The sequence below is a fragment of the Macrotis lagotis genome, chromosome 4, assembly GCF_037893015.1.
Source record: "Macrotis lagotis isolate mMagLag1 chromosome 4, bilby.v1.9.chrom.fasta, whole genome shotgun sequence".
In the NCBI taxonomy this organism is placed as follows: Eukaryota; Metazoa; Chordata; class Mammalia; order Peramelemorphia; family Peramelidae; genus Macrotis; species Macrotis lagotis.
In genome coordinates, this window is record NC_133661.1 from 263,391,752 (window position 1) to 263,463,840 (window position 72,089).

The 72,089-nt window shown below is 35.5% G+C and overlaps 1 pseudogene; it reads left to right on the forward strand.

Annotated features, from left to right (window-relative positions):
* The first annotated feature begins 36,367 nt into the window (after positions 1–36,367).
* Positions 36,368–37,116, forward strand: LOC141520401 (microtubule-associated protein 1 light chain 3 beta pseudogene; annotated as a pseudogene).
* Positions 37,117–72,089: the final 34,973 nt, after the last annotated feature.

Below are 72,089 nucleotides of genomic sequence, written 5' to 3' on the forward strand. Positions count from 1 at the left end.
GCACTTAGGTCCATAGCAGGTGGGGGGAGGTTTCCAGACCTCTCAGTCCAGGGATTGCCAAGGAAAACTTGGAAGGTCAGCAGGAAAACTCTGCTACTAGAGAGAGCTTGGCACCCAGTTTGGTACAGCCCTAGTCCAGGTAACCAGAAGCAGGCCTACAGCTGCTTCTAGAGCAGAATAATGCAGGAAATGCATGAAAAACAAGTCAGAGCTTGGTGAAGGAGATACAAAAAAAAATACTGAAGAAAATAACATTTGTTAGGTTTTTTTTTAGGTTTTTGCAAGGCAAATGGGGTTAAGTGACTTGCCCAAGGCCACACAGCTAGGTAATTATTAAGTGTCTGAGGCCAGATTTGAACCCAGGTACTCCTGATTCCAAGGCCGGTGCTTTATCCCCATGCCACCTAGCCTCCCCCAGAAAATAACATTTTAAAAACCAGCTTAGGTCAAATGGAAAAAGCAATCCAAAAGGCCAATTAGGAGAAGAATGCCTTAAAAAGCTGAATTGGCCATATGGAAAAGGAGATAAAAAAAGCTCTTTGAAGAAAATTATTCCTTTAAATGTAAAATGGAGTTGAAGACTTTGTGAGAAATCAATAAACAATAAAGCAAAACCAAAAACCAAAAAACTAGAAGAAAATGTGAAATATCTCATTGCTAAAACAACTGACCTGAAAAACAGATCCAAGAGAGATAATTTAAAAACTACTAGGCTACCTAAGAGTCATTACCAGGGAAAGAGCCTAGACTTCATTTTTAAAGAAGTTCTCCAGGAAAATTGCCCTGATATCCTTGAAGCAGAGGGTAACATAGAAATTGAGGGAATCCACTAATTACCTCCTGAAAGAGATCCCAAAATAAAAACTCCCAGGAATATTATAGCCAAATTACATAACTCCCAAGCCAAGGAGAAAATATTGCAAGCAGTCAGAAAGAAACAATTCAGATATCATGGAGCTACAGGATTTATATTAAGGACTCATAGGGGTTGGGAATATGATATTCTGGAAGGTGAAAGAACTTGGATTACTACCAAGAATCAACTACCCAGAAAAACTGATCATACACTTACAAGGGAAAAGATAGTTATTCAATGAAATAGGGGACTTTCAGATTTTCCTGTGGAAATGACCAGAGCTGAACAGAGAGATTGATCTTCAAGTTCAGGACTCAGGGGAGGGTTGATGGGAAGGGCAAATTATGAGGGATTTAATGATGTTGAACTTTGTGTATTCCTGCATGGGAAGATGATACTGATAACTCATATGAACCTTCTCATTTATTAGAGTTGTGAGAAGGAACATATACAGACAAAACACAGGAGGTATATGAAGGTATATATGAAGGTATAATATAAAGATGGAATTAATGGACAAGAGAGGGAAAGGAGAGGCAGGATGGGCTAAGATATCATACATAAAAGAGACAAGAAAAAGTTTTTGCAATGGAGTGGAAGGGGGGAAAGGTGAAGGGAGTGAGTGAACCTTCATTTTCGTTGAAAGTGACTCAGAGAGGAAATAACACACACTCAATTGGGTATAGAAAACTACCTTACCCTTGAGGGAAAAAAAAGAAGAGGAAAGGGAGGGATAAGGTGAAAGGAGAGAGAAAATAATAAATGGGGGTGGGGAGGAATAGGATTGAGGGAAATACAACTTAGTTGAAACCATGGAGAAAAAAGGAATGGAAATTTGCTGTTATGGAAAGTTTGGGATCAATAAAAGTACTATTCAATTTTCTAAAAACAATCTGAATTATGCTCCTCCTTTTTCAACTGTTGGTCCTGTTTACTGTCTGTCTATATTGACTGTCTCCCTATATACTCATCAGACAGCCTCTATAAGATGTGCATTCAAATGCATCTTGAAATCAGCATTAACAGACATTCTTCATCTATCTGGTCTTTCTTAAGGATGGAGAAATAAAATTCCTTAGAGGTTCTGAGGAAACCAAATGGGAGAGTTGCTTGACTCCAGAAAACGGAAACTTTTTCCAATGATCATGAGACTCAGCCTGTATTTTCTGTCAGGTTAAAAAAAAATCTGCCAAAAGTAAAAATCATATTAGCTTAATTACTTGCCGAGGAGCAAAGGACCTTTTCCTAGTGGAGAGAATAATCAGCCTGATGATGATAAACTCAGGTTTCCTGGGTGAAGGCTTTAAACAGAGATATTTTGAGAAAGCCTTCTATAAAAAAAAATTCTACCCATATCCATCATGTTAGGAATTCAATTGACATATGGTTAAAAAAAAAGTACAAGTACAAAAATATCATGTATAGTACTAGAAAAAAGAACTGGGGTGGTCATGAAGCAAAAACTCAAGATAAAATGTGGACAAGTTCTAGTAGTATATTGGGAGAAAATGGCCTAAGGCAACTTTATAGAAAGATACATTCACATTACACAGGATAAAGAGGTATTGTGATCTGCATTGGCAGTATCCAAATTTTTGAAATTAGCTAAGTACTAATGATATAAATTTAAGCCTAACCCCTACAGCATACATCAAAAAGTGTCTATGGATTTTATATATGTATATATGTGAGTGTGTGTGAGTGAGTGTGTGTATATACATACATATATATATATATATATATATATATATATGTATATATCTTCATGAAACTTGATAGCATAGGGATCAAATTCTGTTCATTTTGAGCTTCTTTATGGCTTTAATGTTTAGCTTTTTCATTTTAGTTTTATTATGGATTCAATTATCATCTCTCTCTGTAGGTGATTAAAAAGCTTATATATCCGGCCTTAAATTTCTCTGTTGAAGTTCAGACTACATCACCAATTGCTTATTAGACATTTCAAATTGAATGTCCCTAAGATATCTCAATATCAATCAATCCAATCTGGAACTATTTCTTTTTTAATTTTTATTCTGCATTGAATGAACATCAAAAAAAGAACATTTCTACACACAAAGTATAATAGAATAAGATATGTCAATCTATCTCCAATATATACAGCTTGTTTTCCCAAGTACATAATAAACTCAGTGTTATTTTGAAAGATCCCTTGATAATCTTTTAAACTTTTAAACTTCTATTTTCTGTGCATTATTAATATTAATAATTAATTTCTATTCTGAATTTAAACACCCCCAAAATGAGTATTTCTGTATATACAGCAAGATACAAAAGGAAGATTCTATGTGAAACCATGAGTCTATTTTTGTATAACTTGTTTATATTTTTTGTTTTTTTAGGCTTTTGCAAGGCAAATGGAGTTAAGTGGCTTGCCCAAGGCCACACAGCTAGGTAATTATTAAATGTCTGAGGAGGGATTTGAACTCAGGTACTCCTGACTCCAGGGCTGGTGTTCTATCCACTGCACCACCTAGCCACCCTTATAACTTGTTTTTTTAAGTATTCAATAAATTACACACATTCCTTTCAAAATCTTCCTTCTAATCTTTCTTCTGCTCTCTTCTGTGCATTTTAAAAAATGCTTTAATGACCCATTTTTATTGGCATGAATATTGCTCACTATCTATCTCCTCTCCCTTTCCTAATTAAAAGTGAGTGGAGGGGGAAATGACCCATATAACCACAATGATCTACCCAGTGGAGGTGTCCAAAAATGTGTGTTTCTTTCTACACGTTGAGTCTCTGACCTTTCTGTCAGGAGGTGCATAACACCATTCTTTATAAATCCTCTAGTGATATGACTGGCTTTGATCAGAGTTCTTCAGTCTTTCAAAGTTGTTTTGTTTATGTCATCATCCGTATAAGGATGTGCTAAAGTCAGTTCACAGTAGTTCATTTACACCTCGGAAATCTTCAGTCTTTACAAACCAGAGCTTGATTATTGTTGATTGTCTAGGCTTAATAAAATAATGACAAAAAAAATTCACAATGCAGAGTAAACTTTAGAAAGTGGTGTGCTTTTTCAGAGCACCAATTGTTATCCAGCATATCTTTATAAATTGTTCTCATTCTTCTCCCTTTATCCTGTATTCATACTAAGATTCAATGAAATCATCTTTGCGATTTCTAACAGTACAACAATATTAAATTACATTCATATTCCACAATAAGTTCATCCATTCCCCAGCTGATAAGTACTCCCTGTAAATTTTAGTCTCTTGCTTTTTTCCCTTTCTTTTCATTTAATTGAAATTTCAAGGATTAGAAAATTTATTTTATTGGTGATACCCCATCCCTTTTAATTCTCACCCCAACCTCATTTGTTTCCCCTTTCAGTTGATATATTTTTTCATCAAACTAAGTGTTTATACAAGGAGTGTCCACTCCTCTTTTATCTTACTCATGTTTGTACATACTTCCTCTTATTCACCTCACCTACGAAAAATAGTCAATTTTGCCCCTTTCCCTTCTTTTTAACAGTGTTTTATTGTTCCATTTCTCCCCTTTAAAAACTTTCCAAAAAACCTGATCAATTCCCTCTGTTTTTAATATTTAATTCTTTTTAATATCTTCTGAAGACATCTGACTTTTAAAGAGACAGTCATTTCTTTTCCTTCTATTAGAATGTTTTCAACACATCGTCTTATACCTATTTTCAATTATTCAAATAAATTTATATTTCTAGATTTCTCTTGACTCTTGTTTTCATGTTTCAAGATTTCTCAGTTCTGGTCTTTTCATTGCAAAAGTTTGAAAGCCCTTCCATTAAAGACTCAAGATTTTTGTTGTCATTGTTGTTGGTTGTGGTGGTTTTTTAATCTGTAAGATTATGCTCAATTTTGCAAGCTAATTTTGGTTATAAGTGTATTTTGTGTATTGTGCCTTTGGAATATTGTATTCCTAGATCTCCTCTCCTTTTAAATAGCAGTTGACAGATATTGTGTGATTCTGACTTGGTTTGACGTGGGTCCTTGAATCTTAAATTTATTTCTTATTGAATACTTATAGTATTTTTTCTTTAATATAAAATATCTGTGATTTTGGTTATGATATTCCTGGGATTTTTTTTTCTTGGAGATTTCTTTCCAGAGGTGGTCAGTGAGTAGATCTTTTCTATCTTCATTTTGCTTCCTGCTCCTAATAATCTAAGAATTTCACTTATGATTCTTAAAATAGTGTCCTGGCCTTTTTTCTTACTATAGTTTTGAAAGTTCAATGATTCTTAAATTATATATCTTTAACTTGTTTACCAGAAAATTTTTATTTTTGCATTTGATTTTTTCCAATTACATGTATAGATAATTTTCAACATATATTTTTATAAGAGTTTGAGTTCCACATTTTTCTCCCTCCCTCCCTTCCCTCTCTTCACCCTAAGGCAGAAAGAGATCTGATATAAGTTAAACCTGTACAATCATGTTAACTATATTTCCATTTCAGTCATGTTGTGAAAGAAGAATTAGAAGAAAAAAGGGAAAAAAAAACAAAAAGAAATTCCAAATTTTAAAAAGTGAAAATAATATACTTTGGTCTGCATTCAGATTTCATAGTTCTTTCTCTGGATATGGATGGCATTTTCCATCATATTCTTTTGGAATTGTCATTGGTCACTGTATTTTAGGAAGAGCTAAGTCTATCATAGTTGATCATCACACTTTGTTGTTAATGCTGTATAAAATGTTCTGATCCTGCTCACTTCACTCAGCAATACTCAGTTCATGTAAATTCATTCACCTGCTCGTGATTTCTTTCTTTTTTTTTAGGGTTTTTTTTTTTTTTGCAAGGCAAACAGGGTTAAGTGGCTTGCCCAAGGCCACACAGCTAGGTAATTATTAAGTGTCTGAGACCGGATTTGAACCCAGGTACTCCTGACTCCAGGGCCGGTGCTTTATCCACTATGACACCTAGCTGCCCCTTGCTCGTGATTTCTTATGAAACCAGATTATCTTACCTCTCTTCCATTTTTTCCCCAATCTTTTTATTTTGTTCTAATCTCATGGATCTATAATCATGGAATCTTTGATCTCTGTTTGCTCTTTACTAGTTTTCATGTATTTTATTTCTGGGGGGAAGTTTACAATCTTTTAAGCTACTTACTCCTTTTTCTAATACTTTCCTCAAGAACTTTTGTTTCATTTAAATTTCTTAATTCATTTATTCATGTAGTTCTTGTACAAAATCCATTTATTGAAACTTCAAGTTTCTGCTTTAAACTGTAAGAATTACTCTCTCCTGGAGAGAATTTGGGCATCTCTAGATCTATAATATTTATGTTCTTCAGTTTCTTCTTTGATTTATTCCTTTCATGCCACTCTTAGTTCCTGAATTGAGTCTGTTTGAGGATCAAGTTTCTCTCTGCTGTCCTGCCAGATAGGATGGCCAACCCTGTTTCATCTTACCCTCTGTCATCTGGTTTCCTATGCTGAATTCTCCCCCTTGGGTTTAGACCCCTATCCCATCTTTGAGGTTCAGAATGCTTGATTTCAGACAACTCAGGATGTCTAGTGTACTAATGATCTAGAAGCCCTTATGTACTTGGACTGCTGCTACATCACAATTTTTGTTGTTGATATCCAGGGGTTCCAATACCCTCCTTGTGTGGGTTTCTGACCTCCCTGGAGCCTTCTGGAGGAGCTCTCAATTTTTGATGCTATCAGACATAGCCTTGCAAGCCTCTTGTGTTTCTGTGTCTACTTCTGCTGGGAAGCTCCAGGTTTATTTGCTGGCACTGGCACTAACTTTTTCTGGAAATCTCCTTTCCTGCTTCCCAAATTAATGCAAAGAGTGACTTTTGATGCAATTATGAAAATGGAAGTAATCACTTACTGTAATTTCTTATTGGATTTTTTATTATTTTTCCTTTCTGGAATGAATTTAAATTTTTGCTGGAGCAGGTATATCTCCTAGGCAATCCATTTCCATTCAGGCAGCTATCTTGGGTGGAAATTCCCAATTCATTATTCTCCCTACTCCCCACTAAAGTTTACTTTTCTGAAATTCCCAAATACTGTCAAGACTACTACAATCCAGTAGATAAAGCATGAGGAATTAATTCAAATCCGGCCTCAGACACTTAATTCTTACTTAGCCATGTGACCTTGGGCAAGTCACTTAACCCTACTGCCTTGCAAAAACCAAAAAAAAAAAGAGTGCCACAATACTTCAAATGAGCACTTTACAACTTTGTTGTCTTCCTTAAATCCTTGCTCTCATATAGTCCACATATCCAATCAGTTGTTTAATCTTGTCACTTCTATATCCACAGCATGATTGAGATATGTGCCATATTATTTACTTACACAGAATCTAAATCAGGGTCTGATCACCTGTCACCTGTACTATTATCGCTCCTCTTAGTCTCCCTGTCTCAAGTTCCTTCCCACTTCAATCTATCCTTCTCACAGATGTCAAGACAACATTCCTAATACACAATTAGGAATAACTGTGTAACATGATTAATCCCCGTCCCATAACTCCATCACAATCAATGAAAGCTCCTAGATTCCCTTTACCTAGAAGAATAGGAGGATCTGAGAGAAGCTTGTTACTCATATCAGGTAAAGATTTCTGCTTTTTCTAAAAGATCTGGAAAGTCTATGGACTTCAATCTCACAGAGAATTTCTCTCAAGGAAGAACTAGCCAAGGATTTCATTTGAGTCAGAAGCTAGAGGGAGGGAGTCATTCATCAGAGCAGCATCCAGCAGAGATTAAACCAGAGGAATGCTGGAGTCAGTTCCACTTGGTCCCACTGTTAAATTTTCAGTGAGGGCATTTACATTCAGAAATCAGCAAACCATAAACCAGGGTTTGATGTTTTATTTTGTTTGTTGTCTAGGCTTAAAAAATGATAAAGTATTAATAATATAGATTATATTTTAAAATGTTCTATGTACGATTTCCCCCAGAGAGTCTATTGTTAAACATTTATTAGCACACTACCTAGACATAGCTACTTCACAGTTGATGTTTTTTAGTTGACTTAAATTTGAACTCTGAGTAACTGTGCTGACCAATTTTTGTTCCAGAGAACAAATAATGAAACACAACTCAGCAGAGAATGTTGCACATACTCTAAGTTATAAGGATCATTTGAGATAATACATACAAAACACTTCAAATCTTAAAGTGTGATACAAATGGCTAGTTACCATCATCATCATCATCATCATCATAGTCTACTACTGCTAAACAGCATTCAGTGAAGATGCTCAGACCAGTCCAGGGGAGACTACAAAACCAGTGATTACTACAAGCCTAGTGGGAAATAGACCTAGTAGAAGCAATGTGAAGGCATCACTAGATGATTTCAGCAACCTTGTAACATCACAGGCATTAGGTTCTCCCTCCACAAATGCACTATGGCTGTGTGCTTCCTACACGTGTGCCTCTCCACATTTATCTTTTAGTTATACATATTCCCTCATCCACATACATCCTTCTACATATTTTCCCTATGTTTGTCCATCTTCTCATTGATGAGAATATTTGTGGCACAATTCACCCCAGGTATAGCAGAACATGCTTTGTTGCTACTTTTCATATCTATTGCTTTAAACTAATTCTATACAATACATGATTGTTAGATATAAATACATTAGTGGGTACTGGTGAGCTATAGTTTTAGGGCTGCATACCCACAGAGTAGCCAATTCCTGGGGGAGCTACCCTGAGAGTTTTTGCATGTCACCAGGTACTTCTTCAAAAAGCACACTAAAAAAAGTTCTCTCATACATTTTTCATACAGCTGTCAGAGTGATTTTTCTAACCACATCACTCCCTTACTCAATAAACTCCAGGGGTTCCTTATTGACTGTAGGACCAAATACACACTCCTTTCTTTGGAACTTAAAACCCTTCATAACCTGGTTCCAACCATCTTTTAAACTTTCTTATACATTTTCTCCCTCCATGCTCTCTATGGTCTAGCCAAGTTGGCCTACTTCGTTCTTTGTACAACACCTCCTCTCCTTTCTCCCCCCACCTCTGTTATTGGGTGCATCTCATTTCTAGGATGCACTCCCTTCTTCCTTCTGGCTTTTAGAATTCCTGGCTATTGTTGTTTTTTAAAGCTAAGTTCAAGTTCTAGTTCCTACATGAAAACTCCCCTAATTCCCCAACTCCAATTGCTGGCACTTTCCCTCTCCAAAGCACCTTGTATTAAATATTTGTACATACATATATGTGTGTGTGTGTGTGTACATATATATATATGTGTGTGTGTGTGTATGTGTGTGTTTGTACATATATTTATATATGCATACACATGTGTATTTATAAGTATATAGACAAATCAATATTCTACATACATTCATTTATATTTTATAAATGTATGACATTTTGCATATATTGACATGTATATCATATAACATATATAAAATATAAATATCAATTAAAATCTAAATTCCTTGAGGGCAGGAACACTTTCATTTTTATCTTTGTATATCCAGCACCTAGCATCTGGTACCTAGCAGATATTTTTTGGTTGACATGAATTTGAACTCTGAATAACTGTGCTGACTAATTTTTGTTCTAGAGAACAAATAATGAAGCACAACTCAGCAGAGAATGTTGCATACTCTCTAGGTTAACAATCAATGAAACTGTTATTGTCACATAACCATTTTCAGTACTAGAGTCTAGGGCAGTTTAAATCTTGAAATGATTTTGCAACATAAAAGTTAAAATCATGAATAAAAATTCAAAGCATATAAATACAAACATTTACATTTTAATCTATTAAAATGATGAATTGGAGCTAGTGCAGGTATAATCATCCACTAGGATGATTTTTTTAGTTTTTTTTGCAAGGCAAATGGGGTTAAGTGGCTTGCCCAAGGCCACACAGCTAGGTCATTATTAAGTGTCTGAGACCGGATTTGAACTCAGGTACTCCTGACTCCAGGGCTGGTGCTCTATCTACCGTGCCACCTAGCCACCCCCTACTAGGAGGATTTTAAAATTGTTTTAATAGGTGGTATCAAGGACTTTACTAGGTTAGTGGAAATTAGGTGAAAAGGAAGATTTCTCCTTATTTCCCATTTAATTAACCTCCTCTTTAAAAAATGCATCCTTACTTTGCCTTTCTTTCTCCCTTCTCCAGTGATTAACACAACCAGACCTGAGTAACTCTGAATGATGACTGGTTACTTTTGGGTTCCCCCATCAGCATGATATAATGTGAAGAAAACTGGAGTGGAAGAAAGGAACTGCCAGTCATCAGTTGTGTGACCATGAGCAGGTCATTTCATTATCTAGGTCTCAGTTTGCTCATCTATAAAATGAAGTGTTTTGAGTACAAAGCTTCTAAGATCCCTCCTAACATTCTAAGATTATATTTGCTCTGACAATGTTATATAGGAAAGCCTGAAGATTTAAATATATAAACTGATGAAGTTGTTTAGAGGAGACAACATTTGCTTGTGATCAACTCTAAATGAAGTTATAAAACAGATAGGAATCATGGGTGGCTAGGTGGCGCGGTGGATAGAGCACCAGTCCTGGAGTCAGGAGTACCTGGGTTCAAATCCCTCCTCAGACACTTAATAATGACCTAGCTGTGTGGCCTTGGGCAAGCCACTTAACCCCATTTGCCTTGCAAAAACCTAAAAAAAATCAATATAGGATTAGAAGGATTTGGGTGGTTGTGATCTGTACCATCCTATCTCCTGCTACCTTCAAACATCAGGAAACATTTCAGATGTATAGTAACTAAAATGTTAGTAAGAAGAGTAAAAATCAATGTAATGTAACACTTCTGAAAAAATGGTGAAATGTTGAACAAAAGGCTCACTTCCCTACCCCCAACCTTGTCCAGCTTACTTAATCATTTTTAGCTTTTTCTATGATCATTTCTGTTCTCCTCAATAATGTCTCTGATCTCATTCTCAACACATCAAAAATTGAACTCATTATCTTACTCCCAAACCTTTTCCTCTTCCAGACTTCCTTAATATTGATTGTCAAGGCTACAACATTATTCCAATCTCTCAGACTCTAAGGCTTAGTGTTATTCTTAACCCCTCACTCTATTTCACTCTCACATCTAATCTTCAGACAAGTTTTGTGGTTTCTACCTTCAATCAATCAATCAGCATTTATTAAGCACCTACTATGTGCCAGCCATTGTGTCTTCTTCTCTGCACTCCTACAACCACCACCCAGGTGCAGATCTTCATCATCTCAGAGATGGAGGAGAGGGAGGAGAGGAAATGGCTTTTGCAATAGCTTTCTAATTGGTCTTAAGTCATCTCCTATTCTAGTAAATTCTTCACTTAGATGACAAGGTGATCTTTCTAAAATACATGTCTGCTAGTGGTCAATAAGGTGTCACAATGTATAGAGCACTGGCCTTAGCGTCAGGAGGACAGGAATTTGAATCCAACTCAAACACCTGACTCTTACTAGCTGTGTGACCTTAGGCAAGTCACTTAAGCCTGATTGCCTCACATTCAGAATCATCTCCAGTTGTCCTGATTCATATCTGGTCACTGGACTCAGATGGCTCTGGAAGAGAGAGCAAGGTTGGTAAACTAGCACAGCACCCCTCACTCAAATTCAATTCATGTGTTTGTCATGGCATCACCTCCCTGGTGATGTGGTCTTCTTCAAGAATGAAGGACAAACATTATTAATCTTTAGGGGCTGCACACTACATCTAGAGTCAAATACAAAATTGTCTGTTTAGCTTTTAAAACCCTTCACAACCTGTCCCTTATCTATATGTCCAGTTGTCCTACGCTTTACTCCCCATCATGTACTCTGTCACCTACTCTATAATTTAGTGGCATTGGCCTCTTGATCTTCCAATACTACATTCCCTTCCTTTTTCTTCTTACACATTCCACACAACATTCCATCCCCCTTTTCACTTGCTACCTCCCATGCCTAGAAAGTTCTTTTTCCCCATTTTTACCTCTTGATTGTCCTGGTTTTCTTCAAGACACCCCAAATGCTACCTTTAGGATGCTTTTCTCAGTCCCCCCCCCCACCAGTGCTAATGTCATCTATGATTATTCTCCCCCACCCCACCATGTCTCTCTGTCTGTTTCTCTCCACACATACACACACACATCCTATATTAAAAGATGTTATGGTAAATATTGAACTATAAGATTTATTATTTTTCATTAATAATCAGCATTAATAAGTTCCCCAAAAATAGCAGGGGGAAATGGCAACTTGACCTATAGTGCCATAGTCCTGGGATGTAATTGGGTTGTTTTGCTTTGAATGAGAGTATCTGAAGCAAGAATTTCCACCTTTCCTCACAAACTGAAGAAGGGGTGGAGTGGGGAGGGGAGATGAAAGATAGGAAAGTGTTGAGGATCAAAAGGGAAGATTCCACATTAATCTAATCCCAGGCATTCCCTGATAAATTATTAAATTTCCCCTCAACAGTTCTATTTGCTGTGTGCATTCTTTTGGCTTTGTTTTGTTTTTTTCTCTTAATTCATACAAATATTATATTGTTTTCCCTGAATTCCTCAAAGTCATCATTCTTTATTCCATTACTGTTTTATATCATGATAAGAGATAACATTTATATAGTGCTTTTAGTATTCCCAAGAATTTTTACATATAATGTCTCATTTAATCCATAGTTTGTTCAGTGTTCAGTCGTTCCCATTCTAGAAGTAAATGTTCTTTTCCTAGTTTTTTGTTATTGTAATTAATGCTTCTGAATATTCTTATACATAAAATGTGTTTTCTTGCTATTTACCACCTAACAGTATGATGCAGCTGGGGGAATCAAGCTACCTGGAATAAAAAAAAAATTCCCTATGAATTTTCACCTTTAATTGAAAGATTTTTATTTTAAGTACCACCACCACATTGCTAAAAATGAAAGTAAAATCCAAAAGCACAAACCACAGATTAAAGTAATGTGTGTGTGTGTGTGTGTGTGTGTGTGTGTGTGTGTGTGTGTGTGTGTAGTTCAATTGGCCAAGGTCTAGGATGATGAATTGAGGAGCCAAAATAACACTCCCTCTAACATTTCGTCTAGGCTGGTGATGAATCTTCAGATCTCTGCAACAACTATCTTCTCCCACCTCTGTAGAGGGCAGGAGGGAAATACTTAGAATTCAGCTCTTCTGCAATTCATGTGGGCAATCTCATTTATGGTGTATATTATGCAAAGCCTCATTTTTTAACCTATTCCTTAGAGGGCATTGGTTGACTGGTCATTTGGACTATTCCCACTTGACATATATTCAGCATCCTTGGACTGCAGGTATTATCTCAGCAGCAGCTACTGTCTCAGGTTTGGCACTCCAGCAGTGAAGATTTTTTAAATTGTCTTAAGAAGTGTTCTCTAGAGATGGTCACTGCTCTTAGTGGCCACGTGACTCTATGGGCCTCCATGAGAGAACTGGAGCCTGTGTTCATCCAACAACTTCCTCAGTCCTGGTTTATTCCTATGCTTCCTTTTACACTCCAAATCAAAGACTGTAACTCAGACATCCTCCAAATGATGTTAAAAGTAGCGAGCTAAGGACTTTGGTTTAAGGCAATTTCATGCCTTATTGAAGAATTAATATTATGAGAGAGACACACAAAAAGAATTCGAGAAGACCTTACCAAGTTCTTCTTGGGCTTACCCGCTTTGGAAACCTAATTGGAATAACACCAATTTGCATAGAAATTTGGAGAGTATAATAAAAATATACTGATATCCCCAGTCATGAACACTGACTATCTTCCCAATGATGTGTTTTCCCTTATTTCTATGAAATGGGGTTAGCTAGGTAGGGCAGGGGATAGAGTACAAGACCAGGAGTCAGAAAGATTCCTGTATTCAAATATAGACCACAGAGCCTCTGTGAATCATTTAACCCCTTTTGATTCAGTTTCCTCATCTATAAAATGAGTTGGAGAAAGAAATTCAAACCACTCCAGATTCTCTGCCAAGAAACTCCCAAATGGGATCACAAAGAGTCAGACATGACTGAAAATTACTGAACTGAATTTTTATGAAAATTGTTTTTATATTATAGGCATCCTATGTTAAAATTAATAGTTTAAGATATTTAATGCATTTTGTCATTAATTTAAATGGAATTTATTTTCCTATTTCTTCCTTCTGAATTTGTTAATATAAACTGATATGTTAATTTGTGTGTGTGGATTTATTATGTGTCTTGCTACTTTGCAAACTTTTAATTGTTGATATACTTTTTGGTTGATTTTTTTCTTTTTAGGTTTTCACAAGGCAAATGGGGTTACGTGGCTTGCCCAAGGCCACACAGCTAGGTAATTATTAAGTGTCTGAGACCAGATTTGAATCCAGGTACTCCTGACTCCAGGGCCGATGCTTTATCCACTGCGCCACCTAGCTGCGCCACCTAGCCACCCCCTCCCCATTGATTTTTTTTAAGCCAACTATCTTATTATCTGAAAACAGAAATAAGTATGCTTTTTCCCCCAATTTGCTTTTTCTTGTCTTAATTCTATAGAATGAATTTCTAGGACTGCGTAAAACAATAGTAGAGACACTGAACATTTTTGCTTTAACCTGGATTATTCCTGTTTCATGTAGCCTTTCTTTCCTGATCTTCCCAACTACTAATGCTTTTCCCTCCAAGAATACTTTGTAACTGCTCAATATTTTTGATATGTAATATATATGATTTGTATATAGCTAAATGTGTTCATGTGTTCCTCCTTAGAATTTAAGGGCTCTGAAGGGAAAGGTTTATATTTCTATAACAAGCACAGTGCCTGTCAGAGAATTAATGCTGAAATAAACTATGAATATCCTCCTCAATTCTAGGCTCTCTTCGGGATGGGAATTGAGGGAGGGATTTGCATGAACTGATGCTGAGTGAGATAAACAGAACCAGTAAAACACTGTACACCCTATCAGCAACATGGGGGTGATGGTCCACCTTGATGGACTTGCTCGTTCCATCGGTGCAAAAACCAGGGACAATTTTGGGCTGTCTGCAATAGAGAATACCATCTGTATCCAGATAAAGAGCCATGGAGTTTGAACAAATGTCAAGGACTGTTCCCTTTAATTTATTTATTTATTTATTTATTCATTTATTTATTTGTCTGTCTATCTATCTAATCTAATCTATCTATCTATTTATTTATTTATTTGTTTTTGCAGCTCAACGGAGTTAAGTGGCTTGCCCAAGGCCACACAGCTAGGTAATTACCAAGTGTCTGAGACCGGATTTGTATCCACTGCGCCACCTAGCCGCCCCCCTGTCATTTATTTTTTTTATTTTTTTTTTTTAGTCCTTTTGCAAGGCAACCGGACTTAAGTGTCTTGCCTAAGGCCACACAGCTAGGTAATTAAGTGTCTGAGATCGGATTTGAACCCAGGTACTCCTGACTCCAGGGCCGGTGCTTTATCCACTACTCCACCTAGCCGCCCCTGTCATTTATTTTTGATCAACTGTCTGAACCCCTCCCTTGCCCTCTCTGGACTGAGAACTGCTGCTGCTGCCATCACTATTGCTACTGCTATGTGAGTAAACACTCACTTCAGACGGCCCTCCCACCCTGATTTTATAGATTTCTCCCACTGACTCAAGTTTTCTTACACTGGAAAAATGTCTCAATATGACGTTTTGTTGGTTCTTTCATTTCAAAATTTGATTTTAGGCATTATTTTAAAGTTAGGTAGAAAGGAATGTTGGGAGAGTTCAGCTAGATGCTTACCCCTGATCTACTCTTGGCTCTGCCTCACCTCCAATCTAGATTGGAAGAAATCACTCATACCAAAAGAAGGCCTAGTTGACCATTGTGCTATTAAATGTTAAATAACAATCCTTTGAAAAAAATATTATTATCAACTCACATCTCTCCCAGTTGTTGGGGCATGGCCACTTTTTGTCTTGTTATGGTTTCAATCTATGACCACACATGTTCTTCTGACTTTCCCAACTCTTTCCCATGCTTTCTGATGAACTTAGTTCTGTTTTATTTTTTTCTAGGATCTGCTATGTTCCTCCCTTCTCTTGGTATTGCTTCATACCCTAGCTCCTAGCTCTGAAACAAGTATACAGATCTCTCGCCCATCCAAACTATGTGCATATTCATATATGCAAAACTGTTTCCATTTTAAGTGATCAAAACTGTCTATTTTATCTTCTGTGATCTTCTCTATGCCTGTCTGGTCACAAATTCTCCCTCTAAACATAACTTATATGCCTAGTCTTCTGGCCCAATACTCTGTAATGACCAAAGACTATTACCTTCCATTTAAAAAAACAAAGGTATCTTATGTATTACATAATTTTGCTGTCTCTTATATTTTATTTTTTTCCTTAAGGACATGATTTTTCTCTCAATACATTCAATTTTGATCAGGGTATAGCATGGAAATAATCTAAAGACTATCAGACTGCCTTCTGTGGAGGGGTGTGGGGAGGGAAGTGAGGTTGGGGGAAAAATTGTAAAATTCAGAACATCACAAAAAAAAATGAAAGGAAGAACTAATACTCTGTAACACTTACCTTAACTACCATCATTAGTTCTTATTGGCTACTCCTGACCCAAAAGGCAATCCCTAGAAATTCTAGCCAGGACCAACTCAGTTCCATCTGGACTCTTCAGTTCTGAGCATGCACTTGCAAGCAAAAATTATTATTGCTGAGGCAATGGATATCATCAAATATCTATTAATGGATAAAAACAATGTACAAATCCCTCAAATCTATTAGCCAGTCTTGGTTGCTTTCCAGTTATCACTTCCTGAGCCAAGTACTAGCTTCTTCTCTTTCCTTCTCTTATTTGAATTGGTCAAAGAGAAAAAGCTATCTGTTTAGTCTTTCTTATTATCCTAAATAGGCTAATGAATAGATCTATTTTTAAAATTGGGATAATTAATAACAGTACTTAAGATAGATTTGTCTTTCTGTAATTTGGACAATAAATGATTAGAAAATAGGAGTTTTCCTATACATAAATAAGAAAAAAATCGCTGAATTTTAGGTAAAACAGTCTTTCCAGGAAAACACTCTCTGGTCCACAACTTTTTTCCTGGTAGATTATATACAATACATAATTTAAATTATATCAGTAATGAAGAATTGCTTTAATATACTGAAAAGTATAAATATAATAGACCATATTAATAACAAAAATTAATAATGATATTAATAAATGCTAACAAGACTTTTTACAAAATTCAACACTTATTTCTGATAAGAACCACAAGAGACATGTTGCTAATGTGTTAAGGAATCCATCTAAAATCCATAATCATTATTACAAGTAATAGAGAAAAACTAGAGATTTTACTAGTAAGATTAGGGATTAATCAAGGATGTCCATTATCAACACTGTAATTTTATATAAAATTAGACATACTAACTTTAGCAATAAGACAAAAGAAAATAAAGGAATAAACATAGAAAAAGAGGGGGAAAGCCTATCACTTTCTTCAAGTAATGAAAGACATAAAAAAAAACACACAAATCTTTAGTCTTTCTATATATACTACCATTTAAACCCAACAAAAATGGGAAGAAACATTCCATTAAAAATAATTTCAAAATATAGTAACAATTATCATCATAATAAAAATAATAACACTTTAAGATTTACAAAGCTCTTACAAATATTCATTTTATTCTTACAACACTGAAAAAGTAAATGATTTTTGTTAACTTTATTTGGCAGGTGAAAAAATTGAGAATGGGGGGGGCAACTATAGAGCACCAGCCCTGGAGTCAGGAGGTCTTAAGTTCAAATCCAACCTCAGACAGTTAATAATTGCCTAGCTGTATGATCTTGGGCAAATCACTTAACCCCATTGCCTTGCAAAAAGAAAAAGAAAAAAACATGAGGATTATAGAAATTAAACAACTTCTTCAAGGTCACACAAATAATGAATATCTGAGGCAATATTTTAACTCAGATCTTGCTGACTCCAAGTCCAGCCTTCTAGTCATTGTAGCTAGTAAATATTTGATTGTCTACCTGCCAAGATACACAGTGGAATACAATCAATACAACTACAAAACATTCTTTAGAGAAATAGCCCTAAATAATTGGAGAAATATTAATTGTTCATGTTTAGGCCAGGTCAGTATAATAAAAATGACAATACTACCTGAATTTATATACTTATTCAATGTCATAGCAATCAAACTACCACAGAATTACACTGCTGAGCTAGAAAAAATAATTTAAAATTCAACTAGAAGAACAAAATATTCTCAAGGGGAATAATGAAAAAAAGTAGAAATTAAAGGGGGTCTACAAATATCAGATCTCTACCTATACTATAAAAAGGAATCATCAACAGTATTTTATACTAATTTTTTAAAAAAGAGTCAATCAGTAGAACATATTAGTGCACAAAGCAAAATAAAATACTAGTATACTCTTAAAACCAAAGATAGAAAATACTGAGATAAAGTCTCCCTATTGAATAAAACGTACTAAGAAAACTTGACAATGTTCTGGTATAAATTACTTTTATACCAACTTCTTACATCCTCTACCACAATAAACTCCAAAATGATGAACAACAGGTTACAACATAAATAAAGAAGTTAGAGGAGCAATATAGAAAATATCTTATATAGTTATATATGTATATATATATACATATATATATATATATATATATTCTTGACCAGACAAGGCAGAGAAAAGATCACAGAAGATAAAATAGACAATTTTATTACTTAAAATTGAAATATTTTTTGCAGATACAAAGAGAATAAAATTAAAATCATAAGGGAAACAGTTAACTGGGAAAAATTTTTTTGCAGTAATGTTCTCTGCTCCTGAGATGGTGGTACTTAACACTCTCCTTAACACTCTCCTTTCCCAGTTCAAAATAAGACAGGAACAATAATAATAAAATACATTGCATCTTTAGACCTTAATTTTTATGAAATACAATCCTCATCTAACATTCTTCTAACACTATAGAGACAGAATAAAGAAAGCAAAGTGGTTAAAGACTATTCAAAGAAAAGAGCTTCAATTTCTAAAGATAAGATCAAATATAATTATCTGGTAGCACCACATTTCCTAGTATGATTCCTATCATAACAATGGGAAGAGGAGGTGTCAAAGGGATGGAGTGCTTGACTTAGAGTCAGGAAGATTGGAGTTCAAATCTGACCTCATATTCTTACTAGCCATGTGACCCTGGGAGAGTCCCTTATCCTATTTGTCTCAGTTTTCTCTCCTGTAAAATAGGGATAGTAACAGTATCTCCTTTGCAAGGTTATTGTAAAAATCACATGAGATATGTAAACATGTAGCATATTGACAATAGTGTTTGTCCTTCGATCTCAGAGAAGATATGATATCAGAGAGACAATGACATGACATGAATATGAATTGAATTTGAATGGGGGGGGGCGGGGGGGGGCTGTGCTAAGTCACCAACCTCACTTTATCCTCCAGGATCATCCTGGATCAGGACATGAATTAGGTTTAGCATGGTGCCTGGCACATGGTACATGCTAAAGAGATGTCTTTGCCTTTCTCCCTGCTGGCATGCAGGTCAAACTTTCTGTCAGATATTGTAATAAAATATGTTTGTTCATGAGAGTTAATAGCAAATGCCATTTTAAAAAATATTGTTGGTTTAAAAAATAGCTAACCTACTCATTGTATTCATATCATCAATCTCTAAAAGGACTTTTAGAAATTCTAGTCTAAGGTGATTCTGAATTTTACTAGTCTCAAGATCCAAATGATTATTCATAAATCAACTCCCTTGGATTTATGATCAAAAAGGTTTTAAAGCAGTTTATGTACTTTTAATTGCTTAAAATTTCTAATTTGTTTTTATGTATAAAATAGGGATAATTATTCTTCTAATATTCATCTTACATGTGTGTGGGGTGAGTCACTTTCTCTAAAGTTCTTCTGTTAATTGGGAATAATAATTCTCACAATAACTACCTCATGGAAATGTGAGGAGTGTCTCCAGTAAATAATAAAACATTATATAAATTTGAGTATTTTATCATTATTTTTGTTGTTCAGTCATTTTCAGTTGTGTCTGACTCTTCCTAATCCCATTGGGATTTCCTTGGCAAAGATACTGAACTGGGTTGTCATTTTCTTCTCCAGCTCATTTTACAGATTATTATTAGGGTTATTTTATTTTTGTAAAGACTAGAAAGTTATTTACATACCTTTTTACATTAAATTATCTAAGGTTGGAATGATTTTTTCTTTAAATCACATGTATGTAGACCTATCTACTAGTATGTAAACCAGTGTACATTTGTATAGACATATGTATGTGCTTGTATATGTGTGCATATATAAACATTTTAGAAAGCATAATTCTGTACACCACATTTCTAGGAAGCAGGGAAGGTGGAGGACAACAGCCTCCTATCTGGACAAGGGCCCCCCAGTGAATTAAGGTTAAATGGATTTACACTTGCAGGACCCCAGGTCTCTAATTGGGGCCTTTAATTCCTGTAATCCAGAAGGATTTAGAACAGATGCTTCTAGATTACTGCCAGAGCCCACAGGTGACTAGTGAGGAAAAAACAATTAGTGTCTGAGTCACCATTAGATAGAAAAGGGCAGCTCAATGAAACCTAATGCAGGCCTAGTCAGTGGGGGGGGGGGGGGGGGGCAAAAGGGTAGAAAGCAACATATATTCAGCCAAAGGCAAAGAAGGGGGAATCTGCTCCTCCCTCTTCAGTTTTGTGCCTCACTGGAGGTCTGAGGATTTTGTTTTTCAAAGAAGGTTAATTTGTCACTTTCAAGAGGACAATAAAGAAGACGGTGATTAGATACAAATTTAAGAAAGACAATTTTCATCCTGTCTTTCCCAGTTCAAAATAAGACAGGAACAATAATAATAAAATACATTGCATCTTTAGACCTTAATTTTTTATAAAATGCAATCCTCATCTAAGATTCTTCTAACACTATAGAGACAGAATAAAGAAAGCAAAGTGGTTCAAGACTATTCAAAGAAAAGAGCTTCAGCTTCTAAAGATAAGATCAAATATAATTATAGGAGCCAATGTTCCATTTTATCCTTTTGCTTAACATTCATTCTGACTCAACCTGTATCTCACTACATCATTTCTTTTACTTTGACAATAACCAAATCTCTACCCAATGTTGTATGTGTTGATTGATTGATTTTGCTTAGTTATTACATTCAAAAGAATATCTTTATATATCATAGTTCTCCTTAATCATATATTATTGCTGAAAAATTACTCCACTATAATGAAATTTAAACCTAGGAAGGTTATAGGAAGTTTACTTTCCTTTTACCTCCCATCCACAATTTAGGAAACAATGTGATGTCATAGAAAAAATTGTCAGATCTGCAGTCAAATAACCTGGATTCTAATCAGAGTTTTCAGTAAGTCAAAAGCTTTTATTAGGTACCTTAGTACTATATCCTATGCATGGTGAAACAAAGATAGGCCCTGACCTTGAGGACCTCACAAGCGACTTAAACTATTTGTGCCCTCGTTTCCTCATCAGTGAAATGAAAGGTTTTTAGTTTGGGGGTGGAGATGGAGATGGAGATGTTAACTCAAGTCCCAACAACTGAACCTTCCCTTGTACAAAGTAATATAAGTAAAGGAAAATACCCCCCACAATGAACTGCAACTGACAGCTTCAGACTTTAAAGTTCAGGTTCCTTTTTAGGGATCTTTCCCCTTATATTGTTGTAGTCATACATGTTGTTATATTGGTTCAATCTTTTCATTCAGTATCAGTTCATCTACCTTCCCATGTTTCTGTGAATTTGTCACATTTATGCATCATTATTGCTTGTTAAATAATATTCCATTACAATCACATAGCACAGTTTATTTAGATATTCTTCAAATAATGAGCAGCTACTTTGTTTCAAACTTTTTCCTGCCAACAAAGAATGTTGCCATGAATATTTTGGAGTCTATAGTTCCACTGTTTTTTATTTGAATCAAAAGATTTCTGGGAAGTTTCCCATCTCTTCTTATTGTTATGGAAAGTGAATGTGACTGAATCTAGTTTTTCCTAGAAGGTCTTTGCTAGATTCTCATAATTTTCATATCCTTACTCCCACACATCTGGCAATTGTCAAGCTACCAGACTTACTCTTCAAAGTCAGTAATGAGGATTTCTACTTCCAAATGTCCATTCATCTGATAAATTATACTTCTATATTTACCAATGAACAACTGATCATTATAATTTATTCTAATTAGATTGATAAGAACACAAATTATTGATAAATAATAAATAATAGATGCAAGTGAATAATTATGATAAATTTATCACAGATGTGGAGATATCTTGCATTGTCTTGTTTGTGAAGAAATTCCCTCCATTGAAAATGTTTTCAGATGCTCAACTTTTGGCTGTATTCAAGCTAGTAAATTGATTGCGTTTCTCTTGGCTTTTTCATTTGGAAAATTTATCTTATACGATATTCTGTATATGGGAGCCCTCTAGTGGTCAAAGTAAAACATCTAAAGAGAACAAAAAGTAATGCATAAAATGAACGCATTCTGAAGAAATCGCTGTATCATAGACACAGAGTTCAAGGGAACCCTAGAGATCATCTAGTTCAACCCCTTTTGCTTTACATATGAAAAAGCTAGGGGGCCAGAGAAGCTAAATAATTTGCCTGAAGTCTCACAGGTAGTCGTTACAGAGCGGGGATTCAAATTCAATTTGTTAGACTCCAAACCCAATACTCCTTACAATTTGTCATGCGGCCTCTTCATATAAAAAAGGTTGATGTAAATTATACACTTCCATAATGACAACAAAATTTTAAAAGTTCAAAATGCAAACTTTCTACTCAGTTCTTTTCAAGGCTCTATCTCCTACTTGTCATCTTTCTCTCCCTCTCTCTTTTCTCCTTCCCTCTCTATGTCTCTCACCTCATCACATTCTTCCCAAGAATTTAATGCTCATTTCTGTGGGGATGACCCATAGAACCATTTATTCAGCCCTAATCCTCTCCTCAACTTCAGACCTGTGTCACAATTACCTATTGGATATTTTATAATAAATATCTCAGAGATATCTCAAATTCAGCATGTCCAAAATAGAACCTACTGTCTTTTAACCCAAACCTCACCCCCTTCCAAACGTTCTCTTTTTGTCAAAGGCAAAACATTTCTCTCAGGTTCTTAATCTTATAGATATCCTCCACTTTTTACTTTCCCTCACTTCCCATGACCAGATGGTTGCCAATATATTATTTCTACCTCCACTAGCTCTCTTATTCCAGTCTACTCACAAAATCATCACTTTGGTTCAGGTGCTCATTACCTCTCTCTTAGACAATTGTAATAACTTCCTAATTGCTCTTACTTACACTTTGGTCTATTGGACCACCTAATATCCTATCTATTAAAATGTTTATTTGAGCTAGCTAATAACTAGCTTAAAAGCTTCTGAGAGGGTTAAAGCAATTTGCTTCAAAATTGAAAATATTTAGTCAGATTCCTTTCTCTTTAACACCTAAGGACTATATTTTGAAGGAATTAGTTTTTAATGGTGTTTTAGGTGATTGAGAAAGTCAGAATCAAATCTGCCTTCTGCTACTTAATTGACCACAGGGCAAATAACAACATTTTTGGTTCTGAGTTTCTTTAATTGCAAAATGAAGGGATTGAAATTCCAATAAAATTGTGAAAAGTTATATCCATACTCAACTGACATACCAGATAAGTAGTACAGGGTAAAACTAATTCCTAGTAGGAGCCAGGATGATACTCAAGAAGATAGTAATATGGTAGAGGCAGCCAAACCCACTCCCTTATGGGTCCAGGATTGTAGAAGATTAGTCAGAGAGGGAAACCAAGTCCAACTACCTCATTATATTAGGATAATAGCAGTGGTATTCAGACAACAGTAAGGACAAGAACAGGTTTATGTATCCCCTTCAAGAGTACAAGATAGGGCAAAGATGGACACTGACACAAAGCCCTCAATCCAGAAACTCAAGCTAAAGACATGAGCAAACATAAGAAAACTCCTAATATAATGAAGGAGTGCTATGGATTTTTCATTTTATTGATTTCTTTTGTTTTTATATTACCCAACACTCTGTAGCTCTCCATCCCCAGCTATCCCTTATAACAAGGAATAAAAAAGAGGGGGAAAACAGTTCAGCAAAATTCATCATTACATTAACCAAGCACTCTGCAGAGTGGAGAGGATTGACAAGAAGCCTGAAAACCATTGAGATCTTCATGGATTCACCAGGGTTTGAAGGAGACGGAGATGCACACAGAAGTACCTAGGCAGCAGCCTGCAAGGCCATAAGCCATCAAGATTACCTCTATCTGACTGGACCACAGAAAGGGACAATTCCTAGTTGGAATTTTCTCAAGAAGAAAGATACATTAAAAAAAAAACAGATTGAGACTGGCAACTGTTTGAACCACCGTAAATGGAGATGTAAATAAAGGATTCAGGCAGAGGACAGAGCCTGAGCCCAACTCGCAACCCAATTCCCTAGATAAGGCAAGAGAACAGGGAAAGGATCAAGACCCAGACATTGGGGCAGCTAGGTTGCTGAGTGGATAGAGCAACAGCTCTGAAGTCAGAAGGATTTGAGTTCAAATCCAGCCTCAGACACTTAATAATTGCTGAGCTGTGTGACCTTAAGGAAGTCATTTAACCCTGTTGCCTTGCAAAAACTAAAAAAAAAAAAAAAAGACCCAGATACCTCATTCCAAACTATGACAGAACAACATCAACAGTAGTAGCATCCAGAGAACAAGAGGGTAAGATTGATCAGAGCCCTGCCCTGAGCCAAAGCTACAATCTGACCACTGAGACATGAGATATGAATAAATAAAAGAATATTTACAATACAATGAAAAAGTACAGTGGGTGTTTTCATTTTTTAGAATATCTTTTAGGGGCAGCTAGGTGGCTGAGTAAGTAGAGCACTCAGGAGGATCTGAGTTCAAATTCATCCTCAGACACTTAATGATTACCTAGCTATGTGACCTTGGGCAAGTCACTTAATCCTACTGCCTTACCAAAAAAAAAAAAAGAATATCTTTTGATTTACATTTCCCCTCCCATAGAGTCATCCCTTATAACAAAAAATAAAAGAGAGTGGGGAAGAAAATAGTTGAGCAAATTAGCCATTATATCAACTTAATCTGATATATTGTGTATCACACTCATAGACTAATATCCTTTGTAAAATAAAAGTGGAAAATGGGGGAGGAAGATGAAATGCTTTGGATTAAGACAAGCCTAAGAAGGAAACCCAGATTATAACAGCTTCATTATATTTAATATAAGAGGAGGAAAAGGAATTTGACCACAAGGACTTTAAGATTGAATAGAAGGGTGCCTAGGTGGCACAGTGGATAGAGTACTGACCCTGGAGTTAGGAGGACCTCAGTTCAAATCTGGCCTCAGACATATAATAATTACCTAGCCGTGTGGCCTTGGGCAAGCCATTTAACCCCATTGCCATGCAAAAAACCTAAAAGAAAGATTGAATAGAAGAATTGAAGTAAGATATAAAAATTAGTGCTCTTGAAGAAAAATATTGGAATGGTAATTAATACTCTGGAACAAAAGATAGAAAGTATGAGCAAACAATTCAATGATTCAATGATGTAATCAAAAATATTAAAACAAACTCAAAACAAACTCAAAAGACTGAAAAGTTAGAAGAACACATAAGCTCTCTACTTTCAAAACAACTGACTGGGGGCAAATCAAGGAGACATAATTTAGGAATCAGCTGACTTCCTGAAAACCATGAATAAATAAAAAACCTGAATACTATATTTCAAGAAATCATAAAATAAAATTACCTAGATTACAGAAAGAGGACAAAATAAAAACAGAAAGAATCCACTCATCACCAGACTATTATAATCAAAAGGCAGGGCTTCTAAGTCAAATAAGAGATGTTACAAGTAGCCAAAGAGTTCACATGCCAAGGAAGCACAAACCTGATTAGACAAAAGAATGTTGTGATTAGTATGAAGAGGAATCTTAGAGGGGAAAAAGTAAAAGCTACAATAACTTCTCCTAAGTTCCTAGGATAACTGGCAAAAAACTTCTGGGAAAATTGTAAAATAGTATGGCAGAAATGAAGCATAGACTACTATCTTATACCAAATACTAAGATAAAGTCAAAATGGGAATACAATAGTACAGAATTTAGACATAAAGGGTGATACCATAAGTCATTTAAAAGAGTAAGGAATAATTTACCTGTCAGATCTATGGATTGGAGAATAATTTATGACTAAACAAAGGGAACATCATAAAATGCAAAATGGATAATTTTGATTACATTAAATTGTAAAGTTTTTGCACAAACAAGACCAATACAACTAAAATTAGAAGCAAAAAAGAAAGCTGAGAAAGAATTTTTACAGCCAGTGTTTCTGATAAAGGTGTCATTTCTCAAATATATAGAGAACTGAGTCATATTTATAAGAATACATGTCATTCCCCAGTTGATAAATGATCAAAACTATGAACAGCCAGTTTTAAAATAAAGAAATTAAAGCTATCTATAGTCTAATGAAAGCATGCTCTAAATTACTATTAGAGAAATGCAAGTTAAAGCAACCCTGAGGTACAACCACACACACACACACACACACACACACACACACACACACACACACACACAGCAAATATATTAGATTGGTTGTTGGAGGAAACTGGGACACTGATGTACTGTTGGTAGAGCTGTGAACTGATCCATTCTGGAAAGCAATTCAAAATTATATCCAAAGGGCTATAAACTTGTTTATATCCTTTGACCCAGCAATACCACTACCAGGTCTGTATCCCAAAGAGATCATTAAAAAATAGGAAAAGACTCATTTGTACAAAAAAATATTCATAGGAGCTCTTTTTATGGTAGAAAAGAATTAGAAATGGAGGAATTACCCATCAATTGGGAAATGACTGAACATATTGTACAATATGAATGTCATGGAAGATTATTGTACTATAAGAAATTGTATGAACTGAAGCTGAGTAAAGTGAACAGAACCAAGAGAACATTGAATACAGTAGCAGCAACATTGTGTGATGATCAACTCTGATAGACTTAGTTTTCCTCAGCAGTACAATGATAAAAGACAATTCTAAAAATCTTGTGATGGAAAATACATTTCACATCCAGAGAGAGAACTATAGGATCTGAATGCAGATCAAAGCATGCTATTTTCCCTTTTTAAAAATTTTCTTTTTGTTTTTTCTTTCCCATGGTTTCCCCCTTTTGTTCAAATTCTTCTTTCACAGCATGACTAATATGGAAATATGTAATTTGACTATGTATGTATAACATATATCAGATTACTTGCTATCAAGTATCATAAGGTAGGACAAGAGAAGATTGGAAGGGAGAAACCTTTAAAAAAATGAATGTTGAAACTATCTTTACATATAATAGGAAGAATTAGTTAATAAATAAAAAAAAATAAAGTACCAAAAAGAAGAAGAATGCATCCTGACAAGCTAAGTATAATTCCACAAGGGGAATAGAGGATTTTCAAGCTTTCTTGATTAAAAAAAAAAAAGACGATCTAAGCAGAATCTTTGAAATGCAAATTCAGAAAACCAGAACAACTTAGAAAGTTAAATACATTTGAAGAATTAAAAAGGATTAGATGATAATCAAGAGTTTATATTTCTCTTTCAGTACTAGTCCTAGGTTCCAAACTTTAAAACCATATTTTTGCCATTGTCTCATCCTGGAACTTCTCTCAGATACCTGGAGCCTATTTGCCCTGGAACATGCATATAGATATATGTCTTTCTCAACCTGGACTACATCTCTGCAAGTTCTTCCCTCTTTCTTCCTTTGGTAACTGCTTTCGAAGGTTCTAATTTATGGAAAAGTTTATATTTTTTGAAAATAAACATAAAAATATAGAGTTCTTTTATATCTTTTGAAAAATACTACTGATATTTTTCTTATAGAATATGGATCCTAGTACTAAAAAATAAAGTTTTAATTCAAGATGTGTCTTCATTTCATTTTAGGGTCAGAGTTTGAACCTCAAAACTCATCTCTCATTCTCATAAGTATTATCCATCACAAAGAGACCTCAGTAAAAACTTACTGCTGACTTAGGGAAATGCATCAACAGTAATGGAAAGCTATTTAAAGTATGCGTCCTTCTAATAGTAAGTCCGTGGCATCAAAGGAAAAGGAAAGGAAAATATTTTATTATATAGTAGTAGCAGAAAGATGAGTCTAGACAACCACTGAATTAGTATTTAAATTATTCCTTCATGTGCTACTCTTATCTAATTCATTGGAAGCTCAGTAAAGGCTCATCATAATTGTTACCTGTGACAATCTATATATTTCCTATAGCAAAGATTTTGAATTTTTTTTCATTTATGGACCCCTGTGCTAACAGATGAATTCAGACATGTTCAGAATAAGTTTTTAAATACATGAAATTATATACATAGGAAACCAATAATATTAGAATAAAAATGTAATTTTCCTAATCAAATCCATAAATCATTTGAAATTTATCCACAGACTGTGAACCTAGTTTAAGAATCCTTATAGAAAAAGTTGATAAAGAAAGATCCCTCCATTAATTCATAATGAGCGTTCTTTATTTGGGTTTGGGAGAGTTGTGGTCCAGAAGTCACTGAGGCATAAAGAAGTCCAACCCTCCTCCACTACCCAACCACATCAATTTGCCCTCCCTTTTTTTACCAAACCTGGCAACCCCTTCATCCTCTTGGAATTCCTCCAATAAATGTTTTCTGCTATGAACAACCACTGCCTTACACTGATCACACCCTTCTACCTCCTCAACTGAAGTTCTGTTCTTAGTGTTAAGAGTCCCAAAGTGGATATTTTTACATGGAATCTGAAGGTTTTTGCTGGGTCTTTTGAAATACTCATAAACACCTAATAATTTTTCTTACCAGAAATACTGCAGCCATCGTAAACCAGCTCTAACACAATTCTGCACTCAGGGCTTCTTTCTCCCCTACACCCTTACTCCCCACAAAACTCTTTAACAGCTGGGGCATTCCAGAAAGTGTGTCAAGTCAATCAAAATCATTGGCTGCCAAGATTTTTTGGCTCTGTTTTCAAAAACAGACAGTGCATTCAGTTGGCAAATACTGCATTTCTCATTAATCGTGCATTTGGTTGGTGAATACAGTAATTTCTTATTAAACCTTTGTTTTTCTATCAGTAAAAACACTTAACCACAAAGAGTGAAAGAAAAGAGAGGAAAAACAAGGTATTTGTGACATGGAAACTCAACCATACATGGAACTCTAAGTACTATGTTCATGAGCAGTCCAATGAACTTATGAATGAACAGATCTATAAATGGATAGACTCTTAGCAAACTTCTGTTCTTGTCCTGAGATGCCTTATTTCAATCACAGAACAATGGCGCCATCTTGTGTACAAAGGATTATCTTTTGGTTTCCTGTGATGTCAACTGTGAAAGAAAAAAATTGTATTTTTACAATTCCAGTCATCTATTTCCAAAAGTTCAAGTACTTTTGTTTAATTCCCCTCCAGGATTGAAAAGAAAACTTAGAGAATTAAATCTCAGAAATACCTCCTGAAATTTTTCATTTGGATAAACAGGACTACAACACTCAGCATCAGGAAACAAATGCCCTCTTACCTGGAAAACCTGCCAACCTGCAAACTTAGGACTTGATCAGAGTCAAGAAATCAAACTGCCTTGTTACAGGTGTTCTAATTCATTGTCCTAAATCATTGTAATAATCTTTAAATCATCGACATGATTAAGAGTTATGACCTTGGTAAAAGTTTCTAATTATGTGATTAAGAGTTACCAATAGGGGCGGAGTCAGGAGGACCTGAATTCAAATCCGCTCTCAGATACTTAATAATTACCTAGCTGTGTGGCCTTGGGAAAGCCACTTAACCCCATTTGCCTTGAAAAAACTTTAAAAAAAAGAGTTACCAATAAAGTTAGGTTCAATGTTAAAACTTCTTGAAAAGGGAAATAGATCCCTAATTTGCATAATGAGCTTTACTGAAAGATATCAGACATAATGGAAAGATCATTGACCTAATCACCAAGCAAACCAGAGTCTGAACCTTAGCTCTACCACTAATTTCTTGAACAAATCATTTCACCTCTTCAAGACTGACTTCTCTTCTAGGCAATTTGAACTAGAAAGTATCTCAGTATACTTCAAGTTCTAACAGTCTTTTCATGAAATTATTTAAATGGCATAGTTAAAATCCAACCACCAACACCACTCCCAAATAAAATAAAATTACTGTGATTTTTCAAGACATCATGCTGTAAACACTCATACTGTGTATACACAGTAATGTGGTTAAGAATTAAGGCAATCTACTAACTATAAATTACCAAGCAGGTCATTCAGAAACTCTTCTTGGATTTCAAATAGCATCTCTTGTGCTTAGATGGTATTAATGATTGTGTAATGAAATACTAACTACCCAAGGAAATAGATTTTTATTACTCTTATAAAACTAACCTCTTTTCAGAAGCCCAAAGTATTGCTTCAGCAAATAATAAAAAGTCTTTAATAAAAAGCCACCTCATATGGAGCTTTGCCTCATCTAATAAAGAAATTATAGTAAACTTATATACACTCTTAATTTGGCAGTGACTGAACAGCAGTGAGATCATAGAACCAATATATTTTAATAAGATTACACAGACTTTAACTTCCAAGAAAGATTCTCTTCATACAAAATCTTTACTAATTCTAAGGACTGAGACTAGAATAATTAATTCTAGCTCTAACCAAGACAAGATGAATAAAGCAATACAGTGATGAAAAAATCCATCAACAAGCATTTATTAATTATCTACTATGTGTATTAGGTACATAAGAAGTACTTGGAATACTAGAATAAAATTTAAAATAATTCCAGCTATGCAGAAGCTTATGGTCTAACTGTGGGAAACAAAGAATATTTATATAGGCATTATGGGTGTCAGGTTCATGTATAGGTACTATCAGTTTCCTAAAATGATATCTTCCCAGTAGAAGATGCAAGGGACTTGCTTCTAGACTAGAAAACTAGAGCATGCATGGACAATCTTATTTGGCCTTCAAGGTGTTACTGTGGAGTGAGAGGAGAGACCAATAGCTGGGTTGATTAGTAATGAAGAACAGGGGTGAGTTTGCAGGAAAACAAAATGAGTTCAGTTTGGAACATATTTTATCTATGGAATGTTCACTTCAAAATGTCAAGTAGGGATTTTATGATATGATATTATAACTTGGGATCAAGACAGTGTATAGATAGATAGATAGATGGATAGATAGATAGATAGATAGATACATAGATACATAGATACATAGATACATAGATACATAGATAGATACATAGATAGATCTGGGAGTCATGAGAATAAGGTTGATAATTAAACCCATATGAATTGAAGAGATCACCAAGAGAATGTATCAAAAGAGAAGAGATGGTAGAAAATATAAATTTGGAATTTTTTAAAAATTTGAGTAAAGAGAAAATGAAGAGGGAAGAGTCTTGGGAAGAGGTGGAAAGATAATGGAAACTTAATGTCCCTAGGCATGACACAATGATTAAAATGCTGAGCCTAAAGTCAAGAAGAAAGAGTTTAAAGTGGTCTTAGTCAATTTAATCTCTGTTTATCTCAGTTTTCTCATCTGTAAAAAAAATGGAGATAATAGCACCCACATTCCAGAGTTGATGCAAAGATCAAATAAAACAATAAAAATAAAGTAATAGTAATAATAATAATAATAATAGCAATAAAATGTTTAGGATGGTGCCTGCTAGATTATTACTATATGTGTTAAAATACTATTATTGTTAGTAGTAGTAGTAGTAGTATTAATTATTATTATTTATTATTTGTCCTAGTAGTTTCCTGTGCTATTCTTTGGGATAATAGAGAATGGTGATTGATAATTAGTTACCTAGAAGGTACTGATTATCTACAGTGCCAAGAAATATGAAAAACTACCTGTGTGGTTTTCCTGGTATTGATCAGAGCTTAGGCACTTTCACTTAAAGAGCTCATTATTTCTTAGAATGTAAAAAATGAGTCTGAAGATGAAAAATAATTAATATATTTCTTCCTCAAAGACAGTCAGGTACTTTATTTATTCAGTGTCCCTACAAGTGAACATTGAGCCAGATTTAGTTGTTTGGCTTTCTATGCTTCTATAATGTATGATCATTTTCGTTTTTAAAGGTGCCAATTAAAAGCTTAGAGAGCAGACTAGATTCTTTTTGGAATTTCAAAAGGAGGGAAATAAAGGGACAACATTAAGGCTTTGAATGCAGCTGTGTCTGCAAGGCCTAATTCTCCTTGTTGTTAGGCATTCAGTACTGTTGGCTTCTTTAAAAAACATACACAATTATACATTGACAGAAGGCTGTATTAAGACACTGCACTTGGCACTACATGCTATATTTGTCAGTGTACACAGAGCATTTTTTAACATAATGTAAAAACTCTTTACACCAACAGCAACTCTGGATTATTTTGTATCTCTTTAAATGTATGTCTTATAATATTGTTGGCAAATTTAAGGCAATCTCTAAGTGCCAAAATGTTATTTGAATTTTTTGTTTTGTTATTCTTCATAAAATCCCCAAGGAATCCGTTTATATAGTTGTCTTCATTTTTTCAGATTAACAAAAGAAGAAATAGAACTCAGAAAACCTGGGTCTAGATGACATGAGAAAGGGCAGAAATCGGAATTCATAATGTTTAAGTTTTTATCTTAATTTAGTTCTTCCGAACATCTCTGATTTCATAAAAATGTTCTCTCCACCAAAGCACATTGGAGCCTCAACCAAGTCTTAGTAGATGTTACTTTGGCCAAAAGATCTCATCATTTGCTTGCCAACATTCTGGTGAGGAGACTTTCTAAACTCAATTACTGTGATCCATTTGGGAGCATATATTTGAAACCTTTTTAACCTGAAAGGATCTGTGAAAGTTTATGTTCTCTGGCACCCAGAAGCACCTTCATATAATCAATCAATCAATCAATGTTTACTAATTACCTGCTGGGTGCTAGGGATTGTACAAGGTGCTAGGTATTCAAAGGCAAAAGTGAAGCAATCACTGCCATTGAGGAGCTTACATTCTATCAAGGAAAACTATATACAATTAGGTCCCCATTAGTGTGAATATAAATCCTTCAAAATGATCCTGTTATTTGAATTAGCTCTGCATATTTCCATTGGACTGAAACCAACTACCATAGTTTATATAACTCCAAGTAATTCAAATTCTAATACCCTTCCATAGGATTCATTGTTATCACTTATGGGGACCCAGATGAACATATGGTGTGTGTGTGTGTGTGTGTGTGTGTGTGTGTGTGTGTGTGTGTGTGTGTGTGTACAAAATAAATATAAAATAATTTGGCATGAGGAGGGATGGGGAGGCACTAGTGTCTGGGAGATTCAGTATCTGGTAGAAGGTGGTGCTTGAAATAAACTCTGAAGGAAACTAGGAGGTGTTGCTTGAGCTAAGTTTTGAAGGAAACTAAGAATTCTAAGAGGCAAGGAGAAAAAAAGGAATGGGGACTTCTAGGGATGGGAACTAACTATGAAGAGGAATAAGAATGAGAGAGGGTTCAAAAACTACAGAAAGGATAATCTTGCTGAACTGTGGACTTTTTGTCAATGACTAATAATAAGACTGAAATCAAATTGTGAAAGAGTTCCCATTTAATTCTAATTGGAGATGCCCTAGATATTTTTGAGAATATTCAAAGGTCTGATGTCCCTAGACAACCACATAATACCATGGTTAGAGTACTGGATCTGAAGTCAAGAAGATCTGAGTTCAGATGTGAACCTTAGTTACTGATGTAACTGGATCTGAATAGCCAGACCTCTACTTTAGAAATATTTTGGAAACTGTAAGGAAGATAAATAGGGGAGAGACTTGAGGCAGAGAGGTGAAGTGAAGGGTGATAAGGACCTAAATTAGATTGGTGACTATGTGAGTAAAGAGAAGTGAGAGATCTTGTGGAGGTAAAATTAACAAGATTTGACATGATGGGGAGCAAATAAGACTTTACTAAAGGTATATTTACAAGATGTAATACTATGTATGAACTGTTATCTTATAATTAATTTTGCTATCTCTTATACTTTATTTTTTTTCCTAAAAGGATATGATTTCTTTCTCCTCACATTCAACTTAGATCAATGTATACCATGGAAACAATGTAAAGACTAACAGACTGCCTTCTGTGGGGGGGTGGGGGAGGGAAGTGAGATTGGGGGGAAATTGTAAAATTCAAAATAAATAAATTAATTAATTTGATTTTAAAAAGAGGTAATACTCCTGAAGAGGTGAAGAAAAACGGTAAAAACAATACTTGTACAAAAATATTTATAGCAGCCCTGTTTGTGGTGGCAAAGAATTGGAAATCAAGTAAACGTCCTTCAATTGGGGAATGGCTTAGCAAACTGTGGTATATGTATGTCATGGACACTATTGTTCTATTAGAAACCAGGAGGGATGGGATTTCAGGGAAGCCTGGAGGGATTTGCATGAACTGATGCTGAGCAAGATGAGCAGAACCAGAAAAACACTGTACACCCTAACAGTAACATGGGGGTGATGTTCAACCTTGAAGGACTCACTCATTCCATCAGTGCAACAACCGGGAGCAATTTGGGGCTGTCTGCAATGGAGAGTGCCATCTGTATCCAGTTAAGGAGCTGTGGAGTTTGAACAAAGTTCAAGGACTATTCCCTTTAATTTAGAAAAAAAAGATATATTATTGTCTGATCTTGTTACCTCTTAGAATTCTTGTCTCTTCTCTAAGGATTTAATTTCCCTCTCATCACACCCAATTTGGATCAAGGTACAACATGGAAACAAAGTAAAGATTGACAGATTGCTTTCCATGGGGGGGGGGGAAGTAAGATAGGGGGAAAACTGTAAAACTCAAATAATATCTTTAATAAAAATTAATTTAAAAAAAGAGGTAGTACTGTGGATCCATCACTGTTCTATGAACTTTAGGGTACAAAAAAACAGAAATATAAGATATGAGACCTACCCACAGGCAATTTATATCTAGTTGATGAAAAATTACATGCAAATATGAAAACTGAATGATCAAGAGAGTATTAATAGTGTAACTAAATAACCAAATATGTGAAGTATTAATGTGTGCCTATATATCAAAGTCATAACTGCCATAGACACATAGGGGTTTGGTCAGGGCAGTGACATCTGGGGAGGAAAGCTTCTTCGATGAACTCATTTCCATGCTCCCTCTACCACACATAGACAAGTGGTGTCACCTTATTCACAGTGCTCAATAGACCTGGGATACAAATTCCTTTGTCTTTCTTCCTATAGATATAAGCCATCCATTCTTTATGTGATCACATTCACAGCCCAATGTAGTTGTGACTCTGATAGGTTTGTAAAAATACAAGCACACACATACACACACATATGGATGCATGTATTTTAAGTATTACTCATAGAAGATTAGGGGAAGTCTTAATATTATAGCTCGTGAGCCCCTACATGATTATCATTTAAATTTTAAGTCAATCAGCTTTATTTAAAAGGATATTTTACTACAATAGAATTAGAACAAACATTCCCCCCAAACTGTAATACTCTCAGATCAATATATACAAAGCCTCCAGGAGAGTGAGCCTACAAAACATATGTGATGAAGAGGTAACACAACTTGTTGATCCTGAAAGTCTTTTTGCTAGTCTTCTCTCATTGGGTTCTTTGTTGAGTTGTAGACCCAAGACTGAGGGCCATGGCCAGAAGTTGTTACTCATCTATTCTCACCTCCTCATTACTCTGTCCCAATAGATTCCTTCTCAGGGTTTTAGCTGAATTAATATTTGCTCTCTGAGTGCTTATTTATTTCTTGGGTTATCAACTAACTTCTTAGTTTTATTCAGGCCCCAGAGGGTATTCCTAAGTTTCCTCAGATAATCTTTTTTTTTAGGTTTTTGCAAGGCAATGGAGTTAAGTGGCTTGCCCAAGGCCACACAGCTAGGTAATTATTAAGTGTCTGAGGCTGATTTTGAACTCAGATCTTCCTGACTCCAGGGCTGGTGCCCCATGGAAGTCATGTTAAAGGTCTTCTACATATATGCTTGTATGTGTGCAGATATTTTTCAGTAATGCAAACTGATTAAAAAGTATCTGGCATATTGTGGAAGATCAGTAAATGTTTATTTATGGTGATAAAAAACCAAAAATAAGAGAATATATAAGAAGATAATTATACATTATAAATCATAGTTCAAATAGAATTACAAAAGGGAGGTCAATGAAGACTGGAGATGAAACTTGAGCAAGATATTGGAGAATGGGTAGGAGAGGCAGAGAAGTAGGTTAAAGGCATTCCAAAAGTGGAAGAATACACTAAGCTCTGATATAGGGGGGAGTGTAAAGAAAAGTAAGGCAACAAGCCTTGAATATAAAGAGCTCCTTTAAGAGTATTGTGGGGGCTTCGGGACAGAAGGGAAGTCGCCGCGGCCAGAGCGAAGCTCAGAAGCCGCCGCCCCGGGTCCCCTCCCGGCCCTCCCCGCCCGCACGATGCCTTCGGAGAAGACCTTCAAGCAGCGCCGGACCTTCGAACAAAGAGTAGAAGATGTGAGACTTATTCGAGAGCAGCATCCTACCAAGATACCGGTGAGAATAGAAAGATACAAGGGTGAGAAACAACTTCCTGTACTGGATAAAACCAAATTCCTTGTACCAAATCATGTCAACATGAGTGAACTAATCAAAATAATTAGAAGGCGCCTACAGCTGAATGTTAATCAAGCTTTCTTCCTATTGGTGAATGGACACAGCATGGTGAGCGTTTCAACACCTATTTCTGAAGTCTATGAAAGTGAGAAGGATGAAGATGGCTTCTTGTATATGGTATATGCCTCACAGGAGACATTGGAAAGAAATCTTCAGAGTAAGACCTAGTACCTAGTACAAAGCTTCTATACTAGAATTTTTTTAAGCCCTCACCCAGGAAAAAAGGGATGTTACCAACTGAGATTGATCAGTTCATCTAATCACAGTTCACCAAAATAGAAGTATTATCTACTACCTTAGGGGTTTTTTTAGTAAAGTTGCCTCTTGTATTATATGCATATGTAATATGTAATAATACTTGTTCAATTCCAAAAGCATATACAATATTACAGCTTTGGAAAACTCCTATTTCACCTAGGTTATCTTGTTTTTTAAGTTTTAGGTTTAGAAACATACCTTGAATTCTAAGTTGCCAATAAAATGGACATTTGAATTGCTGTAGTGACTTTTTTTAAAATAGAAATTTCAATTCCATTGTAACCATTTAGTGAAATAACAGTCTTTGTTCATGGAAATTGCTAATTTTTATAGGAAGGTTTCTCTTTAACTATGTATCTTTTAGTAAGCTTGCCAAATGCCATATCTATTTTTTTAAAGTCCATTTACCATCAGTGGTTGCAGCAAAAACAGAGTAAATGGGGGGTCAAAAAAGTCTAGCTTATTCTGGAATCAATGCATCGATTCCAGCTTAGTATAAACTACTACAACTTTCTTGCTGTCATCTGTTTGTTTTCTATATAGTCATCCAGAAAAACACCATGGATTCTATGGGTAAATTGATTATCTTTCTAATGCTCGGCTTCCAAAACAGGGAAGGAGGTTTCTTATATTGTGGATTTGCTCTATTTAGAGACTTCCCAAACAGTGACTAGTTCATTAAACCATTGCACCAGAAAAAATATTTTCTGATGCAGTTACAAACTGCATCATCCAAGATCTTTGGAGCATTTAAATTCATTTTGCACTCCCTTGGCACCTTTTGGGGTTAAGTCTATAGTCTGATTTATGTTTCAAGTGGAAAAGTAACTGCTTCACTAAAATATTATCTGTAAGCATACATACTTCAGCTATCACTGTTAATCATAACTCCCCCAACCAGTTTATGTGCATGTCATTTTGTAAAGGAGAAAGTATCAAAGGGGGTAAAAGCTGCTTTTAGCAATGTCAATTTGATACCTTGAACAAAGTGCTTCCTGCTACTTGCATGGGGGTTGACAATTTATTTTCATGGAGTGTCATAGAAAGTTCATTTGTTAAACCACTTCTAAACTGAAGTATGTATGTAGCAGATCAGCTAAAATTATCCTTGCATATTTAGATGTGTGTGAAATATATCTACAACTGTTAGTGAAAGTTATTTACTATAATGGAGAAAAGCAATATTACTGCATCTTGGCACTATAGTTAATAAATGTATACAACTTGTTTGCCTATGTTCACCTTTTGCATGCCTCTGTCCATAGTGCTCAATTTTCATGTGTATTTTTTACTTGCATTGTAAATTCTTAATCAACCTGTCTTGTTAGGTTGTATAAGATGTTCATGTTTAACAAAACACCTGACATCAATCTTGTAATTGCTGTGTGATCAGTAAGGTTCCTGTAAGATATTGTTGCTTTTTTAATTTAATACAGTGTGGATAGGGATGAATTATATCCCAAATTTTTTTTAAAAAAGAGTATTCTGGAAAATAAAGATGAAGAAAAGAGATAGGGTCACTTTATGGAGTATCTGAAACACTAGACAAAGGATTTTAATCTGATATGGGTAAGAGAAAAAATCAGAATAAAGTCCTGAGTGGGACAGTAATACATTGAAAGTATTTTGAAGTATCAGTCTAACAGTGGTATATACAACAGAATCAGGGAAGAAAAGGAGGGAAGAGCTCCAGAGTCTGCACATGGGCATGTTGAAAACAAAATCATTTTTTTAAATTGAAATTTTATTTTATTTTTTCAATTACATTCAGAGATAATTTTTCAGCATGAATCCATTTGCAAACTTATGAGTTCCACATTATTCTACCACCCACTCTTCCTGCTGCCCCTCCCCATGACAAGCAGTCTGGTAAAAAAAAATCATACATGTACAATCATGTTTAACATAGTTCCATATTAGTCATGTCGTAAAATTAGAACTAAGAGAAAAGAAAAAAATGAGAAAGAAAGGAAAAACATAAAAGAAGCTTTAAAAAAGTGAACATAGTATGCTTTGCTCTGCATTCAGAATCCATAGTTTTTCTCTGGATGCAGATGGCACAGTAGCCAATCTCTCAGGATTGTCCTTGATCTCTGAACTGCTGAAAAGAACTGCATCCATAATAGCTGATCATCTCACAATGTTATTAATGTGTACAATGTTCTTTTGGTTCTACTCACTTCAATTAGCATCAGTTCATGCAAGTCTTTCCATGCTTCTCTCTAAAATCCCAATTGCTCATGATTTCTTCAGAAAAGTAGTGCTCCATAACATTCATATGTCATAGCTTGTTCATTTATTTCCTAATTGATAGATATCCCCTCAATTTTCAATTCTTTTCCATCATGAAAAGAGCTGCTTTTTTTTAACATGTGAAACTTTTCCCATTTATATGATTTCTTTGTCATTGAGACCTAGTATTAGTATTGCTGGACAAAAGAGTATGAACAGTTTTATTGTTCTTCGGGCATAGTTCCAGATTGCTCTCCAGAATAGCTGGATCAGTTCATAGCTCCACCAATGGTGCATTAATATCCCAATTTTCTTACATTCTCTCCAACATTGATCATTTTCCTTTTTTGTCATTTTAGCCAATCTGACAGGTGTAAGGTAGTCTTACTTTTCTTTACACTCCCTCCTATATCAGAGCTTAGTGTATTCTTCCACTTTTGGAATGCCTTTACCTACTTCTCTGCTTCTCCTACCCATTCTCCAAAATCTTGCTCAAGTCTCATCTCCAGCCTTCATTGACCTTCCTTTTGTAATTCTATTTGAACTATGATTTATAATGTATAATTATCTTCTTATATATTCTCTTATTTTTTTGATTTTTATTTAGTTATCACCATAAATAAAACAACCCTGTAGTTGTCAATAATGTTGTCAATAATGATTTGGAGAATTTTTTCATATGACTATAAATAGCTTTAGTTTCTTCATCTGGAAATTACCTGTTCATATACTTTGATCATTTATCAATTGGGGAATGACTTGCTATTTTATAAATGTAATTCAGTCCTCTATGTATTTTAGAAATTAGTCCCTTATCAGAACCAGTAGCTGTGAAAATTGTTTCCCAATTTTCTGCATTCTTTCTAATCTTGGCTACATTTGTTTTATTTGTGCAAAACTTTTAAATTTAATATAGTCAAAATTATCCATTTTGCAATTTATAATGTTCTCTATTTCTTTTTTGGTGATAAATTTCTCCCCTCCTCAGAGATCCTATATATACATATATATATATATATATATATATATATATATATATATATATAATTTTTCTTGTTCTCTTAATTGGTCTATGGTAATATCCTTTATATCTAAATCCAGTATGCATTTTGACCATATTTTGGTATAATATGTGAAATGTGGGTCTATGCCTAGTTTTTGCCATACTATTTTCTAGTATTCCCAACAGTTTTTGTCAAATAGTACACAGACACACAGACACACACACACACACACACACACACACACACACACACACACACAGACACACACACACACACACACACACACACACACACACACACACACACTCTCACACAAATATACTAAAAGCTATTGTCTTTGGGTTTATCAAATATTAGGTTACTATTATTTCCCACTGTTTCTTTTGTAATCTATTTCACTGGTCCATTTCTTTATTTCTTAACCAGTACCAGGTTGTTTTAATGACTGCTGCTGTATAATATAGATCTAGTACAGCTAGGCTACATTTCTTTGTATTTTTTCATCAATTCCCTAGATATTCTTGACCTTTTGGTTCCCTGGATGAATTTTGTTACTATTTTTTTCTAGCTCTGTAAAATAGTTTTTTGGTAGTTTGATTGGTTAGGCTCTGAATAATTAATTTAATTTGAAAATCTCTACATTCATAAAAATAGTTATGATGCAATTACAGGGAATGGAGAGGAAAAGGTAACCCATGTAGTGACCAGTAGTTTCTTTCCCATTAGTCACTAAGGCTACCTTTCTCCTCTAGGCCCATTATGGATTTGACTCACACTGTATAGAACTGAGGGTACTGGGAATTCAACATCCTCTAGAGAAACATACTTTTTGTAATTTCTGTGTAATAAAGAGGTTGAACCTCAGCTACAATTCATCATGTTCACTGTGTTCCAAAAGCATTTATCTATCATAGCCCTACATGTACACCAACAGAAAATCACAAGGTCTTGAAGGAGTGGATTATAAAGAAGATTGTAACCTGTTACTAGCCCCATTTCCAGTGTTGCCACTTGACATCCCCAGAAATATCATTTTTTTTTTTGCAACATCACCAAATGGTCCAGCATTTACCCAAAATACATGGCAGAGGAAGCCCAATCTATAAAGGTCTTTTGGTTGTTCTTGGGTAGATCCAGTCTTTACTGAGAAGACAAATAGTCCTTCATATAGCAGGACTTTAGCCCGATGCATAAGTGCTGGCCATTTTGCTTTATTATGATTTGTTGGTTTATGATAGACAACCATAAATGGGGGAAACAAGAGGGATTACTGCAAGTAGGTTGTTAGCAATACAATCTAAGGTAGCTTCTGAACTGCCTTATGTCTCAGTTTGTTGTTCCGTAAATCGGTAGAAAGACTCACATCTGCTCCACGGGGATACTGGGCAGCCTAATTAATGTTTGCAAAGTACTTTGAGGTCCTCTGATGAAAAGTGCCATATACAAGCAACATATAATTAGAGACAGATTTGTCCCTGTGTTTCATTGGGAAAGAAACTCACATGAAAGTACTAATTTGTACTTCTACAGTATCTCTCATCCAGAGATCAGATTCTTGCTAAATGTATATCATTGTCCTGACTTTCAGTTTAAGAAACCTGATTGCCTAATGGTTATAAACACACAAAACTAAAAACCAATTCTACCACATTATTTTTCCCTACAACATCCAAGAGCCATTTTCCAGTTCTTTCAACACCAGAAAACCTAGATGTCTGTTAGAGTCCAATAGACTTAAATAAAATAAAACATAAAAACCCAAAGAGATCAAATAACTTCAAATTTAATTTAGATCCCAGGACTTTTACTCCCATTCCAATTATTTTTTTAAATAGATTTAACTGCAAAATAAAACTTTCTAAAAATATCTTAACAAGGCCAGGGGAAAATACTATTGTAATATATAAATATGTTGTTCCTCAAAAGGTCAGATTATTTTAAATTGGAATATATTCAATGCACAAAGATAAGGACACTAGGAATATTTTCTTTGAGCAGGTATAGGTTAATAACCCATTCCTTTCCAAAAATTTTAGGTTCATTATTAGCAAGATAATTATGTTATCCCTCCTGTATCTGGTAAAGATCAGTTTTAAATGTGCTGCAGATTGTTCATATTTTCTTTGGAAACCAAAGCTGGGCTGTTGCATAATCAGTGGATTGCTGCTAAATCCCCTTGCCATTCACTCAAAGCAGAATTCTCGTATCTCATTCAGGCTGTAGGCACCAGAAACTGTACATGAGCATGTTGAAAACAAAATCATCTTCTTGAAAATCTCTACATTCATAAAAACAAATATCTCACTTAAATGCAAAATAGATCAGAGTACTCTTGCATCAAAAAAGAGCTTTGTGAAATGCAGACCCAAGGCTTTTTATATCTTGTTTGCATAATAGGAAAAAAATTGCAAAAGGACCAGTAGTTTAGCTTTGAAAACACTGTGGTTTATATCCATGAAATTCTCCACTACTGAATTTCTGACAATTAATGATCTCTAGGGTCCCCATTCACCAGATAGTACTTTTTATAAAAACCAATTGCTAAAGAGGAAATGAAATGATAAAAAAAAATCAGTTTATTATCTCATCACAGTATTGGTCATCATTTTAAAATCAAACAAAAAAGTAACAGAATGCTTTAAATTATTTACATGTTACTTTGTGGGCATAGAGAAAAAAATATGGTATAGTGGATGGAGAGCCTGCCTCAGAGACACAATAACCTAGGTTCAAATTTCAATTCTGCTATATACTAGTCACATGTCTTAACCTCCCACTGCTCTCAATCTACTCTAAATTGTAGGAAAGAGATAGATTACTGTTCAATGGCAAAGTAAATTCCTTACTTGGAGCTTCTTATACAGATAACACAGGTCTGGTCAATGTGAGATGAAATATATTTGCTTTATAACTTTCTCATTTTCATTTTTAGTATAATCTTGATGCTTTCAGTAACATAAATATTTTAATATATCTTTTCATTCATTACCTTGAGAAAACTACAATAGTAAATAAATTATTTCCTACAATTGAAAAGAGGAAAACAAAGTTCAGGAAGAAAAGTTTGCTATAATAAAATCACATTACTGCCATATGGGGGGGTGCAAGTGGGAAAGGGAGTGTATGGAATGGAATATTGCTCCCTTGATAATCCATAGAATCTATTTTACTCTAATGGGAACTTTAAAAAAAACTTTAAATTGCAATACAATTGTAAATTCCAATTTATTCTATCCAGTTTCTTTTAATCCTGATTAAATATTACAGTATTCTCCAAAACCTAAAGTTAATTTTTTTAAGTTTCTTAATACAACAGTTGGCAACAAAAAACACAGAAGAAAGCCAAGTATTTAGTGTCCCAAGAAGGGTACCAAAATTTCACGCATATGCTATGCATCATGTGTGAAAAGTGAATCTTATAACAAAGATCATGTTTGGAATGCATGGGGTGTGCAATATTTGTCTTCCAGAAATGCTTTTTACTGAAGAAAAATTACTCAAAATTAAAGAAGAAAACAGGACATTTGAAGTCTGAAGAAATAATTTTATGAGTACTCCCAAGCAATGGAGATATGGAAAAATTATTATTGGTGAAGACTAGGAGCTGTTTTATCATTTTACATTTATCTCTATATAAATAGAAATATACAGTTTTACTTGGAGGCACATCATGGTGAGAAAAATTGCTATAAACGTTTCTAAATGCTACACATTTCCATTGTATACTATTCAAAATGTGACTAATAATTTTGGCAAATAAGCATAAACATGATAACCTTGAATGTGATTTACTCACAGCAAATATTTGATTTAATTTGATTTGATTTGTTGAATTAGCCTAAAACAGTTCATATGCACTATAGTCTTGGTTTCACTTGAACAACCCACAGATTTGGATTCAGTAGTTTCATACCTTTAGTAACTAGGCTAAAGAACTGATTGAAGACTGGTCAATGAGACTGGGGTTATTTGGCCTAGAGAAGAGAAGATGAGAGGGAAGGGAAAAAGTGGAGAGGTAGAAAGACATTTTTCTATCTTCAAATATTTGGAAGTGTTATGTTATGTGGAAAAGGTTTAATTTTTTTTCTATTTGGCCCCCTAGAACAGAATCAAAAACAATGGATGAAACACAGAAAGAGGAAATGTAGACTTAATGTAAGGTATACATTCCTAATAATTAGCACAATTCAAAAGCAGTATGGGCTGCTTCAGGAGGTAGTGGATTCTTCCACCCTGGAAGTCTTCAATCAACAGTTGCATGACCACATTTTTACCCTCACATACTTTCTGATGGTACTTTTTTCAGTTGTTCTAGACCAGGCAGTTTTTTTGGTTTTTTTCCAATGTAGGTAACTCCCAAAGGGGAAACTTGCCCCATCAATTCAGATAAGTATCTCTTCTGCAAATTATAGTCTTAGAGAGATGCCTAGAGGAACTGAGGGGTTAATTGATTTGCCCAAGGTCACACAGAGAGGTTGTATCAGTTTTAGAGTTACCAAAATTAGCTCTCATAAAGAGATAATTGTTTCCCAAATGCATTCAACATATATAGTAAAAACGTACCCCAGCCTCACTGTTACCAGATCTCTCTCTCTCTCTCTCTCTCTCTCTCTCTCTCTCTCTCTCTCTCTCTCTCTCTCTCTCTCTGTCTCTCTCTGTCTCTCTCTGTCTCTCTCTCTGTCTCTCTCTCTCAGTATGCTATAGTTGAAAATGCTAGTGATTTTGGAATCTGAGGCTCTAATTTTGTTTCTTGACTTGATTGTTTACTACATATGTGACCTTGGGCAAGATAACTTTTTGGAGCTAAATATTCTCTGTAAAATGAGTGAGATTGGACTAGATGAACCCTGAAGTCTCTCCCAGTCTATGACCTACAAATTACTGTGAAAAAATCCTTTCAGATACTTATAAGAAATTTTAATTCATATACTTAAAAGTGTCAAAGGAAAACAATGGAACTTGAGTTTAGAAAGACTTAAAGGGAATTTATAGCTTGTTAAGCCAGACAAAGAAAATGCAGTTTTCTTCTTTTTTTATGGCTATCTTTATTTTCCTCATAACCCATTTAATAGTGGTAAGAAATAGGGATAGGAGATGGATGGATGGATAGATGGATGGATGGATGGATGGATGGATGGATGGATGGATGATTAAGTAACCAAATGAATAAAAAGATAAATAGATTAGTGAATGAATAAACAAACAAGCAAACAAATAAATAAATAAGACAAGAATTGTTCACTCATTATTCAGCTCACTGCCTGTGATATTATTCAACCAGTACTTTGAACAGTTTAGAGTTGACTCCAATCACTGCTGAAACTATAGAAATGTTTGCCATGTTTGGACAAGCAAAAACCACAAGATTCGCCTCATTAATAAACTTACCCTCCTTGGGAAACTCCAAATTCACTATGAATAACCAAAATATATGTATTCTTCACTCATCCACAAAGATATCAATACTACATGGACTATCAAGAAACACAATGCAATTGTTCTTCATACAATGACAAGAATATAGTTAGCATTAGGAATATTGCACAAGCATAATATGAGACCCTATTATAAGATTATAGATTAAAAAGGGTCCATGGAGTCCAACTCCCCACCAATTTGAAGTTGAGAAGAGTGATAGCCTGAGAAATTAAATGACTTGCCTATGGTCATTCAACTAGTAAATGTCTGAGGTAAAATTTTACTCTCTAACCATTACTATCACTGTTTTATAGAGTCCTGGGTCTATGTGGAAGGGTCTCAGGAACGGCTGTCAGAGCTTTTATTACCATCATCAGGACATTGGTAGCCTCTAACTCCAACCTTCTCTGTTTACTGAAATTAGAGCAGGATCTAACAAATTAGTCCCAGAGTATCCTCCCAAATGCATTCATCAGGTGTTCCCATAGCAATTATAAAAGACAACAGCCCCTTTCACTGGTTTCTATTTTTGCTGACCAACATTCCAAGGGTCTTCTTCTGGATCTCTTGACAATAAATGGGTTATTAATGAAGCATCTAGGTTGTCCATCACTTATCCCTTGCTCTTACCACATGACTATATCACCTTCTTTTCCAGCTATACATTTCATTGATAATATCATTTATACCACTTTCCCCAATCAATTCTTTGCTGGAAATATCTCCATGGCTTTTAGAATGTACCTGAAACTTTAATTCTTCTGAAAATGTTGTTTGCCATGCTTTGAAGCTATAAATCATCATTTGAGGAATATCCTGGGTTTTTGTTTTTTTGAAGATAGGCCTCAGTTGTTGGAGTAACTAGAACAAGCATATTAATCCACTGTTGGTGTAACTGCGTGCTGGTCCAGCCATATGAAATTTTACCCAAAAAACCACTAACTTGTGTGGAGGAAGTGATCATCCAATCATGGCTATCCTTCAATATTCTCAAAGTATATGCACTTTTGACCCAGAGAGGGGTCCCAGAGAGGTCAGAAACAGAGGAAAAGGATTACAGCAACATTTTGGTTGTAATGAAGAACTGGAAAGGAAGTGAAAACCTATCAATTTGAGAATGACTAAAAATATATGGATGTAATTTTTTGGTAGCAGGATATAATAGAATATTGTTTTACCATAAGAAATGACAAAAGACACAGATTCAGAGAAACTTTGGAAGACTTGTATGACACGAGATAAATTAAGAATTGCTGAGTAAAATGAGCTTTCACCATGGATGTACTCTATCAACATTGTACATATCAACAGCAATATCAATGATGATAAATGTAGTTACTTTCATCAATTTGATGATAAATCCTGAGAGGAAAATGTCATCTACATCCAGAGAAAAACTTTAGAATCTGAATACAGTTCACTTTTTAAAACTCCTTTTATGTTTTTTCTTTCTCTTTCATGGTTTTTCCCCTTAGTTTTAATTCTTTCACAACATGACTAATATGGAAATATGTTAAACATGATTGTACATGTACAACCTATAGCAGATTGTTCACTGACATGAGGAGGGGGAAGGGAAGGGAGAATAGAAAAATTTGTAACTCAAAAGTTTACAAAAGGATGAATGTTGAATTGATTCTGAGCAAGATGAGCAGAACCAGAAAAATATTGTACACCCTAACAGCAACATGGGGGTGATAATCAACCTTGATGGACTTGCTCATTCCATCAGTGCAACAATCAGGAACAATTTGGGGCTGTCTGCAATGGAGAATACCATCTGTATCCAGAGAAAGAATTGTGGAGTTTGAACAAAGTTCAAGGACTATTCCCTTTAATTTAGGGGGAAAAAAACAGATATCTTATTGTCTGATCTTGCTATTTCTTTTACTTTGTTTCTCCCTTAAGGATATGATTTCTCTCTCATCACATTAAATTTAGATAAACGTATACCATAGAAACAATGTAAAGACTGGCAAATTGTCTTCTGTGGGGGGTGGGGGAGGAAAGTAAGATTAGGGGAAAAATTGTAAAACTCAAAATAAATCATCACTTTTAAAAAAAGGATGAATGTTGAAAACTGTCTTTTCATGCAAAAACTTTGTTGTGGGGAAGCTAGGTGGCTCAGTGGATAAAGCACTAGCCCTGGAGTCAGGAGTACCTGAGTTCAAATCTGATCTCAGATACTTAATAATTACCTAGCTGTGTGGCCTTGGGCAAGCCACTTAACCCCATTTGCCTTGCAAAATTCAAAAAAATAAAAAATTTAAAAATTTAAAAAAAACTTTGTTGGAAAAAAAGGAGAATCAAATGGTCAGTTTGTACAATGATTACAATTCTACAAAGGAAAAATAACTGTAAAAGTCTTGAAAACTCTGACAAATGTAAAAAAACATAATCATAACTAGAAAAGACTGAAAATGAAGACTACGTTCCACTCCTAGTACTAGTAGAATGGAGATGGTCTAGAGTTGCAGATGAGATATATATTCAGGCATGGTCAGTATATGAATTTGTTTTGCTACACTCTTTTATTATAAAAGAGGGATTTCATCATAGGAAATGGAAAAATTGGGGAGAACATGTAGGCAATGAGAGTGATTTGGTTTTTTAAAAAGAAAGAAAAGGGCATCAGCAAAACATTTAAAAAATATACAAACAGGAGTTCATTAGAGGAAAAAGATAAGCAGAACCAGATTGATACTATCATATAAATGTTAATATACTTCTTTAATCAAACTATGAATATATATTAAACATTTACAATATCATATATAATCTTTTTCCTTATTCCTTGAATAAGAAAATGTTCATATTTGTTATATTCATAATAAAAATAATAATCCTTTTTTTTGAAGAGATGCTTGTAGTTATTAAAATCATTGTTCAAGGGGCAGCTAGGTGGCACAGTGGATAAAGCACCGGCCCTGGAGTCAGGAGTACCTGGGTTCAAATCTGATCTCAGACACTTAATGATTACCTAGCTGTGTGGCCTTGGGCAAGCCACTTAACCCCATTTGCCTTGCAAAAAAAACTAAAAAAAAATCATTGTTCAATTTCTCAAAGTGCATACCTCATTATTGTCTATCTCCATGTCAGAAATCACTTTTGGTTTTTGATTTGCTGATTTATTTTCTCATTTTAAAGCATGCTCCAATTATGTTTTTGTTTTTGTTGTTTTTGCAAGGCAATGGGGTTAAGTGGCTTGCCCAAGGCCACACAGCTAGGTAATTATTAAGTGTCTGAGGCTGGATTTGAACTCAGGTACTCCTGACTCCAAGGCCAGTGCTATATCCACTGCGCCACCTAGCCACCCCAGCATGCTCTAATTTTAAAAACAAATCTGCAAAATGTCATATCCTACAAAAGTTTAAAGAATTACAAGTTGATTAACAGCAAGGTAAAACAGAATCCAAACATTCCTGGAAAAAAATCTATTTAAAGTCTCCAGTTTTCCAAGGAGAGAAAAAAGGAAAGATAGCTTTAAAGATGCTTAAAAGGTCTAAAAAATATGGCTTTATTAGAATTGGAAAACAACCCCCCTTAAAAATGTTGCCTTTGATTTTAAAAATATTAAATTAGAACATATGAATACATGCATTAAAAACTAAAATTAGTTGCTATAACAATATTTCTATGGCTCTTTTTTAAGGTTTTTTTAAAGTGCTACAGGTACAATCCATTAAAGAAAATAGATTAGATATATAAGAAATTTATATAAATTAAAAGAACAAGAGCTATTCCCCAATAGATATATTGGGGAAATGATTCTTGTTCTCTAACCAAGGAAATTCTCCAAAGAAAAAAGACAAACTATCAACAACTTTATTTAAAATCAATAATAATTAAAGAAATGTAAACCATGTAAAGAAATGATATTCTACCTCATATTCATCAGACTGTCAAAAATGACTTGTTTGGAGACATTGTGGGAGGACTAAATGCTCCTAGAGGAGAGCTGTGTCCTTGTTCAGTCATTCTAAAAACCAATTTCAAACTACATCCAAAAAAAAGTCATCCAACTGTGAAAACTCTTTTCCCTTACTAATACCCCCACTAGGATATGCCCTAAAAAAGTTCAATGACAGAAGGAAGACATATGTAGGAGGATATATGAAGGAAGACAGAAGAGACCCATATGTAAAAAAATATTTATAGCAACACTTTGTTATAGGAAATATCAGAAATATCAAGTGAGTAATTGTTGATCAAGTTTTTGATATTATATGATAGAATATTATTTCACTGTATGAAATACCAAATTCAGAGAAATGTGAGAAATCTGTATGAAGTGAACAGAACAATTCATATAATAACTACAACATGACAAAGGAAAATAACTGAAAGTCTTAAGAACTATATTTAATGCAATGACCAGAAGATGGTGTTTGAACCAAATCTTTAAGGAAAAAAGATATTTTGAGAAGTGAAGATGAGAGGGGAATATTCCAGATGTGATAGAACTTAAGACACTTTAAAACAACTATTGTCTCATCTATTCTCTAGTTTCAAGATCCCCAATTCCTTCAACTAATCCTTATGTGATTTTTCTCCAGACTTATTACCATTCTGGCTATTCTCTTTAGGATACCCTCTAGTTATCCTTTCTAAAATGTTAAACTAAATTGAACACTATTCTGAATGGGAGAAGAAAAGCAGACTATTACCTCTCTATTTCTTGATGTCACTGATAAAATATTAAAAGGAGGGTGTCAAGCACTATACTTTGGGGGCATTCTACTAGAGATCTTCCAAGCTGACAGAACACTAACAATGATTTTTTTTAATTCTATTATTCAATCAGCTCTGAATACAGTTAATTATTATTATTATTTAGTCTACATCTCAGCATTTTATCTATAAGAATAACTTTGTCAACTGGTTTTCTAAAATCTTGGTAAATCATATCTAAAACATTCCCTAACCTCTGAGTCTTTTATCCCAAAATAGTTAATAAGATTGGTCTGGCATGTTTTGGTCCTGGAGAAACAGAGACACAAAGAGACAAGAGATACAGGGAGAGGCAGAGACAAAGAGCGAGAGAGAGAGAGAGAGAGAGAGAGAGAGAGAGAGAGAGAGAGAGAGAGAGAGAGAGACTCAGAGACAAAGGAATAGAGACAGAGACACTTTAGATTATATATGACAGTCATTTGCATAGAAGTGACAATTGAGCCCCATGGCACCTGATGGATAACCAACATCACAGCTGCTATAATTCCATCTTCCCAAAACCTTTTCTGTGCTATCACTTTGACCACTTTGCTAGGGCATCAGCCTTGTTCTAGCAACACTCTCTTCCTTTGTCTGTCACATATTTTCAGTGAACCTGTTCCTTTTATACCCTTTGCTCCTTTGTCATATTATCATTCATGCATCAGTGAACCCCATATTTGGAATACTTTGACCATCTACCATCTATGCACTTATTTATATACTTTTGAAGAGAGTTGGAAGAAGTCAAGTATCATACTGGCTGTGCTTAATACATATGAATATTATCTCAATGTTATCTATCTTTTAGAGCTAGGTTAGCATTTTAGTATTGTAATAATTTGGACATCAACAAACAAAAACATTTCAATGTATGAAGAAAAAGAAAAAGGAAGGTTATATACATGGTCATGAACTTCTATTATGTACAACTTGGATTTAACTGTATATTATTTTAATTATGTAATTATTTTATTGCCATCAATTGATATAATTATCATGGTATATAAATGTTTTTATTAATAATATAATTATATTAATTTTTAGGTTTAACTATATATTAAACTTATTATGTTAGTATCAGAAACAGAGAGAAAGAAATAGAGAATGACTTAAACTAGTGGGTTTTTTAATCCAGACATATGATTTCATTTGTGTTTATATAGAGTCACTAGTTAGGAAACTCCCTCTACCAGAACAGATAATTAACTCTTTTTCAATATATTGTTTTTTTAGATATTTCCTGGTTTGAGAGATTAGGTACCTTGCCCAGAGTTCAAGTGCCAGAATATATTAAAGACAGATCTATGAACCCTAGTCGTCCTTACTCCAAGACCAACTTTCTACCCTCATGTTCCTCCTCTTGAGCCAAATTATAGGGTGTTTAAAATACCAGGATAAAAAAATTGTATTTTATCCCAATGGAAATAAGAAACCATTCAAGCTTTCTGAGCTGGGGAGTGACATAATAAGACCAATGCCCTAGAAAAATTCTTTTGGCATGTGTGAAGGACAAATGGTAGAGAAGGAAAATGAATCAAGGCAGCCAGTTAAAAGTCCACTACAATAGTCCACACAAGATGTGATGAAGACCCAAACCAGGGTAGTGGGCTCATTAGATTATAAACTCTTGAGGACTTATCTTGAGAGATTGTCTTTTGCCTTTTTTATAGCCTTGACACAGTGCATTGCATACAGAAGACCCTTACTAAATGTTACTGATTGGTTAATTATTAGTGAAGATAAGAAGATAGATGTTGGGGAATTGAATAGAACTGAAGATTCAACAACTGATATGAATATAGGATGTGAAGATGAGGGAAGAACCAAAGATGACTCTAAAAATAAACTGGGCATAGATCTCAATACGATTGACTCAAATAATGTACTTTGGAGGGGGAGTTTAGCTTAAGAAAGATACAGGTAATTTTTGAAAATGAGTGCTCTTTTGTGATTTTTTTGATGAGCATAACAAAAAAGAGCTAGTAAGTGACCTTTCTTGAGGAAGGAAACAAATGAAATCTAACACACACACACACACACACACACACACACACACACACACACACACACACACACACACTATGACATCCCTGGGTGTGATGCATACATAGTCCAAGAAAATTTGTTTATGCACCTGGACCATTATGAAAAGTAGGGGAAAAGAAAAGGTGCATTTGTTGTTAGTGACACTACAGTTGATTTTGCAAGCATACTCCAGTTTCTCCCCACACCTGACAGATGGGTTCATTTTGCAAAAGAAATCAATGAGAATGAAAATTCAGGTCACTCCATGACTGCAGCTCAAAAGGCAAAGCTATTTTTGTCAATCTCAAGTTTCATCATAGAAAGCCTATCAGAACTTGAGTTTAGAGATGATCAGAAAAAGAGCTCTCCGTTGCTACTGAGTACCTAGATGTGTGTGAACCAAGCCCAGAAGACTTGCCAGAATTGCCACTTGCTTCTAGACTTAGGGCCAGGAAAGTTTTCCAACAGAAAAGAAGTAAAGTTTCACAGCTGTGTTTACTCCCTTTGGAGAATAGGTCACAGAGCCTGGCAGAGAGATGAGCTGGCAAGAATTTAGATGAACTAGTGATTCTTTTAATCTACATCAAAAACAATAAATCACCCAAACAACCCCCAAAAAGCACAAAACAAAACAGAACAAAACCCACTCACTAGGATTGGAATCAAGAGGCTTGTGTTCTAGTCCTGGATTTATTGGACTAACTCTGTGATTACTCTATAACCCATTAAAAAAGTAAAAATAATGTGCCTAAACATCCTTAACTCACCATCAGAAATGCTGCAGACAAATGATATAGAATGCAAATAACAAAGAAGAAAGGTAAAAGAAAAATCAAAAATAGCATGACTGTCATTAATATGAGAAGGCCAGACAAGGATGGTTATACAGTTAAAAGGAGAAGGAGAGGAGAGAGAGAAAGAGAGAGAGAGAGAGAGAGAGAGAGAGAGAGAGAGAGAGAGAGAGAGAGAGAGAGAGAGAGAGAGAGAGAAGGGAAATGGTGAATAAGGGGAAGAAGAACAGAAAAGAGAGAAAGCAAGCATGTATTAGATACCAGGTAGGGAATTTTTCCGAAAAGAGTCTCAGGGTTTTGATGTATTACATAATGTTTTGTCCTTCATTCTTTTTTTTTTTGCAAGGCAGTGAGGTTAAATGGCTTGCCCAAGACCACACAGCTAGGTAATTATTAAGTGTCTGAGGCCATATTTGAGCTCAGATATTCCTGACTCCAAGGCCAGTGCTCTATCCACTGTGCCACCTAGCTGCCCCTTGTCCTCCATTCTTGATGAAGACCATGACATCAGGGAGGTGATGCCATGGCAAGCACATGAATTGGATTTGAGTGAGATGGACTGTGCTAAGTCACCAGCATCACCTTCTCCTCCAGAGCCATCTGGATCTAGTGGCCAGATATGAATCAGGATGCCTGGAGATGGCCCTGAATGGCACTAAGGGTTAAGTGACTTGTCCAAGGTCACAAAGCTAGTAAGATTCAAGTGTCTGAAACTGGATTCAAACTCTAGTCCTCCTGACTCCAAGGCCAGTGCTCTATCCATTGTGTCACCAATCAACCATATAATATTATATTCAAAAAAGTTATTACAACTTTAGGATGCATTTGGAGAATCATAATATCCAGAAGACAGATAAAAGTTCTCTATTAACCAGTCTGCAACCTGGTCAGACCACATCTGAAATCTTATGTTCAGTTCTGGTGTCATTTTCAGAAAGATTATTGTTGTTTGTCCTTTGTTCGTGACATTAGGAAGATGATGCCATGGCTTACAAATGAATTGGATTTAAGTGAGGAAAAGCTGTGGGAGAACTTGGTCTTTTCCAAGGCTCATTTTGACTGAGACTATGCCCATTCAGTGATTAAGGATAGGTAACAAAAGGAAGCAAAGAAACTTTTTTTAACCTAGTCAAAAAAAATTAATCTAGGAGGGGAAGACCCTCAGTGTTTCTGACCAGACTAGAAACATTTGCCATTTACATTCAATCTGAGCAAATAGGGGTCAAAAAATGATTTCGGGCTTGCCCCAGGATAAGTCAGAGTGTTTTGGGTTTAAGTCATGGTACTTAAGAAAGAAATCTAGCCAGTAAACCTCCAGAAATATTGTGAGATTTCAGTGATCAAAAGCTTGAGGGTATTCAAGTAAAGGTCAACCAAGATGATGAGGAGACACATGGAGATTAGTTGAAGAAACTTCACATGCTTAACCTGGAGAAGGGAATACTTATAGGATGAATGGATCATAGATGTTCTCCAGTATTACAAGAACAGTCATGGAAAAAAATGAATTGACTTGTTTTTCTTAGCACCCTTCCCTGCTCTGAGATGAAAACTTGGAAAAATTCACAGAAATTGCAGAGAGAATAACTGAACTGCCTCACAAAAACAGAATGTTTACCCTTACTTGAGGCAGCCAGGCATGCAGTGGATAGAGCGGCAGGCCTCTAGTAATTACAGTTAAGCAAATTTGAAGAATCAAAATGTCTTATCTTGTTCAAGTCAAATCAAATCACAAAGTATTGATTTCAGGTAGCTGGGTGAACAGAGTACTTGCTGTAGAGACAGGAGGATCAGTGCCCAAATCTGGTCTCAGACACTGTATGTGACCTTAGGCAAGTTACTTAACCATGTTTGACTCAGTTTCCTTATCTAGAAACTGAACTGAAAAAGAAAAGGCAAACCACTCCAAGAAAACACAACTGAACAATATTACAACAAAATATATCTGACACTGTGCTAAAAATCACTAGGAATTCAAAAATAATACAAAAATCCTTCCCTCAAAGAGTTCACATTCTAATGGGGAAAGACAAGAAATAAAAGTAAGTTGAAAAAATTAAGGGAGCTAATGAAGGTATCTAGTATTGGGGAAGGATAAAGAAATTCTGTCCAATCAGGAATGTATCCAAGAGAGGAATGAAGACATGGTTGACCTGAATCTTCCTTAAAAGGGAAGTTCTGGATATTGTGCATCCTAACAGCAACATGAGGGTGATGATCAACCTTAATGGACTAGCTCATTTCATCAATGCAATAATCAGGGACAATTTTAGAGTACTAACAACAGAGAATACCATCTGAATTCAGAGAAAGAACCTGTGGAGTTTATACAAAGACCAAAGTCTATTACCTTCAAATTTTTAAAAAGTGTCTTAAGTACTACATAATGTTGTTATGTCTAATATTTTATTTTCTCCCCAAGGATATGATTTTTCCCCTCAACACATTCAATTTCAATCAATGAAAACAATTCAAAGGGCAGCTAGGTGGCGCAGTGGATAGAGCACCAGCCCTGGAGTCAGGAGTACATGAGTTCAAATCTGACCTCAGACACTTTATAATTACCTAGCTGTGTGGCCTTGGGCAAGCCACTTAACCCCATTTGCCTTGCAAAAATCTAAAAAAAAAAAAAAACCCAATGTAAAGATTATCAGACTGCCTTCTGGGGTGGGGAGGGAAGGGAGGATGGTGAAAAAAAATTCAAAACCTTACAAAAAATGATAGGTAGAAACTACTATTGTATATAATTGAAAAACAAATAATTTTAAAATAAAAAAAGTTTTAAAAAGGAAGTTCTGGGAGGAACCAGTTAGCCAGAAAGAGAAGACTCAGTGGTAGAGAGAATTCCAGCAGTGGAGTGAGCTTCCATGCTAAAAAGGTTCTATAGCATTATAGAACAAGTGACCAGGTGGCAATAAATAATTTCTAAAATTTTGGAACATCTTTATGTTTTTTTAAATGATTGATCTGACATTGTTTTAGCCTCTGAATAAGTTATATTCACAAGGAGAACAAATAAGTATAGGAACTATTTCAGATTTAACCTAAAGGATATGTGGTGGAAGGGGGGGAATATTGGAGTAGGGGAAATTCTTTTTAACAGCTTTTACCATCCTAACTCATTCTACATTGAAGATGCTTTTTTTTAGTCTTACTCTCATGATTTGTCACTCCTTTAGGAACCATTGTTAGCTACCAATGAATCAAAATCCTTTTGCTATCCCTTCAAGGGCAGGTTGTAAATACCACATACTAAATATACATATATATATATATGTATACACACACACACACACACACACACACACATATATATATATATATATATATATATATATATATATATATATATATATATATAAATACAAAGATGCAGATGCAGCATTCTCTCTGGGGCCATTTTCCAACTGTAACATTTGTGAAACTGATTTCCCAGAAGACAACTATTCTCCCCTTGAAGTTTTAGGGGTGGCTCTGAAGGGCTAGAGATTGTGGTACTGTTGCTCATAAGCCCCCACTAGTGTGCTTCCCTTCAACAGTAGTCTGTCACACATCAATTAGATTTTAGAATAGTATATTTACTAAGGTAGTATAGTAAGGACAATTGGTACAATACTGTCCCCTAAAAATCTAAAACAGACTCTCCCACATATAAATACAGAGTTCAAGAGAAGAAAAGGCTTAAATTTGGAGTACAATGATGATAAGGCACATTGGCAGAGAATACATGATCCAATAAGCATCATTCTTTTCCAGAGCAAATAAATGCACTCCTTGAAGCTGCTAGAGCAAATAAATACACTCCTTGAAGCTGCTATATCTTTGTTTAATCCATACTAGCCCTTAGAATGTCCTCTAAATATATTGTATGCTACTGGTCAAGGTTCTTTGACAACATAGTCAATTGAGGGAGGAGAGAGAGAGAGAGAGAGAGAGAGAGAGAGAGAGAGAGAGAGAGAGAGAGAGAGAGAGAGAGAAACTTTCTCTTCCATTAAAATTGATTATCTTTCTGTGGCTTGCACACAGTAGATGCTTAATAAACATTTGTTGAATTAAATTGAATTCCTGAATCAATGACCCTTTTTTAGAATGATGTGAAATATAAAACAACAAAAGTTTATTTGATGACTTGAGCCTTGTATCTGGTAAATGCATGAATAAATGCCAAAATATAATCACCCAAAGGTGAAATTTCTTTAGCCAAAAGCCAACAAAGCTGCCTCTAAAAACCTTGCAGTTTTAAGCAGGTAGTAAATCAGCAACATTGTTTAATACTTATTATGCACAAAATATAGAATGCTGCATAGGGGTAGTAAAGACATTAAACTAATAGCTAGCAACAACAATGGCAAATAATGAGAGATTTTCCCTGGCTTCATTTTCCTATTTTCACTCACTTCTGTCTTAAACTGGACTCTCTTTAAGTTCCCTCCCAGAGCTGACATTTAATAAATCATCGAGTTTGTTCCCATTCTTCAGATTCTTGGGATTCTCTTTAGATGAACCAAATATTATGCCTGTCATTAATATGAGAAAGTCAGACAAGTATGGGTTAGACAGTAAAAGAGAGGAGAAGAGAAGAGAAAGAGAAAGAGAAAGAGAAAGAGAAAGAGAAAGAGAAAGAGAAAGAGAAAGAAAGAATAAGAAAAGGGGGGAGGAAGGAGAGGAGAATTGAAGCGAGGAGTCTAACTAGATGGGCACTAAAGACCAATAGACCAGGGTCATGCCTGCATGTTGTCTTTCTCTTGGAACTATTGGACTTTATTAGCAATACATAAGTAATCATTATTATTCTAATTATTATTACTATTATCAATTATAACCTCCATTGAAAAAAACCATTCTTCCAGGTAAGTCATTTCACATAAATGAGACATTAGTGACATGTTTAAGATAGGTAAAACTTGCTGAAAGGAAAAGATAGCAGAGTTAGGAGAGGAGAGTGGAACCTGAGCTCCCCAAAAAGAATAGAAAAGCAAGAAACAGAGGGATTCAGAAAACCCTGAGGACCCGAGGGAAAGAAAGTGTCATACTCCTGACCGCAAACTGAAATGTCTGTTTGCAAAAATGCATAGCCAAGCAACCAACCACTTCAGTCTCTCAATAACCTTAGTCTAGGGTCTTTGAAAGTCCTCTTTCTCACACCCTCTGCCTCCCTCTCTCTAATAGGAGTCCAAAGTCAGCAGGCAGTGTTGACATGATGTGTAAAGGACCAGAACCCCCAGGTAAAGAAAAAAAGATTCATGCAAAAAGACAAATGAGAAGAGAACTCAAGGAAAGTTCACAGTGGAAAAACAAATATCCACACAGGGGAGGAAGAGGGAAACCAAGAAGTCTGAACCTAGCCAGAAAAAATAAGAACAAAATCATAAAAGAAAGCCAAGAACAGGAGAAAGAATGAATCAAAATAAAAAACAGGAATAATCATTGGAGCTCAAGTAAGAGATGTAGTGTACTCCTGCAAACCTCACTGAGGTTTATAGAGGGTGATTTCTGAATTAGACTCAAACTGCACCCACAATAAATATTCATTCACCCAAGGACCATTTCTTCAAAGGGATCCTGCCTTCCAAGAACTTGTTCCTCAACTCTCAACCCACCTCCTCTTTCATTCAATCTACCATTTCCCCATTACTCAAATAGCATGGGTATAAGAGTTGACACTATAGAGGAAGGTTTATGAAGTTTTTGAAGTTCTTCAAATGGGACCAATTTGAGCACTCCTAAAGTAGTTTTCTTAGAGGAAAATGTAGCAAAACATAACAATTTGAGGATTATGAAGTGGATATAGTGTGAACAGTCATTATCTGGACTATCACAGATAGTCTGGCAAAACTGAGTCCAGGATATGGGGTGTGGGGGGAGAGGTAACAGTGAACTTAGTTGAGTCCATTCAGGCACATGAAGTTTGTTCAGGAATAGGAAAAGCAAGCAACTACTAAAGAGAATCTTCAGGGAGAAAGTCAAATTATCAGCATCCTGCCCCTTCTTATTTCTTTTCTTCTGATCTGGCACTAATCTCCAACTTGAATCTTCCCATTTATCTTACTTCCTTTTAATTTCTGTCCTCTAAAGAAAAACATACCCCTCAGGTCTAGTCTGTAACCCAGAGAACATTGCCTTAGAGATGGCAGATTCTGGACCTGAAAAAATGGGGAGTCCCAGAGTTTACTAGTTTATTTACTATTCTTTTTTAATTTCAATTTAGAGACTAGTGAGAAAGAAAATCCGGAAGAGATGGTTGATTTTATCATGCATCACAAGTGTGGCAAGCAAGATCAAATTGAACATTTGATTTGTAGATGCCTGCTCCTCTTCCCCCTAGTCCTCAACTCTGGACTCCTTCTATTGCAAGATGATGGCAATCAAAACTAATGGGACACTCACTAACACCCTACAGATTCCTTCTCAGAAGAGGAAAAGATAGGTGACACAGAAGTCTAACCTTTCTAGCTTCCAGCCAAAAGCAACCAGTGCTCATTTATGTTATTTACCTCTCATTGGGCTCTTCCTCAAATTATTATGTGTTTGGTTATACAATTATAACCAAAAGACTCTGGAAGCAACCTTCACCCTTGTTTTAGATCAGTATGGATAGAAATCTGAGAAGATATTTTTATCCCCTTAAAGAGACAAAAAGAAGATATTATCCTTGCTCCAATGTGAGCTGAGATTTAAAGGGAGGAGTGGAAGCTGATCTCATTGGGATTTCCCATAAGCATGAGAGATGTACTATAATCTTACCCCTAGGCAAACACAAGTTTTCCATAAACAGAAGAGCTTATAATCATGTACCATAAGTTATATCCACCTAGACCTAATGTAGATAAGCCCCTGAGGCAAATGAGAACCTGAGTAGGGGAGTATTCTAAGCCAATCTCTCCTTGACCAGCATCACATGGAGGGACATTGGGGGATCGGGAAGTTAACTCATTTGAAAGTGTCTCCTCCTAGCACCCTCAGTCCCATTTATTATTATTTCAGGAACCCCATGGTACAATTATTGGTGTTCCAATACAGAACAAATACTACATACATTTACCATGTAAGAGAAATTGTGGGAAGACAGGCATACTAAAGCTACTGACGGAATTATAAAATAGTACTACTATTCTGGAAAACAATTTAGAATTAAACTAAAAAATCACCAATGTATTCATACTCTTCAACCTAAATATACTATTATTATTTGGGGGAGGATGCAGGGCAAATGGGCTGGGTGGCCTGCCTGGGGCCGCATAGCAGGGTGATCGTTGGGTGTCTGAGGCCAGATTTGGACCCAGATGCTCCTGGCTCAAGGACCAATGCTCTGTCCACCACCCAGCCACCCCTACTATTATTACTATTTTATTTTATTTTGGGTCTTTTTTTTTTCTTTTTTCTTTTTGGTTTTTGCAGGGCAGTGAGGTTTGGGTGGCTTGCATATCACACGGCTGGGTGATTGTTGGGTGTATGGGGTGGGATGTGGGCTCAGGTGTTCGTGGCTCCAGGGCTGGTGCTCTGTCCATTGTGCCACCTGGCCATACCTACAATTATTACTATTATTTTTATTTTTATTTTTTTTCCTCTCCCCTTTACTTTATCGCTGAAGTAAGTCTATATTTATGGGGGGAGGGGGTTTCTCGTTTACTCTTAAACAAGAATATTTTACTAATGTAAAAATAACATTAATTGTACAAAATGAGAATAAATATTAAAGAAAAAAAGAAAAAATATATATATTTTCAAGGAAAACATCTTTTGTGTAATACAATACCAAAAAAATTTATAAAATCTTTGTAATACCAAAGAACTGAATGAAAAATGGGAACTCATCAACTGATGAATGGCTAAAAAAAATTGAGATGAGGATATAATAGAATTTTTTTGTTTAGTTTTTGCAAGGCAATGGGCTTAAGTGGCTTGCCCAAGGCCACACAGCTAGGTAATTATTAAGTGTCTGAGGCTGGATTTGAACTCAAGTACTCCTGACTCCAGGGCCAGTGCTGTATCCACTGCACCACCTAGCTGCCCCTATACTTCATTTTTAAAGAAGATCATGACAACTAGAAGGTGATACAATATAGGTCAAGCACATGAATTGAATTTGAGTAAGGGGGTGTTGTGCTAAGTCACCAGCCTCGCTTTCTCTTCCAGAATCATCTGGATTCAGAGACTAGATATTAATCAGGACAACTGGAAATGACCCTGGATGAGGAGTAATCAGGGTTTAGTGACTTTCCCAGGATCACAAGGCTAGTTAGTGTCAAGTGTCTGAGGTTGGATTTGAACTCCCATCTTCCTGACATCAAGGTCAGTGCTCTATTCACTGTGCCACCGTAGTTGCCCAGATAGAATAGAATATAATCACAGCATCAAAATTAATGAATAAGAATAATTTAGAGAAACTAGAGAAAACATGGATAAACAATTTACATAATGAGTCAGTCAGTCAAGAAGCATTTATTAATGTCAAATATGGCCTCAGATATTAGCTGTGTCTCCAGGCATCCTGACCCATATCTTGCCACTGGACCCAGATGGCTCTGGAGGAGAAAGTAAGACTGGTGACTTGTATTTTTCTCACTCAAATCCAATTTATTTGCAAGTCATGATCTTTGAGAATGAAGGACAAACATTATTAAGCATTTTATAGGCATTGTGCTAAGCACCAGGAAATACAAATATAAGCAGAAAGATAGTCTCTGCCCTCAAGGAACTTACATTCTAATGGAGGGAAGACACTACATAATCAGAAGTTGAAAAGGAAAGTGAGGAAGATGACAGAAAGTTCTGAGTGAAGCCTGAATAGAAATACAGACAGATCTGACTTGGGTGCCCTCTTTAAATGGAGATTTGGGAAGATGCCATCCAATCAGAGGGAGAATCCATAGATGTGGAGAGGAATTCCACTGTGTGAATTCTTGGGCTCAAATGAGCTTCCAGGATGAGGATGTTTCTGCAGCATAGTAACATGCAGAGGGAATATAGAGGAAGAATGATGAATCCAATAATGCAAGGGGGGGAAACATTGAAATGCTTCATAAACTCTAATCAAAATGAGCAGCACACCTCAAACATCTTGGCAAAGAAGAGATAGATGGATTATAGATGTGGAGTAAGGCATACATTTCTAGACAGAGCTAATGTGATTTTTTTATTTGTACTTATTTGTTCAAAGAGAAGGCTCTATTTGGTGTCAAGGGAATCACTGTGAAATAATAGTGATGTTAAAAAAAGAAAAAGAAAAAGAAAAAAGCACCAACAAAACTTTTTAAAAGGAAAAAAAGAAACCAAAAAATCCTAACATTTCCATAAATGTACTTTACACAAACATTATTTCACTTTAACATCTCATCACTATTGGTCTTTTGGTTAAGAGTTTCTTTATTATAACTTACTCACATTCCCTTCTTTCCATTACAGATTTATTTTTCTAACCAAGACCATGAGTCAGAACCCTCAGGAGCCTGCTCTGTCACTAGCTAGCAGCAGTAGCTAGGCCAACCTGATAATTATTATTGTTACTACTATATATGGTAAGGTCCAGAAGGACAGGGGAATTTTTGTATAGAGTTCTCCTCCTAGTACAACACCCAGAACACAATAAACCTTATGAATATTTAAAGACACCATTATCTGAATGAATGAGAAAATGAATGAAGGAAGCAGTAAGAAATTATTTACTCATCCCAGGTCATTTGCTAGGAATTTGGTGAATGTCAGTCATCCCAAATACAGGGTGTCTCAAAAGTTTTAATACAACAGGTTTAAGTTATTAAAATGTAAAACAAGATTTTTGGGACACCCTGTATAAGGAAAGAAAATAAGACCATTCTGACCTAGAATCAGAAGATCTGGGTCAACTCCCACTTTGGATGCTTGTTTGGATGCTTTCTAACTTTGGACAAGTTACATCATTTCCTTTGGTCTCAATGAGAGGATTAGACTAGATGGTCTCTGAGATACAGTAAAGGAGAAGAGAGTTTATGGGAGTGGAAGAATATTGGGATCTTCCATCTATTTAAACATCAAACTCGTAACAGTGACCATATGATAGCCCTCTTGTATAGTTCTGGCTCACAGGTGACAACCCCAGAACATGTTTTCATCTCTTTTCAAGTATAACTAGTGTTTGCAAAATACTTTACATACATTATTTCATTTGAATCTCCCAAGGTGGATACTAAAGGTATTATTATGACTATTTAACAGATGAGGAAACTGAGACTTTGGGGGGGGGGTAGGTGATTTACCTAGGATCAACCATCGACTATCAGAAATGGGATCATTCCAGCATTCTAATCATTTTGCCACGAGGCCTCTCCTTCTTAATCAAAGACACAGCTACCATAATTCAGAGGCACAACCCTGGGACCCAGAAAGAAGTGTCTGTCTGACTTTGCTAGTCAGTGTAGCTGGGAATCAGACCTGGGGATCAAACAAGGTCTCGTTTGTCTATGACAACACAGTCTAGCAGACGCGTGACTAGCTTTAGGCTCCAAAGTTCTCTGGACTTCCCCTTTTCACTGGAGCTACAGTGTTTTAAATCTGGAAAACAAAAATACTCCCTGTAAGAGAATGGTTTCTGGGGAATGTATTTGGGTATACCATGGGGCCAAGCTACCCTACATTCCTAAAATGTGAACCAAACAACCTTGCTAAAGAAAGGAAAACTTCACACAAAGACCTTTTTTTTTTTTAAATCAGAACAGCCAATGTGGGCAGCAACCCTCTCTGAAACAGAGCCTTCAGTGTATGCTTCTACCACGCTGAAATGGGGATCTGAACACTCATGACTAGAATATTCTTTAGGCTACTGCTATTCTTCCCTGACAGCAGAGGTAGTTCCTGACAATCTGTCATTGTTCTGTTCTTGGGTACACTGAGTTACTTATTTTCAAAGATGCCTATTTGTGAAGGTTTTGATGTAGGAGAATAAGAGGAACAGGAAAAAGGTCTTTACTTTTCGCTTATTAGCCTCTCAATGAATTCACATTCCCCAGAGAGTATGTGATGCAGGAAAATGCAACTCTACAGAGGATTTGATTCAGTTGAATTCAACAAGCATCTAAGGAGCCTTTGTAATATACCAAATGCTGAGGATATAAAAATTAAAAAATGAAAGTCTTTGACCTCATGGGGCTTATATTCTCGTGAAGGAACCCACATATATTCAGAGGAGAGGGCTAAGAATGGGGGTAGCGGTCAACAAAGGAACCGCTTCAGTTGACCCTTGAAGGCAGCAAAGGACAGCAAGGATGAAGAGGCCTAAGGGGATGACAACCTCTGCAAAAATATAGAGGTATATCTATAGTATGGAGATGTGTATAGGAAACAGCAAGCAGGACCCACCTGTCTTCTGAACTTCTCTATTTTGGTCAAGGGCACATCATCTCTCCACACAAGTAACTTGGAGTTATCCTTGACTCCTCCTTCTGCCTCAATTCACATAACTAGCCAGTGGTTAAATCTTGCCAATTCTGGTTCTCCCTAATCTCCTAGATCTGCTTCCTTCTCTTGACTCCTCTTCCCACCACCTGGTTCAGTCCCTGAACTCATGTACCTAGACTATTTCAATAATGGGTCTCTCTCAAGTCTCTCTCTTCTCCATCCTATACACATATTAACTCCTCAATTCATGCCACATACAACTGTCAGTGGCTCCCTATTATCTTTATGATTAAATACAAAAGCTTCTGATTTACATGTAAAGCTCTCCAGAAATATTTTTCAAAGTTTATTATACTTCACACAGGTAGCCCAGTGTTATGAATAAAGAGTTAGCCAGAAAGGAGCAAGTTTTCCTTCTCCTGTTTAGTTGTATAGTCACTAATCCTTCAGTTCTCTTTGCAATTTTCTAAAATTATAAGTGGCAGAAAAGGCACTAACTTTTGTTAACAGATTTTCCTCACCCAGGAATTCCTCTTACCAATGAAATCACAAGTCCTGTTCTTGTCCTTCTCACATACACATTATATAGTCTTTTTTTTGCAAGGCAATGGGGTTAAGTGGCTTGCCCAAGGCCACACAGCTAGGTCATAATTAAGCGTCTGAGGTCATATTTGAACTCAGGTACTCCTGACTCCAGGCCCAGTACTCTATCTACTGCATCACCTAGCCACCCCTATACATTATATAGTCTAATCAAACTGCTCTTCTTGCACCAATGGCATTGCATCTTCAAGTCTTTACAATGGAAGTTTCTTTGTTACTTTTTCCTCATAAGGAAATTCCTACTTTTCTTTAAATCTCAACTCAAATGCCACCACTTACATAATGCTATTTTTATTTCCTTCCTTATTTATGGCCCCTGCCATTATACATGCATGTGTGTGCATGTATAATGCTATCTTGTCATCACCAGGAGCATCAGTACTCCCCAATGAGAGATAGAGTTTGTTCACACTTGTATGTAGACAGACACATTATTTCCCCTAGTAGAATGGAAGCTCTTTGAGGGCAGGAAGTATTTCATTTGTGTCTGTTTTCCCAATCTGTAGCCTGATACTTAGGAGGCACTTAATACATAAATGTTTATTGGTTGGTTGGTGAGTTGTTTGGTTAATTGATTAGAGTGGTGTGAATGCAGTCTGGAAAGATAGGTTAGAACCTGTTTGTGAAGGACTTTAAATGCCAAATAGAGGCCTTTGTGAATCACTTTTCCTCAGTCTGTGTGGGCAATGTGGCAGTCAAGCATTAACTTCTAATGCAAACCTTTGGGCCTCTCTTCTAACACACAATATCCTTCTCCAACATGACTTTGCAGGTCCCTCAGATTTTCTGGCTGAACTCCAAACACAACGTTGGTTTTCCTGGTCCAGGAAGCCAAGCAGAGATTTATCTGCCAAGCAGGTGTATTTGCTTTTGGATGATAAAGGATATTCTTTTGCTCTTTGCTTTAATCATACTTCAGACATCCTTCTGAGTTTGAAAGAGGCAAGAATAAATAAAATCCCCAACTGCTACACAGAGGCTAAGTGTATTAACAGAGCACCATCCCTTGAAGGAAATAAGATATTTTACAAGAGTTGGGCACATGCTAAAAAATTCTCAGTGTCACCAAAGGACTGTTATTGAAAAATGGAGACCCACCTAATTAAAGGCTCTTCTAATTAAAAGTAAAGGAGATACTTAAAATAATGAGAAATTCAGCAATTACCATAATATATTGACCTTTTAAAAAAGAAAACAAAGAGGATCAATAATGAGGAAGAAACTTCCTTTTTTATATCCTAGCAATAAATGAATGCAGAGTCTATGAGCAAAAGAGACTTTACAGAGGTAACGGTGCTCAAAACAACATCAGGATGATAAGTAAGTGAAAAAGAAGAGACTATGAAGGCTTAAGGGTGGGATGGACAGGGGAGAAAAGGGAAGTGACTCCAGTGAGGAGAAAATTAAGAGTCATCCACCTGTCCTTCATCAGAAGAAATAGCTTTGTGGAATGAAATGTAAAGGAGTATGCAAGAGAATTCACACAGCTGTGCCCATCTGGCCAAATGGGTTTGGTTTTCAAGGTGGTAGAGGAATAGGCTACAGTAATCATATTACATGGGAAATGGGAGTAGGAAGGAGTAGAATAGAAGGAATAGAAAGGTGCTGTCTGTTTCCCCTGGCAGTAATCCTGAGATCCTTTCCCCACTCCCAACCCTACCCCCAGCTAATTTGATTTTGAACTGCTAGTCACGCCCTTCTCCTTTGATTCTGGATCATCTCCTCTTATATTTTACCTCACAAATAACTTGAGAGAAGATTGTTTTGGCTGAAATTTGACAGGCATAGGTACAACTGGCTATAATTCAGTGTGTGTTGGCTCACTCAGTTCTTGATCTTTGTTCAACTCTTGTGGATGAGAAAAGATCAGGGTGGTCCCTTAATTGGGAGGGAGGGTGTCATTCACAAATCTGACTGAGATTGGCAGTCAATACCAATGTGCATGTGAGCTGACCTGTATTTCTTCAGCCCTGGAATAAGAAGCAGCTAAAGGAATGGTCCTTTTTTCAAAGATCAGAGTAAAGTAAAAGGAATAGAAAAATCTTCCATGGAAGGAGTGCATGTAATAAATTTCTATTGCTTTCATCCCAGAACCTTTGCTTCAAGCATTGGATTTTAATGACTCTTTGTAAATCAAGCTTTCATCAGTCCTAAAGAGTTGATGAGAAGATGTCAAAGCAGGGGACTGCAGGTACAGAACATTGCATATACTGTAAGCATTCAATTGATGTGCTAGTTAAGTCTCCTGAACTTTCTTTTTCCTTTCCTTTTTAAATTCTTTTTAATTTTTAAAATTTAACAAGGGATGAAAAACTAACTAGGAAGAGAGGGAAGGGATACATTCAGAAATGAAGTTCACATAAAATGCAAAAACAATGGAACCGAGGCAGCTACATGGAGCAGTGGATAGAGCACCAACCTTGGAGTCAGGAAGACCTGAGTTCAAATATGACTTCAGACACTTAATAACTGCCTAGCTGTGTGACCTTGGGCAAGTCATTTAACCCCATTGCCTTACATAAATTTTAAAAAGATTAAATTAAAAACAATGGAACCTATCTGCCTCTTGCCTTTATCAGTTAAGCTCAATAGCAATACATTTTCTATATATCAGAGCAACCTACTTCTGGAATATTTTGGTTACTCATTTGTCTTGTTTTTCCCCAAAAAAATTCACTATACAAAAATAATATTTATTTTTGAAAAATTTTTTTGAAAATGTTTTGCTTTTAAGGTCATAAAATTTAGAACTGGAAAATGTCTTTGAAATTATCTTGATCTGATCCTCTCATTTCACAGATGATTAGACTGAAGCCTAGAGAGGTAAAATAGCTGATTAAAAGTCAAATGGTGAGTAAGTTAAGAAAAGTTAGGATTCAAAAATAGTTTCTCATGCTCCAAATCCCAGTGCTCTTTCCATTAAACATTCTCAATGGGTTGCTAATTTTCTAAACATGAAAGCATTTGTGAATTTCAATTCTGTTGATGGTTTTTCTCTTTCCAATTGTTAGTGAACTCAAATATAGTGTGAAGATATTTCTATTCTAAGCAGGAACCCCCTCTATAACATCACCCCAAAATAATCATCCAGACTTTTCTGAAAGGTGTTGAAGTGTTGGGAAACTGAGTATGTTCTAATTTTACTTTTGGACAGTTCTACATTTTCCCTTCTTTGGATAGTTCTAATTACTGGGCAACTAGATGGCACAGTGGATAAAACACTGGCCTTAGAATAAGGAATACTCATCTTCATGAGTTTAAATCCAGTCTCAGACCTTAGTTATGGCTCCTGGGCAAGTCACTTAATCCTGTTTGCCTCAGTTCCTCGCCTGTAAAATGAGTTGGGGAAGGAAATGATAAACCAGTCCAGTATCACTGCCCCCATCAAAAAAAATGGCATCACAAAAAAGTGGAACACAACTGAAATGATTGAACAATAACAATAATTATTAACAAGTTTTACTTCATAGTGACAGAAGTTCAGATTCTCTGCAATCTTCACCTATTGCTTCTCATTTTGGTGTCTGAGGCCAAAGAGAAGGAATGTAATCTCTTTCCCCTAAGGTTAGGACTTCTAATATTAAAAGATAACTATCATTTCCTTCAGAATTTAACAACAAGAAGATCGATTTCTCCATTTATTCCTTCTTTGTATTATAAATTACATTAAATGAGATCTTTTGGGTTCCTCAGAAATTGCATCCACTTTAACAGTAATGATGATAATAGTTATCAAGCATTTATTATAGCCCTTTAAAATTTTCAAAACCCTTTATCCTCACAATAATCCTGAGAAGTAGTATTATTCCTATTTTACAGATGAGAAAATTAGGGTATATAAAGTTAAGGCCCAGGTATCTGGGCCTGGATTTGAAGTGGTCTTTCTGACATTAGTTCCAGTGTTCTATCCCACTGTGCCACGTAGCTGTTAAAAATGAAAATATAACTGGGGCCCATAAATTGAGAAGTAGTTGAATAAATTGGGGCATATGAAAATAATGGAATTCTTTTACATCATAAGAAACAATACTAACCAGCAATTCAGAGAAGCATGGGAAGATCTGTATAAACTGATGCAAAGAAAAACAAAACCAAAACAATGATGTCCACAAATGACTGCAGAATTATAAATGAAAACAACATTGAAAAATAGCCAGTCTCTGATTAAGTCTCCCCTTACTACCCTACTTTTACAGAGAGATGTGGTAGTAAGGGGAGGAGGCACTTGAGTCTCAAATGCTGAAGTCATGGCTGTTGTATCAATTGGCTTTGGTTAGCTGTTTTATTTTTTGGTATAAGTTCAACATATATGGGCATATTGGAAGATGAATATGTTATAAATACAAGACATCAATAAACATTTTAGGAGATCTAAATTAAAGCCACTTGCATATGGAATCCAGAATTCAATGACTAGTGTGCTCTTTTTATTGCTTTCCTCAAATTTTCACTTTAAAATAATCCAGCTAAGCGTAGGTTTACCATTTCAGCAATATGATTCTTTCAGACTACTGGGCCAGATCCAATTCCTTCAGTCTAGAGAATCTTGCTACCTCTGGCTTTGTCCTGACAAGTTGCCAAAATGTTAAACTGAAACAACTGGACACAGCCTGACAATCTCACTGAGCAGCAGCCATGAAATTCTTCAAAAATGAAATTAACTGTAACTACAAAGAGAATAGGAGAGTAGAAAGATGAAAAGATGAGGAGAGAAGAAGCAAAAGAATTGGGGTCCATGAAACAAACTGAACTATTAGGTAGAAATCCTGGGTGAGTTTCTATCCTTAATTTTTGTTAATTTTTAAACAAATATTTAAAGTCACTAAGTCTAATTAACTCTGGGAAAATGACATTTCCCCCCATCAGAACTAAGGTATAAACTAATGCAAAATAATGTCTCCTTTCCCCTGATCCTCCTGGCCTCAACTTTGGCCCCGGTCTTGGAAAAGTTTTCTGTTTTGGAAAACCCAAACCATGCAAAACTCAGTAGATTTGGGGCTTGAAGAGGAGCTGAAACAAGCCAAGTTTCCGCCTGACCTTGGCTAACCTTGAAATCAATCGTTCTCCCATTGCTGGGCTGGCCGACAGAGAAGTTTTGTGGTTTCATCTTGGTTTTACCACAAAACTTTGTGATGAAATACTAAGAGCCCACTGAGGTTTGCACTTCCATTCCTGCCTTGATCCAAACATTTTCAAAATCTCATGAATTCCATGTTATTACTTCAACAATTCGATTTCACAAGCATTTATTAATCATCTACTGTATTCCAGGACACAGACAAAAGTAAAACAGTACTTGTTCTCAAAAAATTTATTGGAAGAAAAGTTACATGTACACAAAATATGTAAAGAAATATAAAATACAGATATATATATTATAATTTAGGAAGAAAAGAGCACTAACCCCTGTAAGAATCAGGTAAGGTCTTTTGTAGGAGGTAGTACCTAAGCAAATTCTTTATGGGAGTTAAGGATTCATGAACAAACAGCATCATGGAACCTAAAGAGGAGAGAGTTTCAAGACAGAAAGGGTGATTAAAATGTCAAATATTGCAGAGACATCAAAAAAAAGAAGTTGGAAAAAGGTCACTAAAGTTAGCAATTAAAATTTAGATTGTGAGCAACAATAATGTGAAATCAGTCTACAAAGATAAAATGAAGGCAGATTGTGGAGAGATTTAAATGCTAAGAAAAAAGGTTTCTATATTTTCTTATAGGGGTTCACAAAACATTAAACTTCTTAAGCAGAATATTGATTTGGCTAGCTGTGTGTTTTAGGAATATCAATTTGATGAGTGTGCAAAACAAAAAAAAACAGACTGGAAAGGGAAAATATTGGAAGCAGAGAAACCAATTAGAAATATGTTGCCTTATTGACATAACATCACTATGGTTGCAGCCAGCTGCCCTTGTGAAGCACTTTAAGTGATAAGGACATACTAGAGTTTTAGAAAGGAAAGGTTTACAGAGTTCATCACTTGACATGATTTTTCTGAAAATTCATTTTACCTAACATTAACTCATGTTTTGTTTGTTTTTTTGTTTAAGTAATAAAAAAAACCATTTCCTTTGTTGTTACTTATCAAACAGATTTGATGATTAAATAGACTTTAAAAAAACAAAAAAGAAGGATGTTGCAATAATCCAGGCAAGAGAATATGATGTCCTGGAGTGATGGATATATACATGGAAAGAAGGAAATAGATGACATAGAAATGGAATTAACAAACCTTGGTAATTGATTGGATGAGGTATAGAGGAAGGGAAGTGAAAGACAGTGTAGAGATAAAGATAATTCTGAGGTTGTGAACTTGGGTAATTGGAAGGATGGCACTGCACTTAAAAGGGGACGTTAGGAAAATTAAGATTTCATGGAAAGGATCAAGTTTCATTTTAGACATATTCATAATATCTATGGAACATATAAGTAGAGTTATCCAAAAAGCAATTGTGGGACTGGAGCTCAGGAGAAAGAAAGACAGAGAGACAAATTCTTGTGAGTAGTCAAAGTTGAAGTTGAGGAAAAAGATGAACTAGGAAGTCAGGTTATTCAAAGGAACACCAACAGTTTCCCTAACTATAAATAAAAAGGTTGGGTAAATAGGAAGACTGTGAGTCATATAGTGAATTCCTTCAGAAAAGTCAAAAAATGACCTTGGGGCTAATTGGTAAGTCTCATCAAGATCATTATAGAGTGGTATATGTGATAGAAGAGATTGTGCTGTTGTGGCAGTAGCAGAAAGCACTAGAGTCACCATCAAGGAACAAGGAATATGCTTTCTTCATATTGTCTCAACATGTCAGGGAGCATGAGAGGAGGGCTATATGGTACAAAAGGTGGCCAGGGATGCAATGGCTTATAGGAGTCAGGTTTCCATTGTTGTGTAATAGGATTTCAAGTACTTCTCAAAATCCTGGGACTTATATTTTAAAAGGACAAGCCTATCATTCTCTGTTCTCAGTATTGAAAACAATTTAGGACTATCGTAATCTTTGAGCTAGAAAGTAAACTTGAGTCATGCCCAAGAATTCTAAAAGGTTCACAAACAAACGAGTCTTCAAAGCAGG